This window comes from Papaver somniferum, chromosome 9 (assembly GCF_003573695.1).
Source record: "Papaver somniferum cultivar HN1 chromosome 9, ASM357369v1, whole genome shotgun sequence".
NCBI classification, from domain to species: Eukaryota; Viridiplantae; Streptophyta; class Magnoliopsida; order Ranunculales; family Papaveraceae; genus Papaver; species Papaver somniferum.
In genome coordinates, this window is record NC_039366.1 from 17,596,518 (window position 1) to 17,668,606 (window position 72,089).

At 35.8% G+C, this 72,089-nt stretch overlaps 4 protein-coding genes across 5 annotated transcripts; 2 read left to right on the top strand and 2 right to left on the bottom strand.

Annotated features, from left to right (window-relative positions):
- Window positions 1–30,193: 30,193 nt before the first annotated feature.
- Window positions 30,194–32,115, top strand: LOC113313904 (sialyltransferase-like protein 1). 2 transcript variants are annotated; one of them, XM_026562676.1, is made up of 2 exons: window positions 30,194–30,550; window positions 31,480–32,115. In XM_026562676.1, exons 1-2 carry the CDS (start codon window positions 30,469–30,471, stop codon window positions 31,839–31,841), a joined length of 444 nt encoding a protein of 147 aa, XP_026418461.1. In that variant the 5' UTR covers window positions 30,194–30,468; the 3' UTR covers window positions 31,842–32,115. The 2 variants fall into 2 exon arrangements, with proteins under 2 accessions (XP_026418461.1, XP_026418460.1); XM_026562675.1 differs by lacking the exon at window positions 30,194–30,550 and having other exon boundaries at window positions 30,563–32,115.
- Window positions 32,116–37,058: 4,943 nt separating this feature from the next.
- LOC113309742 (probable aspartyl aminopeptidase) lies at window positions 37,059–41,612 on the bottom strand. Its single transcript, XM_026558255.1, has 9 exons — window positions 41,251–41,612; window positions 40,868–41,003; window positions 40,430–40,702; window positions 39,842–39,974; window positions 38,828–39,067; window positions 38,501–38,633; window positions 38,178–38,359; window positions 37,976–38,088; window positions 37,059–37,277 (listed from the first exon to the last, which is right to left on the bottom strand). The coding sequence occupies exons 1-9, from the start codon at window positions 41,558–41,560 to the stop codon at window positions 37,172–37,174; spliced, it is 1,626 nt and encodes a 541-aa protein (XP_026414040.1). The 5' UTR covers window positions 41,561–41,612; the 3' UTR covers window positions 37,059–37,171.
- A 520-nt stretch (window positions 41,613–42,132) lies between these two features.
- Window positions 42,133–45,407, bottom strand: LOC113309743 (CAAX prenyl protease 2-like). Its single transcript, XM_026558256.1, has 8 exons — window positions 45,069–45,407; window positions 44,279–44,338; window positions 43,915–44,121; window positions 43,612–43,723; window positions 42,921–42,992; window positions 42,660–42,722; window positions 42,463–42,540; window positions 42,133–42,373 (listed from the first exon to the last, which is right to left on the bottom strand). Exons 1-8 carry the CDS (start codon window positions 45,327–45,329, stop codon window positions 42,243–42,245), a joined length of 984 nt encoding a protein of 327 aa, XP_026414041.1. The 5' UTR covers window positions 45,330–45,407; the 3' UTR covers window positions 42,133–42,242.
- A 256-nt stretch (window positions 45,408–45,663) lies between these two features.
- On the top strand, window positions 45,664–46,638 carry LOC113308072 (protein YIPF5 homolog). Its single transcript, XM_026556544.1, has one exon. The coding sequence runs from the start codon at window positions 45,762–45,764 to the stop codon at window positions 46,485–46,487; it is 726 nt and encodes a 241-aa protein (XP_026412329.1). The 5' UTR covers window positions 45,664–45,761; the 3' UTR covers window positions 46,488–46,638.
- The last annotated feature ends 25,451 nt before the right edge of the window (window positions 46,639–72,089 follow it).

Here is a 72,089-nt window from a genome sequence, read left to right on the forward strand (position 1 = left end):
TATATTCAAAGAATAATATGTGATTGAATGCATGCAATGAAGAATATGGAAACAAGATTAGTACATGCAAAGAATAATATGTGATTGAATGCATGCAATGAAGAATATGAAAACAAGATTAGTACATGCAAATAATGATATTGATGTAATTAGTTTTAATTTCTTTGATTAATTTATAGGAATAGATTTAATTCTTTTGATGTAATTATAGTATGAGGATCCTCACTCATTCAATGTATTTGTACAAGTAGTATATATACAAAATAATGAAATCAATCTCATTACAGTTGTATGAGATTTAAAACCAAAACCAATATTTCTACATGGTAATCTAGAGCTAGGTTAGATAATATTTTTTTTCTCAATTCTCTGCAACTGCATCAACAATGGCTGTTGAGGATGAAACTCTACCTCCTCCACCTCCCAACAATAATCATCCACCTAATAGGGAATCAAGTCTATCCCCATCAAGCCCCTATTACGTTCATCCGGCTGACAATCCTACCACTGTCATCTTCACCCCGCTTCTCACCAGTGACAACTATTGCATATGGGAAAGAGGAATCAAAAAGGCCCTAAGTGCTAAAGCCAAACTCGGTTATATTGATGGATCCATTGTGAAACCCACTGATCTAATTGATTTTTCCCAATGGACTCGAGCAGATGACTTAGTTGGTAGCTGGGTTGCCAACTCAGTTGACCCAGAAATCCGTGGGAGTGTTCAATCATTCACATCTGCAAGAGATCAATGGTTAGAGATCAAAAACCGATTCTCTCATACCAATGCTCCTAAGCTTTTTGATCTCAAACAATCAATATCTTCATTGAAACAAGAAAATCTGAATGTAGTAATGTATTTCACTCGGCTCAAGTCTCTTTGGGATGAACGGGATTCATTCAGGCCTCTCGTCCCTTGAATTTGTGGAGCAGGCAAGGATTTTGTATATCACCACAATCAAGATCGTTCAATGGAATTCCTTCAGGGTCTTCATGACCGCTTTTCTGCTCTCCGCAGTCAATGCCTATAAATGGAGCCAATGCTATCTGCAGCAAAGCTATACAATCTTTTAAGGCAGGAGGAATCACAACAAGGTATATAATCATCCTCCACTACTCATGTTGAATCTGCAACACTCAGTGTCTCTCGCAGTGACTCTTATTCAGCTAGACCAAATCCAATGTCTTATTCCAATCTCGGGACTACATCCAACGCTGGGAATGGTACCAACAAGAGACAAAGACCTTTTTGCGACCACTGCAACAAACATGGTCATACTCGGCTTACCTGCTGGAAGCTCAATGGCTACCCAAAAGATCCGTCGAGATCCATAGATATTTCAACTCCGACATATGCTGCTGCTGCTGTTCCTAATACACAGGATGCTCCTGGTATAACTACAGCTCAACATGCCAGACTTATGTCTTTATTGGAACCAGACAATGGAGACACTGATGTCACTCCATTCGCCAATTTTGCAGGTATTGCTCTAACTTGTTCTTCTAATGTTTGGATTATAGAAAGTGGCGCAACTCATCACATTTTCTCCACTCTCTCTTATTTTTCTTCTTACACATTGGTTATGAACCCAATCACGGTTCAACTACAAGATGGTTCGAATATATCTGTCACGCACATTGGGACTGTGAACTTATCTCCCAATATTCAGCTACTCAATGTTTTTCACATTCCAAGTTTTAAATTTAACTTGATCTTTGTAAGTCATCTTACAAGCACAGCAAACTGCTACATCAATTTCTCACACGAGTCTTGCATCTTTCAGTACCGTCTCACGAACAAGAAGATTGGATGGAGTAGGCGCATCGCTGGCCTCTATCATTTCAGTTTCCAACCATCAGTTTCATCTTTAGCTGCTAATAAACCAGTGGATATATGGCACTGTCGTCTCGGTCATCTACATATGGATTGTTTTAATTTTTTAGCTCGTAATTTTGCTTATGTTCGTTCTTCATTTAAACACTTATGTGATGTATTCCCACGGGCAAAAAAATCTCGTCTCAAGTTTAATAAAAGTGTTTCTTTATCGAAGCATCCATTTCAATTAATTCATGCTGACATATGGGGTCCTTTTTCTACCGCCTCTTTAACTGGTGCAAAATATTTTCTTACAACAGTAGATGATTACTCTAGATGTACATGGGTATTTTTGATGAAAGTAAAGTCTGAAACTTTGAAGTTTCCCAAATATTTCTTTGCCTTTGTTATAAGACAATTTGGGCATCACATTACCAGCATCTCCTCTGGTATCAATTCATTAATTATTCCTCAACTACAGACTTTCAGGTCTGATAATGGGTCTGAGTTCAAATCAAATGAACTTCAATCTTGGTTTCATCAAAATGGAATTCTCCATCAAACCAGTTGTGTATATACGCCACAACAAAATGGTATTGTTGAACGCAAGCATCATCACTTGCTCAACGTTACAATGTCTTTATGCTTTCAAGCCAATTTACGCATCCAATTTTGGGGAGACTGCGTTTTAGCTGCAACATATTTGATTAGCAAATTACCAACACCGGTATTATCTCATAAATCATCACATGAGTTACTTCTCAATTCGCCACCAGATTATTCACATCTCCGAGTGTTTGGTTGCCTTTGTTTTGGCAGAAATATACGTATTTGTAACAAATTCGATCAACATGCTAAGCCTGGAATTTTCATCGGATATCCGCATGGCCAAAAGGGTTACAAAATTTTTGATCTGTCATCAAAATCTGTGTATGTATCACGCGATGTAGTGTTTCATGAACATACATTTCCTTTTAAAGATATTTCTTCATCACCATCAGTTCCTGTTGAGCCTTCACAGCCTGATTATTCTTATTACAACTCCATATTTCAGTCCCAATCATGTGGTGATATTCTAAGTCCTGAGAATTCTATCTCATGCTCTCAGTCTCAGTCGCATTCTGAGCATTCAGATCCTGTCGTACCTTCTCATGATTCCGCTGCACAACCAACTATTGCTACACGCAATTCCATGATTCGCTCGTCTTCTGTACGTCCTACAGAATCAATTTCTGCCGATATTACTACTGTTCCGGTAGTTCCGTCACCTGTCGTATTGCCAGGCCAATCAGCGACATCTCCACGTAATCAGGTGCCTATCTCTACAGAGATTCCATCATCAGCAATACATTCACATCCATCTCGTTCTCGTAATCCACCATCCTATTTAAAGGATTACCATTTTTTTTCTACTACGGATGCGTCTTCATCACTGTATCCAATGACAAATTATTTGTCCTTCGACAAATTCACTCCTTCACACAAAGATTTTTTAGCTTCAGTTATTCTCACTGATGAACCGAGATCATTCTCCCAGGCAAATAAATGTCCCAAATGGCGTGCAGCCATGGCCAAGGAAATCATTGCTTTGGAAGGAAACAATACTTGGATATTAGTATATTTACCACCTGGTAAAACAGCCATTGGCTGCAAATGGGTTTTTAAAATCAAGTTCAATGTTGATGGTACAGTTGAACGTTACAAGGCTCGACTGGTAGCCAAAGGCTACACACAACAAGAGGGTATAGACTACTATGATACCTTTGCACCAGTAGCTAAGTTGGTTATTGTTCGTGTCTTATTATTTATTGCATCTATTAAGGGGTGGTCTCTTTATCAACTTGATGTCAACAATGCGTTTCTTCAAGGTGATTTGGATGAAGAAATTTACATGAAGATGCCACCAGGTATGGCACGTCCAGGTGAGTCCAAAGTTTTTAAACTTAAAAAGTCTCTCTATGGTTTAAAACAAGCCTCTCGCCAATGGTTTACGAAGCTTTCTTCAGTTTTGTTATTTGAAGGTTTTACTAAATCCTTATGTGATAATTCTCTTTTCACATATCATCGTGGTACAACCTCTATATTTGTTCTTGTCTATGTTGATGATATTATCATCACTGGTACATATAATAACTTCATTAATTCTCTCAAATTGCGTCTCGCTTCTCATTTTTCAATCAAGGATCTTGGTTGTTTGAAGTATTTTTTGGGCATTGAAGTTTCTCGCTCATCAAAGGGTATATTTCTATGTCAAAGAAAATATATCCTTGATATCCTTAAGGATTCGGGCCTCATAGGGGCTCGTACATCAACTTTTCCAATGGATACAAAACTCAAGTTGCTTCCTACAGATGGTACGAAATTGACTGATCCAAGATGCTTTCGTCGTTTAATAGGTCGTTTGTTATATCTTACGGTAACACGACTAGATATCACATACTCAGTTAATTATCTGAGTCAATTTTTGCAACATCCAAGATCAGCTCATATGGATGCTGCTCATCGCATTCTAAGATATCTCAAGGGAACCATTGGACATGGCATATTCTTGTCCTCATCCAGTTCTCCTTCTATTCATGGTTACACAGATTCTGATTGGGCAGGCTGCCCAATTACTCGTCGCTCTACCACTGGATATTTTGTTACCTTAGGTAATAGTACAATTTCTTGGAAATCAAAAAAACAACCTATTGTGGTTCGTTCATCAGCTGAAGCTGAAAATCGTGCTTTAGAAAATTTGATTGTTGAGCTTCAATGGTTAGTTTATCTCTTCAAAGACATGCACATTTCTTGTCCTCTTCCTATCACTGTTTCTTGTGATAGTCAGCAGCAATTCTTGCTCAAAATCCGGTATTTCACGAGCGTACTAAACAAATCAAGATTGATTATTATTTTGTTCGTGAAAAGTTAATAAGTGGATTGATTCTGCCAAAACATCTTCCGTCGTCTGATCAACTGGCTGATGTTTTTACTAAGCCTTTGGGAGCTCCGCAATTTGGTCGTCTAGTTGGCAAGTTGGGCGTTCGTTCAGGCTCTACCGCTCCAACTTGAGGGGGGTATTAACACATGCAAATATATAATAATATCAACACATATTAAGTACATGCAATGAAGAATATGGAAACAAGAATCGCACATGCAAAGAATAATATGTGATTGAATGCATGCAATGAAGAATATGAAAACAAGATTAGTACATGCAAAAAATAATATGTGATTGAATGCATGCAATGAAGAATATGAAAACAAGATTAGTACATGCAAAGAATAATATTGATGTAATTAGTTTTAATTTCTTTGATTAATTTATAGGAATAGATTTAATTATTTTGATGTAATTATAGTATGAGGATCCTCACTCATTCAATGTATTTGTACAAGTAGTATATATTCAAAATAATGAAATCAATCTCATTACAGTTGTATGAGATTTAAAACCAAAACCAATATTTCTACAGCACATGAGCGACGACTGGTCTGACTGTGAATATGAATATCAGAACAAAGGTGACGAGCCTACTGGTTTTATCGTCCTGAGTGAATCAACTTTATGCTATGTAGAAAATGATTTTGAGATTTTTCACAAGAAACCTACAAAAGAGTTATTCAACCTCCGCAGCCTTGGTTATTTCGACGAAAAAGAGAAAATTATGATAGTTGGTTCATGCAACAGTTTGGTTTGCTTAACAACAAGTACAGATAAATATCAACGTGGCAATGCCTATATCTGTAACCCTATCACTCAAGAATGTCTGCAACTTCCTAGCCTCTTCCCGAAAAATAAGAAAACACTATGCAGATGCTGGTTATTGTTATAGTTTTTACGGATTTGGTTATCTTCCTTCGACTAACGAGTACAAGGTTGTTGGAATCAGCTATAAATTGGTGTCCCGGAAGCCCATAGTCTTATCGGGAAAAGTACAAGTGTATACACTCGGTGATGGTAGGGGTGGAGAGATTTAGGACATATCATCACAACCCACGAATACCAGTGGTTAGATTGCCCCTGTACTTTTTCTGATGGAGCACTTTACTGGTGCAATCTTCTTGAAGGACATACCAATATATCCGTATTTGATTTAACGGATGAGAAATTCTACTCGCTCCCTGAACCATCAGGTTCGGGTTGCCGCTGGGATAGTATTAAATTTGCGGTTCGGGTTGCAACTGTGTTATTTTCGGGAAACAACGAATGAAAGCTCGGTCATATAGTTATTGACGAAGAAGATGAGTGAGAAGAGTACTGTTGATGATTCTGACGAGAAAGAACAAGACGGTGAGTACAAGTACTCCCCATCGATTTGGAGCAAAGGATCAACCGTGACGATAAAGGGCCCGCACATCAATAAGTATCAACCATTAATGCTAACTAAAAATGGAGATATATTATTGTTGTATAGTAAAGAGTTCCGCCAGTATAAGAACTATATTGCCATTCGCTATGACCCGAAAACCTCAGCTACGAAAGAACTCGGAGAATTTAATTTGCCTTCGTGCCCTAAATATGGTAAAGCTTTAAGGCACGTCAACAGCTATGTTTCCTTGAAATCACTTGGAGAACAAACTATCTTTGCCACATTGAAGGAATCAAAACATAATGATGGCTTGAATGAGATACAAACTAAAGAAAAAGATGACAAGAGTGGTTCAGAATCAGGAGAGTATCCAGGGGCCGGCCAACTCTTTGGTGAAGGAAGTCATAAAAGCAAAGTTGGTTTCGGCGGGGACAAGGAATTTGAAGATGTTGGAGGCTTCAGTGTACCGAAAACACAAGCGCCGCTATAAAAGCAGATATGGTTGAAATATGGTCACATTCCTTCTACCAAGGTTATGCCAATACCGATGTATCCGATCCTAGTTATGGTTGTCAAAGACTTGATGGATTCTATCTCAGATATGCATCAATGCCGTTTTGTAGAACTGTCTTCTAAAACGATCGAGCATTGGGAAAAGATGATAACGATGGCTGAGAAAAACGAATTTAACATTGGCTGGCTTCGAGAAAGATTAGAGACTGTGAAAAAAGGTGTGGGTGGGATGCAGAATGTTAAGACCGAAATACGCAAGCATGGGAAGCCTCTGCGCGATGCGAATGAAGAAATGAAGATGCTTAGAGCCGCAATGAAAAAGGTAGAGGCTCGGCTGAATGAGGCGAAGGGTTATCTTCGAGAGAACACATGTGGATTACTCTCTGGATCAGATGTAGAAGCCTATCTAGAAATAGGCGAAAATTTACTCCTTGATGGGTTGTTATAGAAAGGAAAACCCGATTTCATACGTAAACTATGATTGAAGCTGTCAGAATTTACAATTTCATGCGGACATTCTTACTTTTTCCGAAACATTCCATGCTTTGGTTAGCCCATGCCATGTTTGCTTTAGTAGGACTTCAGTAAGGGACAGATTATCTTGGAGCTAGTGTTAAGAATTTTTCTTTATTTTACATATTTGGGAAAATTATTACTGTTAGAGACAGTTTTCTATTTATTTTATTTGCTTAACTGGTTATTATTTTAGTTTTTAGCTTGTCTTCCGTGTAGAATCTCAACCTGGGTTGCGCGGACGCTCCATTTCTCAAGACGTTTTCGCGTCCGATTCGCGTCGGATACGGGATGCGCGTGGGACGCTGACACGACGCGTGTCCGATGCACCAATTTGCGCGATGCGTGTCCGACGCATTTTTTCTTTCACTTTCATTTAAACTTCTTCCTTTATTTTTACTATTATTAACCAAATGAAGAAAGACAAACATTTAGATCAATATACCCTTAGTTGTAATTGGAAATGACATCACATATACCTTTAGTTGGGCATGTGTTGTTTTAAGAATGCATTTTGATTGTCCCATGTGTTTAATAGTGACTGATTGTTTGACCTTCGGCGTGTATAAACAAACGATATTTTCTTTTCTTTTGAAATTTATACACATATAACGTCATTTTCTAATTTTTAGGATCGAAATACTTGACTTTGCCGTATAAATACATGATTATATATATAAATAATATATAAATAAAATATGTATATATATGTCCGCATCCTAGCTTTTGAGAATTTTGTAGTGTCCGCCGCGTCCGCGTCGTGTCGTGTCCGCGTCGGTGCAACCCAAATCTCAACCCTCAAAATGACCTTGAGTGCTTGAGAATTTTTATTTTTTTATTATTTTAACACTAGCACTGGAGATGCTTTTAGCTTTTATTTTCTTAGATCGATCTCGTCTACTTTCTTTTTTTTCCTTTATCCTTTTTTTGTTTTTTGGAAGCATTCGTCTACTATAGTTACTACCTAGCTAGACGATCACACTACTGCTATAGGACTATTACCGAGTATAAAACATTGCAACCATGATAAATATTCATTTGACATTTCCACGAGAAATACTCTATGATGGACAAATTTGATGAGCACGTTTAAACATGTCAAAAGGTCATTCTCCTGGTGCCACAACTTTCACAATTGAGAGTGAACTAGCAAGGCAGTAATTAAGGCTAAGTCCTATGGGAAAGATTGAACTGCTTGATTGGTCAAAATATGTTGCAAATAAAAAATAAAGTATGGTCTAAAAGTTAACACTACTTCTCTCTCCTAACAAGTGTTCGCAGTTCAATTAGCAGCGAGATTGAACGCTGAATCATTCAGCACTGAAAAAGTGACATAAACACTGAACGATGCAGCACTAAATGTTTTAATCTTTGTAATATTCATTTTTATTATAATATTATATTCCAATCACGTACAATACTAGCTGAGTCATTTTCTCACTCTAGTCTAGGTCATGTCATATTCGTACTTTAAACAGTTGATTCATTCTCCCACTTTCTGTTCGCATAATCTTCAATCCTTATACCTCCCTAATTACACCGTCATCTCTATAATCCTGTTTCCGGTTTCTCTATCTTCTTTGATTCGCACGTTTAAAATCACAGCTCTTAACTGCAATGGAAGAGTACAAACACCTCAGGTGAAAAAAAGCATTTTCTTGCACTGTTTTGTGTACATAATGACAATGATTCAACGTCAGCTTTTGGATAGAAATTTTGTGGATAATGAAATTGTTAGGCGTTGTTTTTTATTCAGCTTTTCGCGGCTAGATTAGCCAAATCATAGGACTTAGAAGGTTGTCCTAACTAACGTGGACTGCTAGATAAACTGCTAGATTAGAAGATAATAGGACTTAGCCTAAATACAACTTATCCGTTAAAAATCTTCAGAACGTTGTAAATAAAACTCATTTTTAGCCTCTCCTCTTTTTTCACTTTATTTTTCCCTGGATTTTTAAACTTCGAATCTGATTCAGGTAACAATATTAGTTGTTGGGTTAGCATTCTCCAGGATCATAATAATAATGATAATCACCATCAAAAATATCCTACTTATCATCCTCAATATCGTTATACTGCTATTTTAACAATATATCATATAATTCGGTTTTCCTTTCAAAATCATCAAAACTCTAATCCATTCAATTCTTCAAGGTATTTGGTGAAAATATTGAAAATCCAGTAGAGAACAAACCAATTATCTAATAGTCAAAAAACACGGATACAGTACATTAATTAATTTATTAAGAACAGCCTATAAGAGGTAGGTAAGCAAGCTCAAGAGCTACAACAAGAAACGACGACAATAGAGAAAAACAATCTCTAGACAAAAACCATCAAACCTGAGAGTGGAGAGCTAAACAAGAGAAGTTTTTAAGAAATGAAATAACTACTCCAGTTAACGATAACCGAATTAAGACACACACCCTTAAGGACTTCAGCATTGTGAGCCCAGTCATAAACTTGGATGTTCACCTGTTTAATAACTTTTTTTACTCTGGCAAAACCATCTTCAAAAACAATAGCATTCCTAGACTTCCGCAGTGTCCGACAAATGACTGCAGGAATCAAATTCCAAAGCTTCTTACCTATAAGATGAACAAGTTTGCATCACCAATCTTTAAAAATTGTATTGATATAATTCAGAAGCGCCCACAGAAGACCGACTCCCGATATAAAGTGATTCCATATTTGAGACGAGAACTTACAAGGGAACAGAAGGTATGAGACTGATTCACCCGCGGAACAACACAATAAACAACCATTTACTAAGAGCTTACCTTTCTTGTAAAGATAACCCAAAGTGGCTAAATGATTATTAAAACCAACTAAAGGAAGAAACCGATTTTACGTGGCCACCGTCTTGACCAGATTCTTAAGTTTAGAGAAGCACGGTCATTTTCTTTCTCCGAAAGAGCATAACAGGATTTGACGGTAAATTTTCCTGACTTGTCAAGATCATATTTAACGGAATCGACCCATTTACCACTATAATTGTTTTGAGCGAGGGAGGTTAAAGATCAAATCTCTTCACATTGGACTTCGGTTAATCTCCTCTCTAAGCCCAAGTTCCAAGCTCCTCCACCATTTAAAGTAGCAGCCCATTTATTGACTGTCCTAATTTTTATAGAAGCCAAAGCATAAAGATGATGAGGAAAATTAGTAGCTAATGGTTGATCGCCTACCCAACAATCTTTCCCAGAACAACACTGAAACCTCGTGTCCCACCTTGATAGACAAATGTGAAAACTACAGGGAGATCCATTTTTCAGTTTTTCTCCACTGTGAAATCCACGCCCAAAAAACCTCAGGCGTGCATCCATTTTTTGTGAGAAAAATTCTCACAAACCCAGAATTTATAAAATTATATTTCCGTCTGTTTTTTCTTCTACTACTCCCGACAAACTATCTTTCTTCTTCTTCGATTCCTTTTCTTCTTCCTCCTAACAATAATCCTGATGTAGATGGTATAGGAAAATAGATAGATTGTCTAAGAATTTTTTTTTCTAAAGTTTCTGCCAGATTTACGAGGATGGACAAGGTTTTTGGGTTTTGTTAGAACCCGAGAATACACTGAAGACAACCGGTATGTTGCCATTGATATGAAATGGATGATAAACTGAGAGATAGAAGAGATTTGAGTCTGTTACTGGGTTAGCATGAATGGGTTCTACTAATTTCGAACTCTCAATCGAATCCTGAGTTGGTGTTGTACAGGTTCCGTGAAATCAGTTGGACAATGGCTTGTTGGTTTTTTGATGAATGTCTCAGAGTTTGTGAACCTGTATCTGCCATGGTTCAGGGGTTATGTTTGAATTGCAGGGAAGGAGATAATTGGCAGGAGACCACATACAATCAACAACTAACCATCATCAGATTGCCAGACACACACCAGTTGTTCGATAAAATGACTTCTTCAGAAATTAGTCAGGCTGATGGAACATTAAAAGGTTGCACCACGTCTTCAAATAATTTGGAATTGGATGTGTCATCAAGACAGAATGTAGGCAATCTACCCGCAAAGAATGACGAAGAGAAGTTGGCAGGAGAGATTGATTTTCAGAGTGGTGGTGTCAGTTTGTGTGGTGATGATTATGAATTTATAGCTGAGACACAATCGGTCGATAAACTCTTAGGAAAAGTTTCTGGCCAAGTGAGCTCGGGTACTACTAAACGCAGGAATATCGTTACCCAAAAAGAACTCTTTGAATATTATCCACAAGCAGGTGAAGTATGGGCAGTTTATGAAGAGTGGAAACCATTTGGTTGGTGCTCGGATCCTAAAACCAGAAGAGAATGCAAGTTCCTCACTGATTACTGCTTGTTGGTTTTGTGATGAATGTCTCAGAGTTTGTGAACCTGTATCTGGCATGGTTCAGGGGTTATGTTTGAATTGCAGGGAAGGAGATAATTGGCAGGAGACCACATACAATCAACAACTAACCATCATCAGATTTCCAGACACACACCAGTTGTTCGATAAAATGACTTCTTCAGAAATTAGTCAATGGTGGTGTTGATGTTGGTTTCAATGGGTTATGCATTTAAAAGAAAATGGAGCTAAAAGGATGCAGCAGTGGCAAGGCAGAGGAGATGGAAGTGCAAATGAGTTTGGTGTGCGTGTGACGTGCATTTAAAGAAAATGGAGGTGTGAATAGTGATGCATAACAGGTTATACATCTACAAAATTTGTTGCATAACTTGTTATGCATTCTCGAAATTGGTTGCATAACACGTTCTGCAGCATTTTTTTTTTTGCATAACTTGTTATGCAGTCTAGAAAACGATTGCATAACACGTTATGCAACTACTTTTTTCTTAGTATTGAAACCAACAAAAAATAAGGCTGCATAACTTGTCATGCACCTACAATAATATCTACATAACATGTTATGAAGTCGTGAAAATTGATGCATAACCTGTTATGCATCCGAAAATATGACTGTATAATGCATAATGCATCGAGAAAATTGTTGCACAATATTTTATGCATCGAGAAAATAGACGCATAACCTGATATGCATCCATAAATATGGATGCATACAGCATTATGCATCAATTTTTTTATGTACGCACTAAAATCAACCAAAACAATGGTTACATAACTTGTTATAGATGCACAACTTTGTTATCCAAATGCATAATTTGTTATGCAGTGGAGAAAATGGTTGAATAATTCGGTATACGTCTGCAGAATGTGTTATGCATCTTTTTTGGTGGCTGCATAATGGTTATATATCAAGTTTTCGAAAATTTTGCCTAAAATGATGATCACCTCCGATTTTTTCGTGAAAAACAAAAACTTGATATTCTTGTTTGTACTCGTTGCGTAGCTCTCTTAAAAATATTTCCAACGATATAAAATTTATAAAATTCCAAGGCGCGGATTTTTAGATATGTTATATCCAAGTTGTGTTGTCAATTATACCCCTGATGCATAACCCGTCGTGCGGATGCATAATCCATCATGCAGACATTTTTAATAATTTCATATAATTATGGGTGTCATGGAACTAAAAATTAATTGTGAGCCTGACAATGAGAATATTATTTTTTTTTAAGTCTGCGCTTAATTTTCCCAAATATGACAACTAATTTGACTTGAAAAGTTGAAAATGCTTATAGATGTTTTTTCGAACCCACAATCATGCGCTTATTTTGAGGCTTTAGTTTCCCTATCAGATCCTGTAGATTCACAAAAATTATTGGTGAACCGTCCAAATGGGCTACCCCAAAACTGTGCAGAGACAACCAAAACCTAAAGTAGGACCCCTGTTGTTCCTTGGTACGGCGGGGCCATCCCTTCATGTCTTTATATTGTTTTTAGGTAGTTCAATTTAGGCCGTTCGCCCATAAATTCTGGTAAATCCATACTTGGAAGCAATTCCTCTTCTAAGGCTTGAGTTTATCTATTGACGCGCCACCACCACTTACAAATCAAGGCCTTATTCATACTTCTCTAAGATTTGATATCCCCTTCCCCTTGTTAGAGGAGTTCGCACCTTTTCCCACTTTACCAAGTGATGATTTTTAATGGTTTCACTCTTATCCCACGGAAAATCTCTTATCCCTTGTTGTATTTTATGTGTCACCTTCACAGGAGCTGTAAATAAATTAAGAAAACATGTAAATTGACAAACTATCAAACACGGATACATCAGATACTCTCCAATGGTAATACCACTACATGATCATCATTATCAAGTCATGGATGGAGGATAAACATAACTTCACCGAACTCTCTTTCGATTCTTATACAACTATTACACCAGAGACAGTTCATGATCACCGTCATATAATGAATTCAGTTAGGTCATCATCACTGATTATGTCAGTGTTGATTATGAAGATTAGAGTCTTAATTAAATTAGTCTGTGTTTAGGTGACTATAAGGAAAGATGATAATTGTGTGTTTTGTTTACCTACATTAATAAGTTTTTATACAATTTTTATATGGTTGTAAATAATGAAACTATGTGCGGGTTGTATTGCCAATAGCAATAAGTGCATCAAAGAATGAGGTTTTGTTTTGTGGTACTAATATAAGAAGGTTTGTTAGAACACTGCTCGGTCGAACTCGCAAGTGTTGCTATATCAAGCTTGTTTGTCAAGTTTAGTTGATCAAAACTATAGTCTTGATTTCTAGTCTACCTATAAGAGTTTCGGACTAGGATAGATTGTATAGTTGAGCTTTATACTTCATGACACTTATAACTGAAGACGAATATCTACTGAAGAACTCGGAGGAACTTCATCAACAAGAGGTATGTGGAGACTAAAACATATCTATCCTCAGAAGTCTATTATATTCTCGCTTATCTCCTATTGAGATAAAAGTCGTATACGATATAGTCTTTTGTATCATACACATTTGATATTTCGAGCTGAGTATAACTCGCTTATCTATTTCTCAAAATATGTGTTGGTGGCTTTCTGTCTTAGCTATATTCATCACTATTATTGACTTTATGTCAAAAGCTGATCATGTGGAAATTGCCTTGAAATATCTTACATGATTTGTGTGAGACAGTCATTTGATATCGACTTGGAAAGTTTCTTGTTTGCACCCAGAAATATTTCCGGGCACTAAACACGATGATTTTGGTGTTGTTGACGGAAACAGGGTTAAAAACATGAAACAAGAATAAAGAAATGAGACGCAGATTTTACGTGGTTTGGCATGGTTTGCTTACATCCACGGGTGAATTCCCCTTGGGGAGTGATGTTTTATTGATCTTTAGGATTACAATGGATTTGCAATAACTTTTTTCTGTATTAGCTTGCCTTCCCCCTTATTCTCTACCAGGGTGCCCCTATTTATACAATTCTGAACTATGCTCTACTTTCATTATGAGGTAAACATAAATTGTTTTTGTTTTTCCTGGTTTAATTTTGCACGAAACCTCCTGGAATTAATTTTGCATGAAACTTACTGGAATTAATTATGCATGGAACCTCCCTTGCATGCCTCCTGGCATTAATCCACATGAAAACCGCCCTTGCATGCCTCCTGGCATTAATCTGCATGAAACCGCCCTTGCATGCCTCCTTGTATTGATTTGAGGGCCTCCCGTATATTTTATACACGGTACAAAAATCGCCCCCTCTTAACCTCCAACTTTTTGGGGGTTAAGAATTTTGTTTTTCCTTCGCGTCGATCGTCGATGACGTAACTCGCCAGTCGCCCCCAAGCGTGAGCAGAGACATTACAAAGACGCCCCCAACTGTGATAACCTGCAATAAAAGTTGATCACGTGCTAGGCGAGACTTTTTTCCACGTGGTGGACTTATGATGCTCGAGAGCTAGCCGAGACTTTAAAGGGATGTAGTGTGCTTGCGTCTGGGGCAAGGATTTTTGCTCGCAACATAACAAGGCTGTAGCGCTCGCTGCTCGGGCAGGCTGGCTGTTTTTCTTGTGTTGAGTACGAGTCTTTGGTCCAACATCGGACATTAGGCTCGTGGTTGAGACGAGACTTTATGCTTGCCAAGGTGCAAATCTTTCATACTCGTGTGCAAGATGAGATTTTATGCTTGTGATAAGAGCACGACTTATGTGCTCACGTGCAAGGTGAGGCTTTAGGTGCTTGCGATGTGATGCAAGGCTAAATATGAAAGTGTCTAAGCAATCCTCATCTCCACGAACCTCGAACTTGATCATGTCGTTATCCACGAACCTCGAACTCGATCATGTTGCTGCTCCAAGTGCACATAAAAGTTTCTCGAACACATAAATTTTTGCTTTCATGTTCTTCGCTGATTTTTGCATGGAATTTCGTGCAGATTTCTTCCGCACCTCTATCAAAGATAAAACACGATTCTTTCACTCGAATCCCCTTAGTCGGCGCCAATGTTTGCACCCATAAATATTTCCGGGCACTAAACACGATGATTTTGGTGGTGTTGACGGAAACAGGGTTAAAAACATGAAACCAGAATAAAGAAATGAGACGCAGATTTTACGTGGTTTGGCATGGTTTGCCTACATCCACGGGTGAATTCCCCTTGGGGAGTGATGTTTTATTGATCTTTAGGATTACAATGGATTTTCAATAACTTTTTTTCTGTATTAGCTTGCCTTCCTTCTTATTCTCTACCAGGGTGCCCCTATTCATACAATGCTGAACTAGGCTCTTACTTTCATTATGAGGTAAACATAAATTGTACTTATTTTCCCTGGTTTAATTTTGCATGAAACCTCCTGGAATTAATTTTGCATGAAACCTCCTGGAATTAATTTTGCATGAAACTTCCTGGAATTAATTTTGCATGAAACCTCCCTTGCATGCCTCCATGTATTGATTTGCGGGCCTCCCGTATATTTTATACACGGTACAAACATTTCGTATTGATCATTCGATCACTTGAAAATTGCTTATTATCTAATGTTGTGTGTGAGACATTCATTGTCGTCTTCTAAGAATGTTTCAATGATTGAAATGGGAGTTAAGAGATAAAACCCATATCTGGATACATTACGGCTTGTGTACTTAGTGTACGAACTGTTTTGACGAAATTCAGGACCGGAAGTTTGCATACCTGTTCGCAAACTTATTCAACTGTTTAAGTCAGGGTACTTAAGTTTGCATACCCGTTTACAAACTGATTTAACTGTTGAAGTGCGGGAACCAAGTTTGCGTACCCGTTCGTGAACGGTTTCAACTGAGTTCGGTCTGAAGCTAAAGTTTGCGTACCCGTTTGCAAACTGTTGGCTTGTGACCAATGTCCGGAACTTAAAGTTTGCATACCCGTTTGCAAACTTATGTGGTTCAAGTTCTTAAATCGGTAAAGTATGATTTCATACTCATGAACAAATACACTTTTATAATAAGGAATGCAATCTTTACAAACGGTTGCTTAAATGTTCATGAATTGGTTCTTCCGTATCAATCCATTTTGTTTTGATTTGTTCATGTATTTTACTTCGATTCGTCTTCTAAGAATGTTTAAATGAGTGAAATGGGAGTTAAGATCTAAAACCCATGTCTGGATACATTAAGGTTTGTGTACTAAGTGTGCGAACTGTTTTGATATAATTCAGGAGCGGAAACTAAGTTTGCATACCCTTTCGCAAATTGTTTTAAATATAAAGTCAGGGTACTTAAGTTTGCATACTTGTTCGCAAACTGATTTAACTATTGAAGACCGGGAACTAAGTTTACCCGTTTGCGAACTTATTCACCTGAGTTTGGTATGAAACTAAAGTTTGCGTACCCATTTGCAAATTGTTGGTTCATGACCAATGTTCAGAACTTAAGTTTGCGTACCCGTTTGTAAACTTAAGTGGTTCAAGTTCTAAAATCGGTAAAGTATGATTTCATACTCATGAAAAAATACATTTAAATAATAAGGAATACAGTCTTTGCAAACCATGGCTTAAATTTTCATGAATTTATTCTTTCGAATCATTCCGATTTTGCTTCAATTGGATCATATATACTTCTATGTGATTGTTAACAATTGAACAACTCTATGAAGAACACAATTAGGTTCTTTGGTTATTATTCATGATTGATTGATCATCATAGATGATCTATATGTGCTAGATGAATGTGGATTACACAAAAGTGTTCATATGGCTAAACTTGGTTAACTATTACACGTTTAGGTAGGGTTACCCATATCTAAATGAAGTATATTTCATTTGTGTGTGACAAGCTAAGTCCATCTAATGGTGGAGAGATATTGTTTAGTTTCAAGCAAAACTTAGCTTGCATCTTAAATCAAGATTTCATCTAACGGTGAATAATGAATGCTCTGTTTCTAAGATAACTAAGCAAACCATGATTTCAAAGCTATATAAAGGAAAACTCTAGTAACTAGGAAAAATAATACCCACACCTCCTGTGTGATACTAGTTGCGTACTAGATTCGGTTCTCCATTAATCTAAGTTTTTCCTAAAACCATTTAGGTTAACGACTTGAAGACTTCTTTGGGATTCTGAAGCCAGATCCAACTATTTTCTCTGTAGTTGCGTATTCTGATATTACTTGTTCTATCGTATTGAGAACTATCTTCTCTAAGATTGGCTCGAGATTTATCTCCAATAGGTAAGATATAAAAAGTAATAACAAAGCTCTTTGTCTCATTCTTTGTGATTCCACAATAACTTGTTCTACTACCATATAGTTAAGTTATTGTGAGGTGATTGATATTTCTAGGTTGTTTTTCGGGAATATAAGACCGGATTATCAATCGGTTCTTGTGCACCTTGATTTATCATACGACGGAATAAAAATTCATAGGTATTTCTGTGGGAGACAGATTTATCTATCTAAATAGACTTTTCTGTTGGAGACAGATTGGTTTATAAGTCTTCGACTTTGGGTCGTAGCAACTCTTAGTTGTGCGTGAGATCAGCTAAGGGAATCAAGTGCGTAGAGTCCTGCTAGGATTCAGAAGCGTAAGGAATGCGGTTGTACCTTGATTAGTGTGAGATTGGTTAGGGCTCAACTACATTCCAGTATGAAGTTAATCTTGTAGTAGGCTTGTGTCTATAGCGGCTTAATACAGTGTGGTGTTCAATTCAGACTAGATATCGGGGTTGTTATGCATATGTGGTTTCCTCGTTAACAAAAATTCTGGTATCTGTATTATTTCTTTTCTGCATTATATTTGTTTATATAATTGAAATATTGTGCATAGTTCAATCAATTGGTAAATACGACCTTGATTGTTGGATAGGAATTGATTGACACTTGGATATTGGTCTTTGGTAACATCCAAGTTATTTCTCATATCGATCTGGCTCGTAGATCTCTATCTGTTCGATTGCAGATTGATTTGAGAAATTGAGATATAACTCTTGGATACTTTTCCGTGATTGAAATTGGCTGTCTGGTTGATTCTCTTGGAATTGTATTAGAGTTGTCCATACAGATTTCTGAACAAAATATTGGGTTTGGTTGTTAGTGCCCCGCTTTTTGAATTGGTATCAGAGAAGGCAAACACATATAAGACCTCATAAGTCTATGTTTGTAGAAATCTGTCTCTATGGACAGTGATGCTTTCTCAAACGCGCCACTAGATCTAGGGGACTCATAATTTTCTTCTATGGCTGATTTTATTAAATCTTTTGAAGATATTCCATCTCGACCTCCTCTAGGTCTCAAATCCCTTGAAGTGTTTTCAGGTCTTGAAAAACAACTTGAAAGTTTATCTGTTGATGTTGAGTTTTATCTTCTGGAAGAACAAAACTCTCTTTATGAACTAAATCAAGTCATGATGAATAATCTTCATGTTGAGGTTGATATTGATATGTTAATTAGTGAACATGATACCCCTCCCCACTGTTGTCCAAAAGTTTGCAGCAAACTGGATAAAGTTCAAGAGGAGTATAAATCTCATTCTTCAGATAAATTCATCTCAGAACGTGGGTAATTTCATCGATCAAACCCTATTACACCTTTTCAAGATAATGATACAGCTGCACTCTGTTGTGAGAAAGATAGGATATTTGTTTTCATCAAAAGGGTTTCCCTATGCAATACTAAACATTATCTGCAGAAATTGTTTTTATAAGTTGTAGAAAAAGAAATCAGGAACACAAATTCTTTTGTGTTCTCTTAAAGTTCTTTGAAAGACTTGTAGAAACAGACACTTGGGTGTCTCTTAGTACTGTTAAATGCAAAAGTTGCTGGAAAGAAACTCATTCTTGGTGTCATGGTGTACAAGGCTGCTTTATACTGTGTATTATTCGTGTTAAGATATTTTGATTCTCTTTAAGCACAATTTTTATTTTGCTTATCATATTGTGGCATATAACAAACAGGTTCTTACTTGCACTCGTGCGGTTTATGTACGTGAACATAAAACCATTATGTGGTAGAACCGTGTTCCCAAACGTACAACAGTCGGTTCAGGTTCCTGTTCGTTTACACATAAAAGGATAAAGAACACTTCTCGTTCTTTTCACCTTTCTTCTCAACAGTCCGAGAACGAAAAAGAAAAACCCAAGGTTCTCAATCTTTCTTCCACATCTCTCTCGTTTCTTAATCTTTTTGTGTTTGGTTTGAACTATTGAAATCAAGAGAAGCTTCTTTGTCTTGGGTCAAGAACCGTTTTCATATTAACCATGGTTTTGGAACTTTACCATTAACAACAGCTCGTGTACCAAGTAAGTTTTTCACCTTCTATTGTGTTTTCATTATCAACAATGGCTTCTAGGAAGAGGTTAAATCGTGGCGAGAGTTCTGGTGCTCAAGTTGGTGGTTATACCTATTATGAACCTAGTCTGTGTACTAGGTTTTGAGGCTCGCGACCTCTTTTTGGAATATAGTAAAAAACATCCTATTATGGAAAGGAACTATGATGCTTCAAAAATTAGTGTAGATCATACTTGGGGCATAATTCATCAACCTATGGGAACTGCTCATATTGAAATGACTATCAGTTTTATGCAAACATTCATGAACCAGACAATATCAACTGCACCTTTAAAACCATTGTAGGAAATAAAATCTTTACTGTGAACCATCAAGTTATTGCTGAGCTTTTGACTTGTCCCATGTTAGTAACCTACAATTTCCTCCACATGAGCATGGGAGGTTAGATCCAAATGTGATGTTAAACCGTCTTCTTATTAAGAATGTGTCTTGGAAAGATGGAAAAATTGATGTTTAAAGTTGCTGGAAACCTAGTTGTGGTAAACATGACGCCAAGTACAATTAACAAAATGTTATGGTTCAGGTCTCTTGATGACATGGTATGTTACATTGTAGATGGGAGAGAAATTGATTTATTTGGTCTTATCATTCGTCATATGATAAGCGTGAAGCGGATTTCGAACAAGACTTCAGGCTTTCCTTGTCTTATTTCAAGGATATGCAGTCACTTCGGCATCATTTCTTTTGGAACCGAACTTGGTAGACCAAAATTCTTAACCCATGCAAGCATCGAAAATATGAAGAGAACTTCAGTCGGAACATCAGCAGGAACTTCAACAACCTCAAACCTAGAGATTATCCGTCTTCAGAAATAAGTTAAATGCTTAGAAGATCAGTTGGATTATGCTAAAGAATCTTATCCAGAACTGATTAAGAAGTTTAGTGAAATTGCTAGAAACTACTATAAGATGATTGGTTGATCTGCTTTATGTTTACGTTGTTTTTGTGTTCTTGGGTTGTAATAACTTTGATATTTCTGTGTTCGAACTTTAAAAACTGCTGGTTGCGTTATTTCCTTAATAGGTTCTACTCTCTTTTGGTTAATTAAAAAAAATTAAAAAAATATAATTGTGTATGGGATATGTGGTTTACGTCCGTGAACTGTGGTTATTCCATACATCCAAATTTTGATGGAAGATATAATGTACTTTTGAATATTCCGCAGTATTGATCTTTTCCGGATCCACTCTTATGTGAATATATCGTATGGCTCCATAATTTTTCTTATGTTGAGCATTCCCGATTGAATTAATCTATGAGTTTATCTTGTGGATTGATTTATTAGAGTTTTCTGCTGGATACAAATTCATGTTTCATGTGATTTTTTAATGTCCAAAGAAATCTTTCTTTTCTTGTGAAAGTAAGGTCGCTCTTGTTGTTCCTTTTGGGAATGACATCTTATGGGGGGAGTTCTTAATTGAACTTGTGTTTAATTTCCAAATCTTTGTGAGGAGTGCGGATGTGGAATATTGTAGGAGTTATCTTGTATCTTTATTAACTCATTGGTGAATACACTAAGTTTCGACTATGTGAAATCATCGAAACAAAGTTGATATGTTCTCTTTTAGTGATGAAGTATATCTATGAGAATTTCATTTTGATCCCATAATATTTCTAAAAAATGGGTAAATTATTTTGTAGTTCACACTACATACATATGGTTTACGGATTATTATGTAAGGGGGAGTGGTTTTCATTATGAGATGAAATATTGACTAAACGGGAGTGATACATATCACCATAGTATTATTGCCAAAGTTGTGGTACAATTGAACTTTGATGTTGTGTAATAATACTATGACACTGTATAACAATATGAAAACAATCTTGTTGATTATTGTTATTGAAAAAGCGGGGGTCTAACAACCTCACCCAATATTTCTCTTAGCAATTTGTATGGACTAACTCCAATATACTTTCAATAGAATCAACTAGACAGTCAGACTCAATCTTAATAAAAAGTATATCAAAGAGTTATATCTCAATCTCTCAATTCAATCCGCAATCAAAAAAATAATAATGTACGAGTCTGATTGAATATAAGAGAGATAACTTGAACGATTCCAAAGACCAATGTTTAAGGATCAATCAATTTCAATCATCAACCAAAGGTTGGATTTACCAATTGATCGATTCAACGCACAACCTGTGATATTTCAATTATATAAAATAATATAATGCGGAAAAGAAATAACACAGACACTAGAAGTTTTGTTAACGAGGAAATCGCAAATGCAGAAAAACCTTGGACCTAGTCCAGATTTGAACACCACACTTTATTAAGACGCTACAGACGCTAGCCTACTACAAAGCTAACTTCAGTCTGGAATGTAGTTGAACCCTAATCAATCTCACACTGATTCAAGGTAGAGTCGTGCTCTTTACGTCTCTGATCCCAGCAGGATACTACGCAATTGATTACCTTAGATGATCTCACCCACAGTTAAGAGTTGCTACGATCCAAAATGGAAGACTTGATAAACAAATCTGTATCACACAGAAAAGTCTATTGAATAGATAAATCTGTCTCCCACAGATATACCTATGAGTTTTTGTTCCGTCTTTTGATAAATCAAGGTGAACAGGAACCAATTGATAACCCAGACTTATATTCCCGAAGAACATCCTAGAATTATCAATCACGTCACAATATTTTTAATTTGTAAATGAACAAAGATATTGCGGAATCACAAATGATGAGACGAAGGTGTTTGTGACTACTTTTCTATCTTTCCTATCAGAGATATAATCTCAAGCCAATCTTACAATTGTCATCAAACACGATAGAAACAGCAAGTTCACATCACGCAACAACAGAGAAAGTAGTTGGGTCTGGCTTCACAATCCCAATAAAGTCTTTAAGTCGTTAACCTACAGGGTTTCCAGAAAAACCTAAGGTTAAAGGAGAATCGACTCTAGATTATACAACTGGTATCACACAGGAGGTGTGGGGATTAGGTTTCCCAGTTTCTAGAGTTCTCCTTTATATGGATTTCAAATCAGGGTTTGCAATCTTAGTTACATTGGTAACAAAGCATTCAATATTCCGTTAGATAAAAACCTGATTAGATTCAAGCTAGTATCTTTCAACCGTTAAATCGAACTTAGCTTGTTATACACAAAAGAAATGTAACTCCATTTAGGTTTGAGTAACCGTACCTAAACGTGTACACTTAGTTGGTTCAACAATAGTTAACCGATGGTTAGTCATATGAGCAATTTCATATCAACCATAACTAGTTCAAATGACTCAAATTATCTAGTTATAGAGTTTTTCAATTGCTTAGATCTTATATAAGTATACAAGACACAATCGAAGCAAAATCGGTTTTGATTCACTCAAATCGATTCATGAACATTCGGTTTGCAAAGATTGCATTCCTTATTATATAAATATTTTAGTTCATGAACAAACCGATTTTAGAAAGTAACCTAGCTAAGTATGCATACAGGTATGCGTACTTAAACTGGATTGAGTTTGTTTTTCACTTTCAAACTCCAGCAGAAATTCACAGACGTGAACTTTCCGCCAGTATGCGTACGGGTACGCATACTTACCCGGATTTCCAACAACCGCCAGTACGCATAAGGATGCGCATACTTTGGGTTCCCGGTTTAGTACTTTTACACAATTGTGAGAGCGCACTATGTTTATATCCAAAGATGGTACATGTTCTAAACTCTCATTTCAATCAATGAAACTTTCTTAGAGGATGTTATATAGTTGTTATTCACGAGTAAACTATTTTTTATCAAAGCGATTTTCAAGTTATTGAAATAATCAACATGACTTTCTTCACGAGTAAAGATGAACTTGGATAAAGCGAAAGCTTACCAACACATATTTCGAGAAACAGATAAGCGAGATAAACTCGGCTCGAAATACCAAATGTCTATAATTGAAGTATATATAGCAATACGACGTTTGTCTCAAAATAAGAGATAAAATAGATAGATTTTTGAGCGGTAGATGAGTTCAAGTCTCCACATACCTTTCATTCGATGAACACCGTGGAGTCTAAGGCTCAACTACACTTACTTTCCTAATCCGAGATTTAGCTTTAAGTAGACTAGAAATCAAGACTTATAGTTTTGGCAACTAAACTTGACAAACAAGCTTGAGATAGAAATGCTTGCGAATTCGACCGACCAGTGCTCTAAAAGTTATAGCTAGGCATCTTCAACAACAATGATGCTGGGTCGAACATATTCAGAGTCACTGCAATACTCAGAGCGGCAAAGAGTTCAAGTAATGTTGAAGATCCAAGGAAATCAAGCATGATGGATGAGAAGCTACAAAGTCTTACTTATTTTGTAATCCATATGTATTGATAGTTTTGTCATTAAAATTGAAAAATGGGGAGATTGTTAGAGCATTATTCGTTATAACTCTCAAGCGTTGCTATCTCAAGCTTATTTGTCAAGTTTAGTTGATCAAAACCATAGTCTTGATTTCTAGTCTACCTATAGGAGTTTCGGACTAGGATAGATTGTACAGTTGAGCTTTAAACTTCACGACGCTTACAACTGAAGACGATGATCTACTGAAGAACTCGGAGGAACTTCATCAACAAAAGGTATGTGGATACTAAAACTTATCTATCCTCAGAAGTCTATTCTATTCTTACTTATCTCCTATTAAGACAAAAGTCGTATACGATATAGTCTTTTGTATCATACACATTTGATATTTCGAGCTGAGTATAACTCGTTTATCTATTTCTCGAAATACGTGTTGGTAGCTTTCTGTCTTAGCTACATTCATCATTATTCTTGACTTTATGTCAAAAGATGATCATGTGTAAATTGCCTTGAAACATCTTACATGATTTGTGTGAGACAGTCATTTGATGTCGACTTGGAAAGTTTCATATTGATCATTCGATCATTTGAAAATTGCTTATTAGCTAATGATGTGTGTGAGACAATCATTATCATATTCTAAGAATGTTTCAATGATTGAAATGGTACTTAAGAGGTAAAACCCATGTATGGATACATTACGGTTTGTGTATTAAGTGTGCGAACTGTTTTGATATAATTCAGGACCGGAAACTAAGTTTGCATACCCGTTCGCAAACTTGTTCAACTGTTTAAGTCAGGGTACTTAAGTTTGTATACCCGTTCGCAAACTGATTTAACTGTTGTAGTTCGGGAACCAAGTTTGTGTACCCATTCGCAAACGGTTTCAACTGAGTTCCGTCCGGAGCTAAAGTTCGCGTACCCGTTTGCAAACTGTTGGCTTGTGACCAATGTCCGAAACTTAAGTTTGCATACCCATTTGTAAACTTAAGTTCAAATTCTAAAATCAGTAAAGTATGATTCCATACTCATTAACGAATACATTTATATAATAAGGAATGCCATCTTTGCAAACCGTGGCTTAAATGTTCATGAATTGATTCTTTCGAATCATTCTGATTTTGCTTCAATTGGATCATATATGCTTCTATGTGATTGTTAACAATTGAACAATTCTATAGTCGGTTCTCCATTAATCTAGGTTTTCCCTAAAACCATTTAGGTTAACGACTTGAAGGTTTCATTGGGATTCTGAAGCCAGATTCAACTATTTTCCATGTAGTTGCGTATTCTGATCTTACTTGTTCTGTCGTATTAAATACTATCTTCTCTAAGATTGTCTCGAGATTTATCGTCGATAGGTAAGATAAAAGTAATCCCAAAGCTCCTTGTCTCATTCATTGTGATTCCACAATAACTTGTTCTACTACCATATAGTTAAGTTATCGTGAGGTGATTGATATTTCTAGGTTGTTCTTCAGGAATATAAGACCGAATTATCAATTGGTTCCTGTGCACCTTGATTTATCATAAGACGGAAAAAAAACTTCATAGGTATTTATGTGGGAGACAAATTTATCTATCTAAATATACATTTCTGCGGGAGACAGATTTGTTTATAAGTCTTCGATTTTGGATAGTAGCAACTCTTAGTTGTGGGTGAGATCAACTAAGGGAATCAAGTGCATAGAGTCCTGCTGGGATTCAGAGGCGTAAGGAATGCGACTGTACCTTGATCAGTGTGAGATTGGTTAGGGCTCAACTACATTCTAGTCCGAAGTTAATCTTGAAGTAGGCTAGTGTCTGTAGCGGCTTAATACAGTGTGGTTTTCAATCTGGATTAGGTCCCAGGGTTTTTCTGCATTTGCGGGTTCCTCATTAACAAATTTTTTGGTGTCTGGGTTATTTTTTTCGCATTATATTTTTTTTATTAATTGAAATATCATAGGTTGTGCGTAGTTAAATAAATTGATAAAATTCCACCTTGTTTGTTGGATAAGAATTGATTGACACTTGGATATTGGTCTTTGGTACCGTCCAAGTTATTTCTCATATCGATCCGGCTCGCAGATCTCTATCTGTTCGATTGCAGATTGATTTGAGATATTGAGATATAACTCTTGGATACTCTTCCGTGATTAGTCTGACTGTCTATTTAATTCTCTTAGAATTGTATTAGATTTGTCCATATATATTGACGAACGAAATATTGGGTGTGGTTGTTAGACCCAGCTTTTCACAAAGTATTTCAAGTTTTTTAGCAGCCGGGTCGAATATTCAAAACCTAGTCAACGACACGGCTATAAAAAATTTCTCTTATCGACAGTTTAATTAAATATTAGTTCAGTTATTCTTCGATACTCTACAGTTTAATTTAAAATATTCCGGACAATTAGTTATATATATTAACGATAAGGTCAAATATCTCTATTGCTGAGCAGTTATAATAACAGTTCTTTTGGAAAAAAGATTCCTGACAATTTTATTAATAATAAGTCCAGATATTTTTTAATATTCGACAGTTTTATTTTTCTTGACAATTGGCTCCTAGTCAAATTATTTCACGAAGAACCATGCATTTTAACAAACACCATGCTCACCTAAGGCTAGGCTGAATGATGACATAACCTAGCCGTTACAATTGAAAAACTTATTTAGCCACCAGGAGTTCATGATTTCCTAAATGTAGCTGAGGTTTTCAATTGCTATCGTTCATCCATCGAGCCATAAAAATAGGAAAACTAAGTTACGACTAGTTTTCATCATTTCATATTCATGGAAATCGAAAATTTGGGCTATAGTTGGAATTTTTCTCTTCGACCTGGCCGATTCTAGCCTTTAAATGAGGACATTTTAACCATTATAAAACTATTTTGGTAGGAAAAATCATTCAAATTACTACCAAAACAACCATATTTTATCTTATTATTGAGCCGTTTCAAAATTCCAACAATCCATGAAATATGTTATTCTTCCGTTAATAGGCTATGATCAATTAGGCCCATAAACATAATGGGCCTACAATTTCGCGTTTAAGATTCTTTTGCCTGATGTCATTATGGTACAATGATAAAATCTTTTGGTCAAGATACTAATGACATGAGTTTGAAACTCATCAACATCAAACGTTTTATCGAAAAAGAAAAGTTTGTTGAAATTTTTGAGAAAAAAGATTTACATATACCAAAAAAAAGAGATACAAATATAATTTTATACTCATCGCAAAGCTTTATGACGATTGGATTTCATTGTAATTAAGGATTGGTAAGTATTTTCTCTAGCTACTGTAGTAACTCTACAATTGTTACTACTTGGACAGGCTGGCCATTACTGATTGAGTTACATCTTGGAGAGAAAAGCATTTTGTTCTATGACTAAATTCAGAACTAGACATTTAGTCTAGCCCTGGTTTGAGCATTTTATTAGCCCTGGCTTAAGCCAAAAGTGTACACACTCTACCGCCCAACAGAAAATAGGCTTTGGAAATATGAACTTGGGCTTCTTTGGTGTGGCTTTAGCCAGGGGAAGCCTGACTGTAGTTCCGCCCCTTATAAATGAACGATTTTTTGGGGACCAGGGTTTTTTTGGGGACCATGGTTTTATTTTGGGTAAAGACATGAAGTAAATCTATGTCACCCCGTATCTGGTTATTTATATTAATACCTAAATTACCCTCCTGATTAATTTTGGGTGATGATTAGTTAGTGTTAATAATAGTTAGTGTAACGATTAGTGAGATGATTAAGTTAAAGATAATTAGTGAGATTAAAAAATCAGATGTTTTTTTTTTAAAGAAGTAGAATTATTGAGAGAGTAAAGTTAGAGAAGATGAAGAAGGAAAACATGAAAAACGATGGATTTTACCAACCACAACCGGAGGAAGGGTATTTGGGTACCCAGGTGTGCTTCAAACTTAGATAATGTTGGTTGAATTGCTCCAAACTTTCAAAAAAAAATGAAATTTTTTATGTAGATTTTGGTCAGTTCGGTTACCATATGTCAAGAACATGTAACCGAACACACCTGAAAGTGTAGTTCGGTTACGTTTTCCAAACACGCAGGTTACCGAACTCGCTCGTTAATGGAGGTTTTGGTCGTACAGTGTAATGTTCGGTTACCTAGGATAGAATGGTTGGTAACCGAACTTTGAACTTTGAATTTAACAATTTATTTTGGTACATCTTGTGTGTTCGGTTAGTTCGCAAACTTCAACGCAACCAAGTTCCCAACCGAACTGCAGGTTAAAAGTAACCTAGTGTTAGAAGTTCGGTTGATTCGCAAACTTCAACATATTTTGCGAATCAACCGAACTGGGCTTATATATGCATATATGCAATTAGGAAAACGTTCGGTTACTACGAAATTTATTTCTTGGAGAATTAGGTAGAGTTCGGTTACGAAGTTTCAAAGGTAGAGTTCGGTTACAAAGAAAACTTAACATTTTTGCGAACGAACCGAACTTGTGGACTTCTCATTATTTTCGTAAACTAAAGTTCGGTGATATCCTTATTTTGTGAAGGAACGAACTTATGGACTTGTGTTGTTCTAATATAAGGAGTTCGGTTAAAAGTATTTTTTGCGAATCAACCGAACTCTATTGGCTAAGTTCGGTTATTTTGGAACTCAAGATAGTGGCCACAACAACACAGTTCGGTTAGACTAGATTTTTTTTTTTTTTTGGTTCTAAGGGTGGAGTTCGGTTACTTTGTAGTTTTAAATTTTTTTGCGAAACAACCGAACAGAGAGTTCGGTGACTTAGTTTTAAATCCAATAGAACCGAACTGTTCTTCGTGTTCTTCATTTTCAAGAAGTTCGGTTAGTAAAACCCTATTTTTGGAAAATCGGCCTAACGGAACATGGCTCTGTAACTCCTACTAAAACCTTATTTTGATGATTTCTATTCGATTGAAGCAATCAAAATCAAATTAAAGTGGAGGGTTTGTTGGAAAATACCTCCGGAGTGGTCCCATGGCAGAATTAGGATGCGACTGGCGTCTTTTATACTCGATAAAATTATCATGTAACAGAACTTAATTGTGATTGCATTGATGTTGTTACATTTCTTAAATAGGCGGTGGTGGTGGTGGTGGGAGGAGGTGGTGATGGTAATCGGTGGTTGGTGGTGGTGATAATCGGAGGTGGTGGTGGTGGTAATCGGCGGTGGTGGGCGGTGGTGATGGTAATCGGTGGTTGATGGTGGTGATAATCGGAGGAGGTGGTGGTGGTAATCGACGATGGTGGTGGGAGGAGATGGTGGTTATATATATATATGTGGTTATTAAATTGGTTTTAAATTAAGTTAGGTTAAGGATAGGTTAGTCATTTTAACATTTTAGGACACCTCTTATCACTATATAAAAGGTGGCCTAATAAAACCATGATCCTTAAAATACCATTCTTATAAATTTGATGAGCTTGCTTGAACATGTTCCATGTCAAGATGTCAAGCTCATGGGCCTTCCATAACTTTCACAATCGGGAATAAACTAGCAATATTCTATAATTGCGTGTAGTGATGGGGTTTTTGTTTCGTGGTAAGATAGGTTGGTTGGTTCCAAATATAATCAATCAATGCAAATAATGTACAATATGTATTCATGCTCTTGTCAAGCTAGTACCTATTAGGTATATAGCCAACATTTTTTACTTTTAGAAAACTCACCCTTGGGTGTGACCTAACTCAATTCTGCAACTAGAACAAAATAAATTAGACAAGGTTTCGTAAATTCGACGTCACAGTTTAATTCATTTCCGCGGATATCATTGCTCAAAGTTACATTATGTTTTCCTTAATATGTCAACAAAGTTCATGATTAATGCATTTGCAATCCAGCTAAACCAAAATCTATGGGCTCAATAATCAATCAATTAAACCATCAAATGAATTAACAATTGAATTAGTACAACAATATTCCAATTAATTAATCTCTCGTTAATTACAAGCAAAAATAACCTAGTTCACTCCGCACTTGAGAATCACACTAAACTCCCACTTGCACTATATAAAATCACACCGACAAAACATCAGTCAATCACATCAGACATTTCCTCTCTAATCCAATGGCCCAAAACAAACAACAACTCATTTTACTCAGAAAAATCATTTACTTAAAGATATCAAATTTGCATTAATGAGCTCTTAATCAAACTTAGTTTAATAGTAGTTTCTATAAATCCAATCCTAAATCAAAAAAAAAGAAAATTCTCTGGTTTTATCACAAAAAGAGCCCCGCTCCTTGAGAGCATCTCCTTTATTCCTGGGGAGTACCAAAGAAAAGAAAAAAAGAATCTCTCTGGTTTTATCACTTTCAGCTCTAAAGAGACTGAGAGAGAAACAAAAAAAATGGCAAGATTTCCACTTCAAGATCTATGGTTCATTATTCTCCTCCAGAGCTAGGGCTTTACAGTACCCCAAAATCAGCATTTTGGATTAACAGCAAGTCACATTCCGGTAAGCAATCAAATGAATTTACTAAAAATAGTAGTGATTGATAAAGTTGTTAAGATCTGTTGAAATGTTCTTGATTTTCTTGATTTAGTAAAAAAAGAATCTGATGAAGATTTCATCTATATTAGAAATGAAAGGATCTCTAAGATTAGTGTTTACTGTATTTCTGTTCATTGCTATTGCCACTTCGATGAGTTGTAAAATCGCAGTTCGTAGAGTATTTAGTAGTTCCAAATCCATTCAGAGATTGAGATTGCAACAAGGAAATGAAATGAACAAAACATTGATTAGATATGCTGAGATTGATATAGGAGAAGAGAAAACGAAAAGAGAGATTGAGAATTTGTTACAGGGGAGTTATGGTGGAGGGAGACATAGATCGATATCATCGTATAATAATCGTATTAGAGGGAGTGAGTATAGGTCGTCTACCCGTGGTATACCTGTTAGTTTTCGTGGGCCGAGATATTATAGACATTGGTTAGAGTTTTGTAGAGTTCTGAGGGATTGGTTTAGGAATAAGAGGTTTGAAAATGGTGATGTTATGGGGGGATTGATTAGTCAAGTGAAAAGGCCGGTGGATGAGCATTATGGTTTGGGGAATTTGGATGGGAGGAAGTATGATTCGTGTGCGGTGGTGGGGAATAGTGGGATTCTGTTGAAGAATGAGTATGGGGATATGATTGATAAGCATGAGTTTGTGATTCGGTTGAATAATGCGAGGACTAGAGGGTATGAGAAGAATGTGGGGTCCAAAACTAGTGTTTCGTTTGTGAATAGCAATATATTGCATCTTTGTGCTAGAAGGGACACTTGTTTTTGTCATCCGTATGGTGAAAAGGTTCCGATTGTTATGTATATTTGTCAAGCAATACATTTGATGGATTATACGTTATGCAATTCTACGCATAAAGCTCCGTTGCTTTTTACAGATGCGAGGTTTGATGTTTTGTGTTCTCGAATTGTCAAGTATTATTCGTTGAAACTGTTTACGGAGGAGACTGGGAAATCGCCTGAAGAATGGGCTCCTTCGCACGATGGAAGTATGTTTCATTACTCTTCTGGTATGCAAGCTGTAATGCTTGCGTTGGGTATCTGTGATAAGGTCAGTATATTTGGGTTTGGGAAATCCGTCGTAGCAAAGCACCATTATCATACTAATCAGAAGGTGGAGCTTCATTTGCACGATTATCAAGCAGAATATGCTTTCTACCGCGATCTGGTTGAAAACCCAGAGGTAATTCCGTTCCTTGCCAACAAATTCAAAGTTCCTCCGGTGGTCATATATCATTGAATTCGTTATATGTTTGAGATATTTTGTGATATGTGGGATCAGTTAAGTTGTGTTTTGGCTCTGGTTTCTCTCTTTTGATGTTGTAATAGTAGATTTCCACGAAATTTGGAAATGAAAAAGAAAAAGGAAATTGTTTAAAGATATCTCATCTTTTTGGAGATCCTATACTAGCAAAGGTAGTATCGGGCATTAGTTACTTTGTAAGCCTGAACTCTAGAAATGTAATGCCATCATTTTGGCTTTAATATTGAAATGAAAATCTACATTTGAAACATTTTGTAGGCTTGAAACTTTTCAAATTTGATGTCAGATGTCAAAATTTTGCTTCTTCAAGTCTTCGTTGAAATGTGCATTATACTGAAACTACTAAGTTTGAGTTATTATGACATTGTGGGTCATAAATATCACCACATGATAAACTAGCACTGATTATAGCTTTATCCTTTAGACTCGATATGGAATATGAATTGCATGTGTACGGAAAAGTTGTGGCATTATAACTTGATGGACATGAAATCGAGTTTCTGTGTACTTTATTCTTTGTCAAGCTGAAACGGGTTATAATGTCTTTCTCTTTATTTGTTCTTATCTTTATGAATATTCAACAACTTGTATCCAAATTGGAATCCATGATTAAAGTGGGTTAATTCGTGCCGTTGTTCTGTACTTTGCTGTTTTGTTAAAGTTTTTCTGTAATAGACACTCTGCAAGCTTAATATGAAAACATAAGACCGATCTAACTTTGGTGGACATGGAAGGAGGCGGGGAGCTCGATGTATCCCGTTTTGCATGCTTAATTGACAGATTGTTGTGCAGCTTTCCATATTTAGAGTTCATAACTGACCAGTTTTTCGATATTCCTGACAAGGGCCGGGAAAATCATCTATCATATTGAACTTGTAGTAGGTTCCCATTTGTACAGCTCTCCTGTGTATGTATATCCAAATACTACTAGTTTGTCCAAGAGTTCTCGTTATCAATATTATTTCTGTACTTTTTAAAGCTCTGCACACCTGAAAGATGCATTTTTCTCAGGTTTCCTCATGCAAGGAGGGGAATAGTTTTGAATTTAAGACTTTTATCAAATTCTGATGTAATATTGACTGAGTTCCGATGAATGCAGATTGAATAATGTTGTTGCGCTTTTCTTTTTTGCCGATCCTGTTGATGAGTTTTATTTTATTAGTACTGCAGAGTCCCCACTTTACTACAACTAGAAAAACCCTGACCAAATTCAGTTTGCCATTGTCTGTGTAATGTCCTAGTTCCAGTTGAACTACTTTTTTTTTCTGGTCTAACCATCTCCTCAATGATGCACATTACGTCCATCTCCATCATTATCTCCCATTGGAGAAGATATGGTTAAAATTTAGTAATGACTACCCATCCATCACTAGAAACAATGACTTGCAGCATTTTGTGGTAGACGATGAAAAATCAAATTATTATGGTTTGAACTTTGAAAGGTTTTTAAGTAGAAGTTAAGATGTTAAAATCCATCAATATCTTTCTTTTTTGTTGCACTATACATCTCTTAAATTCATCTTTAATAGGGTTAGGTAAATAGTAGAAGTTGAATGCAACCCCCATGTACAAATTGTCCAAGTGATGAATATACTACTTTTTCATGATGAATAGCCTATTTCACACCCCTCTCAAAGCCTATAAGAAAATCATAATAACATTTAGAGATCATCATTCATCATGGTCATCATCTTAACCATAGTTGATGTGAACACGTTTTTCAAGATCAATCACAGTTATGAGGAAGAGTTTAGTTGCCCATCCAAATATTCCTGTATAGGATTTGCAAATGGGGTTTTCAAGCAAGAACAATTTGGTTAGCCCTTAGCCAAGACTAGACCTTGGCCCATAAGGTGCTCGAAAGTGGTATTGAAAAAGTATACCGGACACATAACAAATCAAGCAAAACCAAATGCCAACAGGTTATACTTTTGTTGAAAAATCAAATTCAAGCTTTGGTATCTCCGGCACAACTTCTATGACTAGTGTGCATGAAATTATACATTCGTACGTGACAATATGATAACTTATTTGTATGGTCTTTTTTCTTTTTTGACTATCATGATTATATTTAAGATTTTTATTCCAACTGCATATCTACTTGGATATGAACTTGGTTTTAACCATATCATCAACTGTGATTTCGATTTTAATCAAAAGACCATAAAATTAGTCTCTGGGACATACATATTCACAGACGACTTGTATCTTCCTCCAAATGCATGCATATTTGGTTGGCCAAAGATTTATTCTATAGCATTGGAAACTGATTTTTATTGCACCGAAAACAACAAACCATTTACAAAGAACCAATTTCCAACATAAACGGCTAGTTTATTTTTTTTTTCTTTACTACAAGACTCATTTTGGTAGGGAGATGGTGCGGAAGATAACTAAATCTCCTCTCGCTACTAGCCATTTATGTTGTTTCATCATATCGTTGGCACATACGTGAATGAATGAATGAACAAAAATGATTATATGGGACAAATTAACATGAATATTAAGAATGATAACCCATGACATGGTTTCTTATGCTGCATTGTATTCCCTTCACAAGTAGTAACTTCTAGCTATTGGATTTGTTCTGAATGCGCTTGCGTTTTTTCTTTATTTCTAGCTGCAGCCTTATGATAATAATTATTAGGTCTGCATAATAGTAAATTATTTCATGGTCTTGTTGTTGTTCACGAAACCCATAATCATGGATATTGTCTTATATACTGATCATCATTTTGGAAAATAAAAAAAAAACTTACAAAGGTAAATAAATTTGTGAATAGTTTTAACAGCCCATTGGTATTAAGCTGCTTAATCATGATTATCACTCTGGTAATTAACTTAAAAGTTAAAAGTAACCAAATGTTAATCTTGTTTCTACTTAAGATTTAAGACCATACTAACCTTCATAACCATCATTTCAGTAGAAACCTATCGAATGTGATTATGTGCAGAATGAAAAAACTATGAGCTTACTTAATCATCTCTCTAATCTTAATTATTTTGATTAAACGAGTTCCTCATGAACCCATCATCATGTCATTGCTGCCATTAGGGTGTTAAATTTACATTTGGAGTTTCAAATTATTTCTTCTTCTTTTTTATCTTTTCTGGGGTTCTTAAATTTGATTAATTTTGAAAAAAAATAGAATAATTAAAACTTATTTTTTAATAAAACTTTTGAAAAGGGACTTATTGCACTCTTAATTAAGACCTCTAGCTATAACCTAGGTTATAGAGTTCCCTTAAAAGGATATCTAGAAAAGGATAAAAAGAAAAATGTAATTATGGTTTTCAGTCTTTTAAACTAGATTATGGGCAGTGTTACAAGTAACTTCTTATACAGAACAAAAGATAATTATCATCATCCACCATCATTATAGTCCCAAGGTACATAAACATAAATTTAAAGCTTAAATACAAGTGGGTGCATTTAAAGATACCAAAGGGATGTTTGTTCTTGCTATATCCAACTCAACTTTGTCACAAGAGTGATTCAAGAAAAATCACACTTTTATGATTCTTAATAGGGTTTTGATAATATATTAGATAGATTTAAATTCTTGTGACATCCATATTAAAAAAAAGAAAAAGAGGTTCCATGCACTTATCATTGCAATGAACCAAAAGAGTTGGATTAAGACCAACAATTCAACAAGCACCAAACAGTGCCTTGGACAAGAAGAGGGGGTGAGATAGCGAAGAAGAGCCATAATGATGATAAATGAGGTGGTGGTGGTGGATGAGGAAATGGAGGGGCAATAGTGCGTGGGATATGTTCGAGCCCCATCCCAAACCCTCCTCTGCTGCATGCATCATTACAATTTTTCTGCGGACGGCTCTGTCTCTTCCCTTCTCTCGGTCATCATTTACAAAATTTTGGAAACATCACACTTTTTTTATTCCTAAACTACCCTTACAACTTCTGCACAAAAAGTCATTTTATCCCTGAATTGCCCTTGTAAACTTCTGCACACAAAATCATTATCCATTACTATGCCCAAAATACCCTTGTAAAACTTCTGCACACAAGATCATTAAAATGACGCCATCACAAAATATAATCATGTCCCAAAACATTTAAAATCTTTCCTTGCTATTACTACGAACAAAACAAGAAGAAAGAATAAGAGTTATTGCAAAGGAGAATATGCATGATTGTTGTGTCTGCAACAGTTGTCTTATGGAGTGTACAACAGACCATGCATGTCTCTCTACCCTCTCTCCTCCCTCTCTTTCTCTCACTAGACCACTGCCCTCCCTTCTCTCTTAGAAATCCATAGAAAATCCTCTATAAATTGGAATAAACAAACCCCACCTCCTCGCATCCCATTTTCCTAGTTTCAGTCATTTGTCAAGCTCTCTCTGCTTTCCAATTCTCCTTTGTTTACAGTTATTCTAAGCTCTTAACCACCTTAAACAACAACAACAACCTAAAAGGTGACATTCTTTCTTCTTCTCTGTTCTTCCTTTTTGTTTCAGTTTATGGTTGTTTTGTTTTTTTGAGGTATCCACCCCCCACCTTTGTTTTCTTTCTGTCCATCTATATTTCTTTCTGTCTCATCTGATTCCAAGTATCATGCATGCTATGGATCTTAAATTTTGTAGTTCTGCTTTCTCTGTTTTTGCTCTGTTCCATTGAAGCTTCTTCTTCTATCTTTTCTAATCAAGTTTTCTCATTGTTTTTGTTTTGTGTTTTTTTTTCAGGGAGTCATGGAAAGATTGAATGCAAAGCTATACTTGCAGAACTACTGCATAATTCAAGAGAATGAAAGGCTTAGGAAGAAAGCTCAACTTCTCAACCAAGAGAATCAAGCACTGTTATCTGAACTCAAGCAGAAGTTATCTAAAGCAAATCAAAACAAAACTAAGTCGAGCCCCAACAAGAACAATCCTACCTCTGCTAATCAAGGCTTAACTAGTTCTAGCAAACCCTGATCTTACAAAGAAACAAGTGTCATCAAAGTGGTAGGAGGAGGTAGTGGGAAATGGGAATAGTCTTAGTCTATACAACAGGAAGAACAGTATTAGTAGTAGTACTTAGCTAGTATTTTGTGTTTCACTTGGGGGGGTGTTCTATAATCAGTCTTATCAGCTACTTTATGTTTCTTATTTTGGGGTATTTTGGGGGGTTGTTAATGTAATCATCAAGTTAAGCTGACCTACAAAGATGTTATCTAAGAAGAAGACACAGAAATGAAATATGAAGTGTTTTATGTAGTCTTTTTAATTCTGTTTGTTCATTCTGTTTATATAACCAAGAACACTAAAAATGGTTGAAAGATTTAAAAAGAAGAACCAGGGAATTAATCGACGCTTAGCTTCTTGTCGATGCTTGAAAATGTCTGGTAAAATGCTTTGAAATGCTTGTAAGCAATATCAACATCTTCTTTTCCACATACTTCTCTTACACTGCAATCAAACCATAAAAAGGAAAAAGATGGCAATTTCAGTATGTATCTTTAAGCAAACTAGTTCTCTTCTTAACTGAATGGATACCAGATCAAGAAACATAGCTTTTCTTTTGTTTTTTTGTTGAGATTGAGTTGCAATGAAAGAATCTTATTTCTACCATTTAATATTTGTGTCAGCAGGGCAATGAGCATATACTTGGGTACAAAATAGAAAACACTGTAGATTTACAAAAAGGTCAAATTTGGTTTCAATTTGGTTTGAAATTGGAGGGAACATAAGGACATCACCCCCTCTCTATAGACATGACAAGGTATTTGACAAAAACCTATAGTGTACTTTTGGTCCCAAGTTTCAAATACTATCAGAGGCCCATAATCCATATCACTACTAGTCTTCTAGCTCAATGTCATGCTTTTCTGTATTCATACAGACCATCTTTACACTGAAGAAGTCAAAAAGGGGAAGAAGCTGAAAAAAGGACTTGGCCATGACAGGGATTCTGAACATTGGGATCAGAGTTGAGATCTGAGACTAGTAAAGATCTTGGGATTTGTGTCGTTTGGGTATGGAACCACTGCACACCAGGATTCAAGAACTTGGTTAAAGTTGATGTGTTGAGGTTAGCATGATGAGACCTTAGTTTTTGACTAACAGAGAAATAGGTAAATTTTCATCAAGGTAGGAACAATGGGTACCTGTGCATAGAAAGCTGTGGGATACCACAATCTACAGTACGGATGCCAACCCCTGAAGCAAGTATGGGGCCAATAGTTGAGCCGCATCCCATGTCATTCCTCACCACAAATTCCTGTACAAGAATGAAAGAGTTAGCACAATCTTATTTGTGAATTAGCTTAGTGACATATATTTCTAAGGGCCAAAATTCGAATTGTGAACCTGGGTCGGAAGGTTTTGCATCTTAGCAACTTCTTTGAAAAGAAATGCTGTTACTCCACTGGTGGCATAGCGTTGATTCGCGTTGTGTTTGATGACAAGCCCCTTGTGTAATTCTGGACGGTGATTTTCTTCATGTTTATCAGCAAAATTAGGGTGAACCCCGTGAGCCATGTCGGCAGAAACTGCAAGAAACAAAAGTTGAAATGAAATTAGTATATGCATAAAAATGTCCCAAATAAATATCTTTATCAGGATCCAGTAATTGTGAATTACAGTCCTGCAAGTTCAAACAAGAAACATTGAGAAACTTGACAATACTGTACCGAGAAAAGATCGATGAAGTGCACGCTCAAAGACACCCTCACGTGCACACTCATTACCCAAGCAACCAACTATACGTCTCATGGCTTGAAACATAGTAGGTGCACCAGCTCCTTGTGCTGAATTAGATCCCACCTGGACAAAGATGAGATGGAACTTATGATGAATACCTTGTGAGTTAATACGTAACTTGGCAATAGTGTAAGAACGTTGATTAATAGGAGGGCCACTGATTTGAAGCTATAAAATGTCTAGATGGAGAATACATGGAAAAGGCTAAATTTTAAACACCAGGTGCAAGGAAATGTAGAATAGATAACAGAACCTACTTCTTCATTATCAAACAAAGCAACCATCCGGATGGCCTGTTCACTTGACAAAGATCCAGGTGATTCGCAAGAATCAACTAGAGCTCTCAACGCACAATAACTTGAAGCGAGGTTGTCCAGTCTTCCAGAAAAAATAAACTCATCGTTTCCGCCTCCAAGGCAGCTGGGCTGGGTATCACAAACATTCAACTCCATGCTTAAGATTTCTTCAACACCACAGCCCAGCTCATCAGACAAAATCTGGAAAAAGATGGGTACAATGTTAGGAAATAGCTATTAGCTCTTACAGGCAGCAGAAACCACACAATTAAAATCTGCACCCGTAATTTGCAAGGCTGGCATGTTAAAGAGGGTTTCAAGGTTATACACAAAGAAACTAAAGTACTGTAGATGAAGTTCGCCTACAGTTTGTAATAACATATCATTACCACCAATAAATCAGAAGTAGTCGTAATTGGCTAACTAGAAAACATATTAGACGAATGACCAGATATACAAACTAAGCACATATCCTTTTCACCTAATGATTAACTAACTAGATGCAAAAACCACTGTATTTAGACGGTCCCAGCATGTGCTTGGCTATGCAATTTGAGGCTATGAGCCGTGGAAATCAAAATATTCAGTAACTACATTTGTTAAGAGTAATTCACAAACTTGACATGCTAAGAGGCTCTTGTAATTGTCATGAGGACATCTAAGTCCAGGAATAAACCTAGAAGGTGCATACCACTATAACACAGCCCACATGTTACCAAATCAGTTACCTAGCCTTAAAAAGATGGAGTTACAGCAAAACAACCATCTGTGCGTTGTTTTTCAATCGGTAGGGATTTTGTTTTATAATGAGGTGACATATGGATTGACTAGTAAGACAAAGGAATTGTCTAATTATGCATTTACAAAGGGCCCAGCAAGCGGTTCTCTAAGCCATAAGCTAACCTTCTTAAGTTTTACATGACAAAGTCCCGAAGGTTTTAACTCCACAAATTGTAAAAGACCAAGAGAAGAAACCTGCATTAGTAGTGGATGATGATACACTTTTGCCTTATCCTTGGTCTCTGTAGTTGGCTCCTCCAACTTTGTTGCAAGAAGTGGAACGAGCTGAGTCTCTAGGTTTATTTTAAACCCATCCTTGTTTACTGTGCTACACAAAGAAAAGACAGCACATGGTGTGAATCAGCATACTGACTTAATGAATATTGAAAACAGGATTATTCAATTTGAAAAAGAAACTAAATAAGATTAGAAGGAGCTTAAAGTTCAAATCAAGATGACAAAAACAAAATTGATCAAATTCGCAGGGTGAGCATATGTAAAAGTAATGGTACAGAAGGGTAACTTTTTGTTCTCAGGGTTGGAACAGAAAAGCCTCATCAGAGTATAGCCATACGACTCACGTGGTATGGCCTAGTATGTGAGAAATTGATTCTAAATGCTGAAATACGGAAAATCATTTAACTATGAAGTTTGCACAACAATCTAATTATCTATGCATCATCAGTTTACCCTTCCATTAATAGATGACGAGGCATAAAGAAAAAGTTAACGCAACATGTAGGTGTTGATAGAAAATTCGTTTAACTACATCAAGCGACTTACTTGTCAAGATGGATAGCCAGTGTTGGAACTCGTAACAAAGGCCTCTTTACTTTCACAAGCTTTTGCTCGTAGGACCCATCACCAGCTTTGACTATAACCCTTCCAGCAACACTCAAATCCCTATCAAACCATGTGTGCCATAAACCACCTCCATAAGTTTGTACATTAACCATAAGATATCCCGATTTCAACGACGCAGACTTGGGTTTCAGTTTCAGACAGGGGCTATCAGTGTGAGCAGCAATTGCATGAAAACCATTTCCCGCAGTGTACCTGGAGAACAGTTCTAGTTATCAAATAGCTATCAAATTACTTTCTGATTTCTAACTTTTCGCCATCCAAAAACCAGTCAATAACAACCCATCTCCCGCATTTCCATCCATTATCAGTTGAATTACAGAATTTAAATGTTCTAAAAGATAAGGATGCTCTACTCACTTTTCTCCTACCGCAAATGCAACCAAACACGACATATTCCGAGTAAAGAAGTAGCGACCACCGGGCTTAAGGTCCCATTCCTCACTCTCATTTAGCAAATGAAATCCAGCAGCTAATAGCTGTTTCCTTGCTTCAGCTGTAAATGACAGGCTAAAATTACTTCAACAAAACAATAACAATCCTGAACCCTAAACTCTATAAGTACAATTACAATTACTTTAAGAAAAAATTAAGCTAAAATTGGAGAAGACTAGACCCAATTTAACAAATTGGTGATGAAATTCTAAAATTTCAGCAACTTCTTATTGAAAACAAACAAATTACTGGAAATGGTGGAAAACCCATGTTTGAATTAAGATAAAAGTACCAAATTTACAACATACCAGTAGCATGGAAATGAGTCCATGACTCGTTGAGATAATCCAGTAAGTCCACAACTATAGACGTCTTGTTCTGCACCACAACATCGGAAAGCTGGTCTGGAGAAGATTTGGAGCAGAAGAGAGGGGTAGTGATGGTGGAGAACTGGCGATTGGAGAAGAACTTGAGTTGATGATGATTCTTGTAAGAGCAAGGAGGAGTACGGAGAAAGAAGGAAGAAGAAGAAGGGTATTTTGGTAATAACGAATAACCGAGGATTGGAGATGAATTCCTCAAGATTTGCAGACGATGATGCATCATCATCGTTGCCATCTCTATCTCTCTCGCTCGCTCTCTGTAGAGAGAGTTTGAAAACTTTGAATTGAAGAGATGAAAGAAAACAATATCTGTATAGTTCTCTGCTGTCGGATTCGAGGAACCGACTTTTATGTACAAATCACACAGGCTACTGCAGAAATGTGGTTACCAAGTGCGAACCTAGTTAGGATGGGGAAGCCACTGCAGCTTATGCTCAAGGAACTAAATGCATCGTCTCTTGGTATCTCCACAACTTCCTTGACCGGGAAACTGAACATAACGCATTGAGATTAGCTGCCAGAGGAGAACTGACCCCTCCCCTCCATCCATTTGCATTTCTAAAGCATACTTGGAACTTCCAACATCTAAATATCAAGCAGTGCTTCAAGTCTCAGATCTCAAAGTTTAGACATGATGCCTGAACACAGATTCACTGCCAGGCGAACCATCTGACCTGAAATTCTTCGCCTGGCCTGATAAACTGAACTTTACCTGATTTTCTGTTCAGTTTGAAGTTCTTACACTGCTTATCAAAAGTCTTCAGATTGAAGTTTTGGAAGCTGAATAAACTGGATCTGAACAATTCATTTGCAAGTGGAAAGAACCAACTTAAATTAGTAGTACAAAGGACATGGACATCTTTTTGACCAAGGAACATTACTGACACTCTGGTTTTTGCGATTTACAGATTTTTAACTCATAAAGTACAGTATCCATGCCAGCATAGGCAATTATCGGTTCTGTAATTATACAGATTGGGATTTGTTGCTGGAAACAGTAACCAGATAAAACCCAAGAATCCAGCTACAGTTGCAGCGACTGATAATCCTGAAACAAAAATAACGAACAAGAAACTGAGGTCTCTTATGATTTGAAGGTAACATCTGAATTTAACGGTAAATATTATGTGGGTGTACCTTTTCTTTGTGATGATAGCATTGGCAATCCCATTATGTTACAGAATACATGAGCGACAACAGGAGCTATCAGATGTCCTGCACACACAGATCCAAACAGCCTTAGACGTAGTTCAAATGAGCAATTATTTGACGCACACACAGTAGCTAAGAAAATGCCCATTTGCAATCAAAATTATACGATAAATATGTCAAACCTGTTCGGATGAAGAGAAAAGATGCATATGAACCAAAAAGTACGGTGTACCCAAGTTGTAGACCTGTCAAACAAACATGAATAAACCATTAGCTCATTCTGAGTGGCCCATCATCAGTATTCACATCAAACTGGACCGACATATACAGTTACTTGAGAAAGCACCATAACACTAAAATAGCAGCCTTAGCTAGCTGCATCATAGTGCAACACCATCTAAATACATCATTCAATTGCAAGAGACAATGATGGAATAACATACCTACGATCAAGGAGGCTTTGAGAAAAGTATAATTTTGCTGAAAATATAGCTCCAGAAAATGATTCAAATGTGCTACAAAAATGGAATGTTAAGACTGGTCAGATTTCATGTAAACCCAACTTCACGCATATCACATATGTCTAGAAAATATAATGATACAATTAGAAAAGGTTCCTATTAGTTTATAGATTTACAATGATTAACCAACTAGGACAATAGGATGATAAACTGGACAATGTTGATATTATAATGCCCACTCTGAGAAGTGAGAATTCACTACATTAAAGATGAATGGAAATTCAATAAAAATCTATACAGGTCACTGAGGTTTATAAAACCAAGTAGATAGAGAAATAGATAAAGATGTAGGAGCTAAAGAAATTGTTGCGGACATGGTTTGGATCCACCAAAGACAAGCAAAGGTACTGCGTCTGGTAAATATAAAATCACCACAGTCTCCACTAGAAAAGGTTCCTCTTTATAGTGATAAACCAACTAGGAGAACAGGTAGATAAACTGGACAAAGTTGATATTGTAGCGCTCATTCTGGGAATATTCACATTTTCTATTCAGATGTTATAGTTCTACTTCTACTACGTTTAAGGTGACTGGGCAGAAATTCAACAAGAAACCGTACAAGTCATTTAATTTCAAAAGGCTAAGTCGATACAAATGACAAATGAAGACTTACCCAAGCTAAAGAAAATGGGGCTGAAAAATATGATCGTATAAGGTTTGAATCCTCCACAAAGAAGCAAAGGTATCATACATGCCCTGAATACCACCTCTTCTGTCAGTGGCGCCTGTACAATAAGAAATGGTCAGCAATTAAGAAGTCGCCTTACTGCAAAAACAAAATCCTGCTTCTCACTAAGAAGAACGTCCACACACAAACCAGCTTACAATCCAGAACCAAATATAAAGGAGAAATGAGTTGCCCACAACATGATCAAGCAAGACATTATGAGGAGGATAACAAAGGAAACATACGAACCACCACATAATTGCGCCAAGCCAAAACGTTGGAAGTTAATGAAGTCATGCGCTCAAGAAACCCCCGGATGGAGTTTTTCAAACACCAGAACAAATCACCATTTACATTATCTTCATTCCTTGATTTCTTTGGAGATATAAGCATTGTCACGAACCATCCAGTGTACAAGAGCGAAGTTAAGGAGAGAGGATAAACCACAGCATTCCACTGTATTATAAATAAAATTGCAATTCAGTCACCCTTTTTCCAATCTGCATATCGTTAAAAGGCGTAACACAAAAATTATCATCTCCTCAACACTTTGAACACTCAACCTAGAACTTGTTTACTACCAATTAAATTAAACCGAGAATATTCGACTCACCATATGATCCGCCCGGATACCATAAAGTCCAAACAAAGATGACAAACCCCATTTTCCCACCTAGCAAAATCATCACCATGCATACAATCAGCATCAATTTATGATAACACACACAAATAAACAACGAAAGAGTAAATGGCAAGGAGAACCACATCTGCAAACTGACATGAACAAACACAGTAGCATCTACAAAAACTAATACCGCTAACATTACAAATTTTCTAGACCTGATTTTATTCAGTGAGTTACTTTGGTAGTTCAAAACTAGGAAGTCATGATGTATATGGTTTATAGGTGTTCCTACTTTCGTAGAGTAGAGACTAGACACACAGTCATGACTACCTACCTAGTTCCGTAGTAAATGATATTTTTGCTGCTCCAAATTTTCGATTTTATAGGTGTTTCATTATAACTAAAGCATTACACTTTTACATGAAACATGTTCTGCCGATATCAACTGCCATTGTTTCATAAGCTAATTGGGTCAACAAATCTATCTTTGTTTACTAAATTTGGGCCAATCCAGATTACTAAATCGTCCAAACTTTCATTATTGTACTCATGTTCACCATCAAGAACAATAATGAAACTTCAAGCTTCACTGCTAATACTACTGAGTTACTGAAATTGTGTAAATGCCGTTTCTACAGTTCACTAAATGACCCAAAAAATTAAACTTTTACACCAATTCTTAGAAACCCATATCTAAAAAACAATCAAATCATCAAAAAGATATCATACTTTTAGGAATCCAATAACAGTTAGAGAGTTAGGGTTTGTTATTACTTACAGGGATGAGAAGAAATGCACAGAGAAAAACCGATATAACAGAAGAAACAGCAGCACAAATAAACCTTCGGATCATGAAACTATTCAAAGTAGATGGATTTGGAAGACGAAGAATCAATGTTGGTGAGTAAAGTATTGCAACATACAAGATTGACATTGACGTACATGCAATTATCGCCATTGTTTTAGATATTGATACTTCTTCTGCTGCGTCTTCCATTGGTGGGAACCCTAATGAATCAACAAGATTTGATGTTTCCATTAAGATCGAAAATCTGAATTGGGGGATCCCATTACTGAGTCCAGAGAAGACTGTTTCGGTTGACTTGCATTGACAAATCTAAAATACCAGAGAGATAAATAGATCCAAATTAATGGGCCAAAGTTACCGGGCCTCGAACCCGTTAAAACCACTTGGCCATCTTGCTAATGGTGAAATTTGAGGCACGCGATTTGAAAAGACAGTTATTTTCAGTTGTCTTAATTAGGAAAGTAGAGAGTCAGAGACCCAAAAATCATTCCAATTCTCTCGCATCAAACCACTTCTTCAATTCTGATTCTTCACTCCTCATACATTTAATCAGATCATAGTTTTATTTTCAACTAGCTTAACACAATTTTTTTCTGATCGTTTCAGTAGGATCTAGGTGCTGAGGAGTTTTGTACTCGTTGGAGCATCTGCAGTACCATTGTAATGGCAAAAGAGTTTAATGTCCCACCGGTTGTATTTCCGTCAGGTGGAAACCCAGGAAACAGCTTGAACCATAGACGTACACCAGTTGCACCATTTACACCACCAAAAAATCCTAATCTTCCATTTATGTCATTTGATATTGGTGTGGCAGCATCTTCGTCTTCGTTCTCTGCTCCACCTATTGGTATTGGTAATGGATCATTTGATGATGAACTTCCTTTGTTAGAAGAACTTGGTATTAATACACGTCAGATTTGGCGTAAAACGGTATCCATTATGAACCCGTTTAGAGTTGATTCAAATCTTTATGAAGATTCAGATTTATCAGGTCCGTTTATATTTCTAATGGCATTTGGTTTATTTCAATTACTTGCTGGGAAGTTACATTTTGGGATTTTGTTAGGATGGGTTTCGGTTGCTTCGCTTTTCTTATACGTCGTGTTTAATATGTTAGCGGGGAAAAATGGGAATTTGGACTTGTATCGTTGTTTGAGTCTTCTTGGTTACTGTATGTTTCCGATTGTGATACTTTCAGCATTCTCATTGTTTATCCCACAAGGTTGGAATGGTATTTTTGTTATTACCGGAGTGTTTGTGTTATGGTCGACTAGAGTTTGCACTCGACTTCTCGTGGAACTTGCTTCCTGTGGTGATGAACATAAGGGATTGATAGCGTATGCTTGTTTCTTGATTTACATGTTATTTTCTTTCTTGGTAATATTCTGATTATATCTATGGGTTTGTTGTTACTGGCATAATATTTTATGTCTCTTCATGAGAATATTGTAAGCGTAAGCTGCAACTTTCCTTGATGTTCCTCTTTCTTTCTTTCTTGATGTAATCAATTATGTAGAAAGGCTGCTTGGTGATCAATCAGTAAACCACTATACTTAATTTTCCAAATTTATAGCTTGAATTTCAGAATTGTACTTGCTCTGTGGGTCGAACCTTTTACCTTACGACTAGTGTTGTTGGAACATTTGACCTTTAAAAATGGAATTGCATCTTAGTAATACCCCTGTAGATAAAGCACTTGGGAGATGTATCATCAGAATTGCACCGGACCAATGTAGTTAATATCGGTTATGGTTTATTTCGGTCGGGACCGATACGCTGGTACGACTTTATATCGGGAATAGTATAATATCGGTTTCAAATTTTAAGACTATAATTTTATAGCAGACATTTTCTTCACACATTTTCTATTAAGATATAACAGATACCATCAGTTTTATCAAAAACACGAAAGAGTAACTTCAATAACTTTAAAGTTCTCTACCTAAAATGATATTGAGAAGAAGAACATGAATTGTTGAACTAAATTTTTGAAGAGCGTGCTCTCTTTTCCTTTCACTTCTGTTTTTCGGCTGAAGAACATTTCATTTTGGATTGAGTTTTAGGGATTTATCCCTTTCCTTGTATGAAAAACCTAAAATACCCTTGGATCTTTACCTAAAACGACTAAAAAAATCGATACCCGGATTATCGTGAAAATTTTGTATCAGCTAAAATAGCCTCTATCTGTTGAGGTGGGTAAGACTAGTTGTGCCAATACAGTGAAGGTTTTAGTTCGGATTTGGTGAATCAAAATTATTAGATGCATCCCAATTTAAGCACCAACTTTACAATTACTTACCCCACTATATACACATTTTTCTTCGGTGTGTAATAACTTTACCCCAAAGGTGAAGCGACGAAAATAATTAGTTATGAGTCCTTCACAGTTTCAGATTACTATGGCTGGTATCCAGCCTTTAAGTGGCTCAGATTAGGTAAAGTGGAAGTCGCAAGTCGATATAGTTCTAGGGCGTTGGAATTTCAATATTACTTTATGGGAACCAAAGTCGCCAGAACTTACAGATGACTCTACAAATTTTCAGAAGAAGGTACATCTCAAGTGGGAAAAAGCAAACAGAATGTCTATTCTTATCATTCGTGGGGATATACACGATGTTATCCAAGGAGGAATCCCAGTTAAAGAGAAAACCACAGAACTAATGGAGGTGATTGAGTGGTAGTTTATGGGATGTACAAAGTCTTTGATTAATACTCACTTAACTCAGTTATCTTCTATAATAAGGGAAAACATATAAGACATTACATACTTCAAATGGAAGACCATACGGGATATGTTTCTACGTTAAGATATGTTTCTACGGTGCATCAAGCAATAGTATATATATAATTCTCTTCCAAAACTGTTTGAGGCATTTAAACTAAACTACAATACTTATGATATGAAGTAGGATGTAAATGAATTGATTACTCACTGCGTAAAAGAGGATGATAGACTTCTACATGAAACATTAGATTATGTATATACAGTACAACATTCAGCTGCCTTAGGTCCCACAAAGTAGAACTTCAAAGCATCACTATCAGCAGATAAATAAAATGGGTTGCCAGATGAAAGCAAGGTTCAACTGGTTCTTATCTTGTAAGTAAGTAGGATCTCTATGAGTTGTCCTTGTCATTCAGCACAAGGTTTAGCTTAATGTGAAACCTTAAAGTTTATAGACATCCTGGAATTATGTATGCCCATGAAATTTATTATTAAGGACAATGGCCCGTTTAGTGTTGTGATTATAGCAGGGACGGGCCTAGCAAGGGGCTAATCCGGGATATAGCCCGTTCCTTAATTTGGTTAAATTATGAACCATTATTTTTAGGGACCATGGTTTTTGGGGGACCATGGTCTTATTAGGCCAACTTCCCTATACTTATAAGGGTGTCCTAAAGTTAGGTAAATACGCATTTATCCTTTACTTTAATTTAAATTAAAACTAACCTAATAACTATATAAATTTAATCATATATATCTAATCTAAATGAATCTATTAACCAAATCAATAGCCCGTTCCTTAGTTAATAAAAAAAATTAGTTTTGAAAAAAAAATTATTCTCTTCTTCTCTCTTTCCTTGAAGTTCCTCGTCCGATTGAAAAATTAGTATTAACCATCAAAATGAGTTGAAAATGGAAGTTGCGGAGAGAAGTTCGGCTAGGAATTATGTGAAAAACTTTGTCGAACTAACCGAACCTAATGGAAATGATGAACATGAAGAACGGTTAGGCTATTACGCAAAAGAAAAATCCCAACCGAACCTTAGTTTTTACATCGCAAAAAACATTTCCCAACCGAACTAAGGTAGTTCGGTTAGTTGCAAAAAAACATTTCCCAACCGAACCCTCATAATTCGGTTAGTTGCAAAACACATTTCCCAACCGAACCTTAGTTCGGTTATTTCGCAAAATATTTCCCAATTGTACAACAGTTTGGTTAGTTGCGAAAAACATTTCCCAACCGAACTAAGGTAGTTCGGTTAGTTGCAAAAAACATTTCCCAACCAAACTCATCAAAACCTTCATTAAAAGAGAGTTCGGCTACCTGTGTATTTTGGATTTATTAACAAAGTTCGATTAAATGTTCATCATATAATATAACCGAACTATTTGAGATTTTTTCTTATGATTTCCATTTTAAAGATATTGTAGGTCATTTATAGCAACATTAACTAAGTTAAAAGCATACCTCAACACCAAAAGAAAGTTTTTTGTCCATATTAACTGATCTCAAAAAAAAAAAAAATCTCCATCTTCTTTTTTTTTCTTCTACTACTTTAATCACTCAATAATTCTACTTCTTTTAAAAAACAAAAATCATCTATTAATCTAACCTTAATCAATGATTAATTATACTAATCATTACACTAAAATAATCAAGAAGATAATTTTGGTATTAATATAAATATATGGATAAGAGGTGTCCTCATATTACTTCAAATAACTTGCCCAAATAAAATGATGGTCCCCTCCAAAAAAAGAGTGGTGCCCAAAAAACGGTTCTAAATTATGTACATTTGGTGGAAATAAATAGAAAATAGCCCAGCCATATTAAGCCCATACCAAATGTATGTTATCAGAATAAGCCCAAAAACGGAAATCATCGATAGTCTAAGAAAATGTGGTGTGTATGTATGTGGGCTAAAGAGCGGTCGAGATCGTCCGGAAATTTGGATGGTATAGATTATACCTTGGCCCGACTCGACTCTACTAAATATGTTGTAAAAAGATTTTTAACTTCGCTAGATATCCTAAATCATTGGACGATACCCGCATTCAATGTAGAAAAATAAAAGCCTACGACAATCTCCCAGGACAACCAAAACTCTTATCTCTCCTCTATTTTGCTCGACTTTACTTTCCGGACACCCAAAACACATTCCTAAGAAGTATTCCCTTTCCTAATCCAACAAAAATTCCTAACAAAAAAAAACTTTTCTTAATCTATGCGATTTCAGGGTTAATAAATACCATGAATTCCATTGAAATTTAAATAACAAAACAAGCTCTCTTGAATGTTCTTCTAACCTATCGTTCAACACCACTGAAACTGAAATAACGTAACAAGTTTCATTGATTGAAATATTCAGGAAATATGAGGTATGACCATTAGATTTTACAAAATATTTCAGATTCGTTTAGACATGTTATTGGTATGCTTTTTAATCACCCTGATTTCAGGACACCACAAACTCCAGCAGCAACTATTGGTAGAAGGCTACCACAAACTCTTCTTCAACCTATATGTCAAGTATCAAAACCAAGTTATTATCATGTAAGTGAAGAATTAAACAAATACACCTTATAAACTAAGATATATTGGAGATTACTATGAATTGTTTTCGTCTAATTTTTTCTTGGCAGATAATTGAGGACTCAATCAGCGAGAATTCAATCAGCGATGCACAACAGAACCAACTTGTAATTCAAAGAAGCAAAGTACTGACTTATCTTACAAAGAATCTCTATTTATTTAATGTACAATAATAAGTTTATGAAACTCTTACCATAAATTTACAGAAAAGGCTTCGATTGGCTCAACAAGAGTGGCGTCAAAAAGAATCAAGCGGAGAGCCAAACACCAAGCCATCTACAGTAATTATATTTGATCAATCTACTACATAAGTTTATGAATCTTGGCGAAAAAAACTTACTAATGCAATTGTAATTGAGTTAACAGGAAAGACTACAATTAAGCCAACAAGAGAGGCGCATAAAAGAATCAAATGGACTGCCAAAAAGAGAGCCATCTAGAGTAATATTCTTTAGATAACTTAACTAACACATATAATTCAGATGATTACTTTTATATATACCGAAACTAACACATATATGGTAGGTGCAATCCATCGCACAAAGAGCACGTCAGGAACGCAAAAGAGAAGAAAATTTAAAAATGAATCAAAGACAGCATGATGTGGTTCACAATGGTCATCCTGATGAAATTCAAATAACAAAAGGAATGCAAGATGAGGAATCAGTACAAAAAAGAAAACAAAGGGCAACACAAATTCAGGCAAGTTAATAACTACAATGATAATTAATTAGTAATGTTTTTATACTTAACACTGATTTTCTTAAGAAGTTTTTTTGAGTCAATGTAGCAATCTTGGTGCAAGCGACAAAAATCATTAACACAGTCAGAAATAATATTCGGAGAAACAACAAATACAAACGTTGATACTATCTATCCTGAAGAGGTAATATTAAGAAAATAGCAACAAAAATTCAAACACTGAACATCTTTTAAACTTGACTCATCATATGAAGTTAATATATAAAATATTAATTTATATGTTATTCATTGCAGATCAATACTTTACAAATGGAAAGAAATCATCATGTGAATGTTACAGATATATCCATCGAATCTACCAACTCTGAAAATTCCATTGTAAATGATATTGAAATGTAGTATTGAAAAATATAACCTCTAAGTTTAGTAATATTTGCATTAGTGATTTAATGATTTTTATTTTTATGTTTAAATAGGTCTATTCCGACAGCAGACTCATCAGATGAATACACTGATCACTACGACTCATCAGATGAAAAAAGTGACGATGATAGGCAAGTAATAACTACAACAGCGAATAATAAACATACAACTAGACGTAGAATTAATCGCGATGGAAGAAATTACCTGGGAAAAATGGATGTTCAATGCCCAAATTGCAAAGCTTTGCATTGGATCGATGAGAAGTCAAGTGATTCGTCCCTCAAGCAACCTAAATTTGTCACATGTTGTCACAAAGGAAAAGTTCGTTTACCACCACTGTGTGAATCCCCAACGGCTATAAAATAATTACTCGAAGGGTCCAAAGACTTTCGTAAAAAAATCAGAAATTATAATGCAACAAATGCATAAACCAGTCTCTGATGCAAATATGACACAAGAGTCCCGAAAGGAAAAGGTCCATGGTGCTTTTCTATACATGGTGAATTACGACATACGTCTGGATCTCTGATGCTGAAAGAAGTAGTTGATCTTGTGTATTCCCAGCTTTACATATATGATCCATCTCATGCATTATCTATAAGGGAAACCAGGAATCAGTATTTAAATAAAGATACTCTTAAGATAATTCAAGATACTCTGTTGCAGCATAATATTTTTTTATCCGAAGTTTCTTCATGCATATGAGATATTAAAAAATGTGATAGCAAACTCTCCGGTATAGGGTGGTTATGACTACCGCATACAACTTTCTCCAAAAACCACCTTTTTGCCGCGTTCCTTTTAAATTGAAGCTTGAAGGGGCATCGGGTCTTCTTAGTGAACGTAGTTTGCTTCCTCTTTGCCTTTGCTACTTGCACGGTATCCTTTTTTGCATGACTTCTATGTTGTCCACTACACTCGCAAACCATTTGAAAGGCACTTTTACTAGTGGTGCCATTACAAACTATGATACACATAATCAACTTGCCTCGTTCTCTAGCCCAATGCTTTGCATCATCTTTTTCCTCCCATGTCTCCTCGGTTAAATAGTGAGAGCTAGAATCTTGGGTGAGAAGTTGATTTGCTAAAGGTTGTTCATCCATTAGGGGAGGTACATCCACGATCTGGACAACAATATACCCACATTAGTCTAAAAAGGCAACAAAACGAAAACATATATAAAGCTACGGTTGGACACGACACAGGAAACACCAACCGTAACGGAGATACGGTTGGTAACTACAATCATTTAGAAACCGTAACTTAACTCCGGTTGATAATGGTCCTCCAGTAACAAACCGTAAATAGGGTGAAATGAAAATGAAAAATAGACAGAGAAATATACGGTTGGTAAAAACACAGATAACAAACCGTAACCAAGTTACTGTTGGTCTCGATTTACACATTACCAACCGTAAAAAGTGCAGTAAATACTGCCATGCACATGATGAGTTACGGTTGGTAACCACTGAAGGACATATCCAACCGTACTGGGCTTACGGTTTGTCCCGAAAATTTTCTACCAACCGTAGCTGGTAATACGTTTTGGTTTTTCCCCAAATTGAACCAGTTACGGTTGGTATTGGATACTTTACGAAATGTAACATACAGTTACGGTTGGTACTAGCTAATTACCAACCGTAAGTTCTTCTGAAATTTTTAAAAATTTGATTTTTTTTACGTTCTTTAGAGAATTTTAAGCAACAAAAAGCTATTGGGAACTAGTTTAGAAGTATACCTGGTGATTTTCAGTGCTGGGTTCTTCACTTTGTTGGGTATTCCTTCAATTGGTTGAGATTGACCTTCACTATGGGTTAAAACATCTCTACCATCTAACAAATACTCCATATCAGGATCTCCATCAAGAGGTATGTAGTATTTGTTTTCTTTATCGTATAGAGATTCACCCATCTCAAACCACTAGAATCACTCATTTTGGTTGAGTGAATCAATATCTAGGGTTTCACAAATATCACATAAGTTTTCTTTTTCTTCTCCTCTAAATTTTTTTTATAACTCTAAAAATCTGATTTTAGAGTTATTATAAATGAAAATTAATTAGCAACACTAATCTTGATTATCAATACTAATCTTGATTATCATCACTAATCTAGATTATTAATAATAAGGGTTGATTAGTCATTTTCATATTTTTTGATAAAAGGCACTTGAATTACCACCTAATGATCCTTTTTGTCTTATTAGATTTGCCGCCCCTCCAATGAAACCACCCGCACCTTTACCAGGATTGAATTAAAAAGAACACTTGATTGATGTCAACAACATCATTTAACTTCTAAAATATTGGTATGTTCTATCGTGAGCATTAAAAAATTCATCGTTAATTAGTTCATGGACGGGAAAGGAACAAGAAAAAAGTACATACAGATGATAAGAAAGGGAAGATATCTATGACCGAGGAACAAATTGATTTTGAGGAAGAGGCCCACAACCTCCTCTTCTCCATTCTCTCTTCAAACCCATGATCCATCCGTGTTCTACCGAGTATATCATGAACCAATTTCATCGATGCACCCTAAAATATATGACGTACACTGACCTTTTTTTTTTTTCCTTCTTCTAGAGTACCTTTATTGAGAGCAACTGTATTGTACAGAGAATTATTATAGCCAAATGACCAAGCATGGTGTTCATGTTTTTTTATTTTCCGTGTCATTGTTGACTTCACAAGAGTGCACGGATTTGTGTCATTGTGGCATATCATTAACAATCGTGTGTGATTAACAATGTCGAATGTATTGTAATATAAAATGTCGTAGCATACAGAAACAATCCATGTTAGCCAATGGCCAATGAAATGAGTAGAGTTGCTAGCTAGAGAAACCCTATAACACCAAACTATCGACGAGGTTGAGCCGGGGCCGTAGACCCCGGTGATACCTAGTATGCTAACCTAAAATTCTGTTCGTTGAAGATTGTAATTGCTGCACAACTTAAACTTTGATGGCCCCTTGGATTTTTCAATTTCTATTTCAGCTTGTCAATCTAGGATTTTATGTTGCTGGTGAAAATGGGGTAGTTCCTTACAATATTTAAGGACTTCAATTTGGTTATGCCTTCTATTGGTCTATATCCCCAAACATGGCACAAGACAAGAAAAAAATTTGGCGACCTTCGGCCTCCTTGCAGAAACTTGCATGTAGCCCTACCCAATAATATTTCCGGGGTCCGTCCCTGGATTATAGAAATGGCCAATGCATTCTATAAAATTTGTTTCTCTATGGTCCGGCAATAGAGTTTCACTTGATCTAAATAATAAAAATTATGCATAATATCATATGCATTGATTGAGATTTTCTATTATCTAAAATGGGGTGACCACCTACAATTGATTTTTGTTCCAAACTGAAAGGTCTTTTGCTAAGTGCGTTTAAAATGAAAACAAAAATGATTTGTTGCTGACCAAGTGGGAAAATGTTTGACTTTTTTTATTATTTAGCAGTAAATCATGTTTAGTTTGATAAAATCGGATTAGTCTAATCTTAATCAAGTGTGTGCTTAAGTTTATATCATGTACTATAGGAAAGACTTTTATGTCTTGTAGGGATGTGTATACATAAGGCTAAGTACATCAAGTTAATCCATTAAGTGGCATACTAGTTTATATTATAAAGAAAAGGGATGTGTCTCCACCTCATGATGGCTAAAAGGATGACACATGTCTATGTGGTAGGAGGTGGAGTCCCTTCTTACCTTGTATAAAAAGTAATTTTTGCAATTAGACATGATAAAGAAATCGAAAGGACAAACGTGCAACTGTAACAAAATCTAAACTAAGCCATATACCTATAACGAATCGTCTAATTTTCTTAAAAAAAATTCAGGTATACTCCATTATTTCCTTGTTTATCATGTGTTAGTATTCTACTCTAATCCTTAGTGTGCAACAAGTCTTAGTAATAAGTAGTTGTATATCAACATGATAAAGTTAAGTATAAAGCATGTTTTCTCTATTAATTGATCATATATGATGTTTCTAGATGTAGCACATGTAATTCTAAGTATAAGGTGAATCATATTTCAACACATGTTGGATCATGCAAGTTGTAATCATGATTATATACATTTATAGAATCAAATATAAAATAAAACATAATTAGAGGCTGATATTCTAACAAGATGGTATATATATCATTACGGGAAAAATATACATCTATAACTGGAGATTTACAACTCTTCGCTAAACATCGTAGAAAGTCCTATGTTTTACAACTGGTTTCAAAGGAAGAGTTGTCGTATATCATCACTGACAACCCTTAGGAAATAAGGGGTTGCGCTAAGAAAACAAACGACAACTCCTTAAGCAAAAGAGTTGTGACGACATTTAGCTATAACAACTCTATTCTATAAAGGTAGTGACTAAGCCTATCACAATTTTCACAAGAGTTGTTGAAGAACACCAAAATATGATGATGACAATTAGTGTTAGAGAGGAGATTCGAACATCAACCTACGACATGGAAGTCTAGCTCATCAACCATCCTTACAGTTCACAAGTTCTGGGTTTTTTTTTTTTGTTGAAGTAAAAATATAGAATGTTGGAAAAAATGAGGTTACGGGGGAGATTCGAACATGAATTCACTGCATGGAAGTCAAGCTAATTAACCATCCTTACCGTTCACAAGTTTTGGCTTTTTTTTCCTTTAATAAAAATGTATAACAATACTTATAAGTGTTGTTGAAGTAAAAATATTGAACGTTGGAAGAAATGAGGAAGGGGGGATTTGATCCGCAACCTCATGTACGGAAGTCTGCACCACTAACCATATCTACACTATCACATGTTCTGTCGAGTTTGTGGTTCTTTAATACACTAACTATATGACAACCCTTCATAAGAGTTGTAAAACAAAATGTAATGCTCAAAAATAATGCTCATGTGACTGAGCCGCAAACAACACGAAGCATTCTCTGTAAACAATCACATACATGCCTTCTCTGTAAACAATCACATACATTTTTCACTATCTGTAATATTTACTTTACTCATTTCAGATAAGGGTAGTTTGGTAATTTTCACAATCTCCATAATATTTATTACCTTTATTTCTAGTAAGGGTAATATGGTCATTTTAACAATTTATAATATTTAGTTTACTTATTTTCCGATAAGGATAGTCTGGTCATTTTCATAGTCTTCATAATATTTATTGCATTAATTTCCAAGAAGGTTAATATGGTCATTTCATAATCAGTAATATTTACTTTACTTATTTCCGATAAGGGTAGTCTGGTCATTTTCACAATCTTCATAATATTTACTGCACAAATTTCCATGAAGGGTAATATGGTCATTTTCACTATTTGTAATATTTACTTTACTTATTTCAGATAAGGACAGCTTGGTAATTTTCACAATCTCCGTAATATTTATTACCTTTATTTCTAGTAAGGGTAATATGGTCCTTTTAACTCTAGTAATCTTCGAACCTGAGATGTTTTATTCTGATATATTTCTTATCAAGTTCATCCGAACGAGAAACTCGGGTTTCGTAGAATATTCCGAAGGAATCTTACCAGTAAATGGATGGATTCATCGTTCTTACCAAGTTTCTGACTTAGAGTAGTCAACTCGCAGCCAGGTTTCGATCTCGGAGCCTGATTTGCATATAATATGCAGAAATAGGGTTTGTTTAAGGTTTTGTGGAATATTTCGAAGGAATCTTACCTGTAAATGAATGGATTCATCGTTCTTACCAAGTTTCTGACTTAGAGTAGTCAACTCGCGGCCAGGTTTCGATCTCGGAGCTTGGTATGCATACAATATGCAGAAATAGGGTTTGTTTAAGGTTTCGTAGAATATTCCGAAGGAATCTTACCTGTAAATAGATGGATTCATCGTTCTTACGATAGTCTACTGACGGCCAGGTTTCGATCTCGGAGCCAGGATTTGCATACAATATGTCAGAAGAGGGTTTGTTTAATGTTTCGGGGAATATTCCCAAGGAATCTTACGTATAAATGGATGAATTCATCGTTCTTACGAAATTTCTGACTTATAGTAGTCCACTCACGGCTAGGTTTCGATCTCGGAGGCAGGGTTTGCATACAATATGCTAGAATAGGGTTTGTTTAATGTTTCGAGGAAGATTCCAAAAGAATCTTACCTGTAAATGGATGGATTCATCGTTCTTACGAAATTTCCGACTTATAATAGTCCACTGACGGCCAGGTTTCGATCTCGGAGCCAGGGTTTCTATACAATATGTCAGAAGAGGGTTTGTTTAATGTTTCAGGGAATATTCCCAAGGAATCTTACGTATAAATGGATGAATTCATCGTTCTTACGAAATTTCTGACTTATAATAGTCCACTCACGGCCAGGTTTCGATCTCGGAGGCAGGGTTTGCATACAATATGCTAGAATAGGGTTTGTTTAATGTTTCGAGGAAGATTCCAAAAGAATCTTACCTGTAAATGGATGGATTCATCGTTCTTACGAAATTTCCGACTTATAATAGTCCACTGACGGCCAGGTTTCGATCTCGGAGCCAGGGTTTCTATACAATATGTCAGAAGAGGGTTTGTTTAATGTTTCAGGGAATATTCCCAAGGAATCTTACGTATAAATGGATGAATTCATCGTTCTTACGAAATTTCTGACTTATAATAGTCCACTCACGGCCAGGTTTCGATCTCGGAGGCAGGGTTTGCATACAATATGCTAGAATAGGGTTTGTTTAATGTTTCGAGGAATATTCCAAAAGAATCTTACCTGTAAATGGATGGATTAATCGTTCTTACGAAATTTCCGACTTATAATAGTCCACTGACGGCCAGGTTTCGATCTCGGAACCAGGGTTTGCATACAATATGTCAGAATAGGGTTTGTTTAATGTTTCGGGGAATATTCCAAAAGAATCTTACCTGTAAATGGATGGATTCATCGTTCTTACGAAATTTCCGACTTATAGTAGTCTACTGACGGCCAGGTCACGGAGCCTGGTTTGCATACAATATGCAGAAATAGGGTTTAATCTTACCTGTAAATGGATGGATTCGTCGTTCTTACCAAGTTTCTGACTTAGAGTAGCGGCCAAGTTTCAATCTCGGAGCCTGGTTTGCATAAAATATGCAGAAATAGGGTTTGTTTAAGGTTTCGTAGAATATTCTGAAGGAATCTTGCCTGTAAATGGATGGATCCGTCGTTCTTAACAAGTTTATGACTTATAGTAGTCCACTCACGGCTAGGTTTCGATCACGGATCCCGGTTTGCATACAATATGCAGAAATAGGGTTTGTTTAAGGTTTCGTAGAACATTCCGAAGGAATCTTAGCTGTAAATGGATGGATTCATCGTTCTTACCGACTTTCTGACTTAGAGTAGTCAACTCGCGGCCAGGTTTCGATCTTTGAGCCTGGTTTGCATACAATATGCAGAAATAGGGTTTGTTTAAGGTTTCGTAGAATATTCCAAAGGAATCTTACCTGTAAATGGATGGATTATTCGTTCTTACCAAGTTTTGAACTTAGAGTAGTCAACTCACGGCCAAGTTTCGATCTCTGAGCCTGGTTTGCATACAAAATGCAAAAATAGGGTTTGTTTAAGGTTTCGTAGAATATTTCAAAGGAATCTTACCTGTAAATGGATGGATTCTTCGTTCTTACCAAGTTTCTAACTTAGAGTAGTCAATTTCGATGATGTATCATGTTAAGTTTGAAGTCAGAACCCTCTCAGAGCTTCGTGGTTCGTAGATTACATGTCATTATACCAAGTTTGAAGTTCGAATCGACATTGAGCTTCATACTTATCGATTTTGATGATGTATCATGCTAAGTTTGAAGTCAGAACCCTTTCAGAGCTTCTTGGTTCATAGTTTGAATGTTGTTATACCACATTTGAAGTTCGAATCGACACTAAGCTTCATATTCAACAATTTCGATGATGTATCATGCTAAGTTTGAAGTCAGAACCCTCTTAGAGCTTCGTGGTTCATAGATTGTATGTCATTATACCAAGTTTGAAGTTCGAATCGACATTGAGCTTCATACTTATCGATTTTGATGATGTATCATGCTAAGTTTGAAGTCAGAACCCTCCCAGAGCTTTTTTGTTCATATTTTGTATGCCTTTATACGACATTCGAAGTTCAAATCAACACTTGAGTTTCATATTTGTCGATTCGATGATGTATCCTGCTAAGTTTGAAGTTACTTCATGACCTTTATGACTAGTCGAAATTACTTCTTGACTTATGTAACTAGTCGAAATTCAAACCAGAAGCACAAAGAGAAAGCACAAAAGCACAAAAAAATACACCAATTATCCAATTCATTTTTCATTTTCCGGATTCATTCTTATGTATTTTTTGGATTTTTTTATATCAAATGTCGATAACAATGTCCTAAATTTATAAATATTTTTTTTGGATTTTTTTTCGTGTCAAAAGTTCATAACTAAACCCAATACATGAATTCGTATTAGCACAAAAGAAACACACATGCTTCTCAATCCGTATAAGCATCCAATGTACAATCTCAACCGTCAAGATTTTTTCTTAATACGTATGAGTGGATCAAACGAAATCTGATCCGTCCATTCTTTTGGTTTTATCACAAAACCCTCCCTCAACCATTCTAAAATTCCATTTTTCTCTTTCTTCCTCTCCGTCTCTTTTTTTTATTTTATTTCTCAGCCAGCGCCTCCGACTCTCCCTCTCTTCTTTTTTCTTCTGTAGATCTAATGCGTGTTGTTGATTTTTACTTCTTCTGTTTGGATCTACAGAGTTCTAATGATTATTCATAAAGAGATACGGAGAGATTAAGAAATCAGGGTTTCAGTAGATTGATGAAAAATTAGGGTTTCAAAAATCAGAATTTCTTCGTCTCTAACAAAAATCAGGTGAAGGTTATGCTTCATCAAATCAGAAACAAGGGTTAATTAGGTTCAGTAAGAGGTGTTCTTGCATGTTTAAAGCTTCAATTTTTCGAATCTGTTAGAAAAAAATTGTTGGAGATGAACAAAAGAGAATGGTTCAGATTTAGGGTTTTCTATTGAATCCGAGAAGAAATTGAGCTTAGCAGAGGCATGGTGATTATCATAGGTTTGAGATGAGAGCGGTGATAAGCACGAAAGCACAAGGTTATGGATCAAGACGAAGATGCAAGTGATGTAAGTAAGATGGAGAGATGAAAATGGAGGATTTAAAAGATGGGTTTGTTGCTGATTGAGATGTTCATCTCTTCATCCCACTCCTAACATCATGTTCTTCTGTAGGAGAAAACATGTTGTACTCAACCAATTTCGAACTCACCACCGATCCTTTATTACTCTTCCTCCGCTCAGAGTTTCTGCAGCAGCATCTGTACAAGAAGAAGCATCTCCTGTCTCTCCTGGTAATCTCAACACTGTGCTTTTATTTAATTGTTTTGATCTCTGAATTCGAATTGAATTTGAATTTTTGGAGATAAGTTAAAGTTTTGTTGTTTTGGTTGTACAGATACATATGGGGGTGTGGAAAATTTGGTGATTATAGGTTCTGGTCCAGATGGATATACTGCTGGGATTTATGCAGCTCGTGCCAATTCGAAACCTGTTGTGTTTGAAGGGTATCAAGTTGGGGGTGTTCCTGGTGGACAGTTGATGACTACCACTGAAGTCGAGAATTTTCCAGGGTTTCCTGATGGAATTACTGGTCCAGATTTGATGGATAAGTAAGTAGACTCAAGTATAGAATGTTGGAGTTGTTTGCTGATGGATAAGTAAGTAGACTCAATATAGAATGTCCATTTAAAATTTATAGCCATTTCGGAGTCCTTAAAATTGAGCCTCCCACGCATTTCAGAAAATTGAGTCTTTTTTTTATTTTAATTTTTTGCAGATACCATTTGCAGATACCTTGAGGATGTTCTGTATTGGACTCACCAAGAGGCGAGAGAAACAGGTCAAGAGAACCTGTAATGCTCAATCTAGCCAGATCCGACAGGTGGAGTTATGTATTTCAATTTCAATGTTTTCTTATATTTTTCATGTTATTCATTTGTGTAAATAGGTAACATCTGTACTTTGTTTTGTCAGATTCGTCGCAAGATGGTTGAAGTGATGGTAAACCAGGCCTCCTCGTGTGATCTTAAAGAGTTGGTGGCAAAATTCATTCCTGAAATGATTGGAAAGGAGATTGAGAAGGCTACATCAAGCATTTGCAGAATGTGTTTATTAGGAAGGTCAAGATCTTGAAGGCTCTAAAGTTTGATCTTGGAAAGTTGATGGAGGTATATCTCACTCTTGTTTTATGCTTTCTTAGAAGACGCTTTAACTTAAATCTTTACGTGATTTATGGTATTTTTGGAGTGGCTGTTTAAGTTTCCGTACGTCGAACTTTTTTTAGCACATATATATTATATGGAAGTTTAGAAAATTTGAAGTTGTGAAAGAATAGACGGCATCGTAACCTTGTAGAGAGCTTTATGAATAATTATTTGAAAGTATCCAGTAAAATAGAAGTTTACGGAATGCACCTGAAGTTTAAAAGGTCAGTTCTCACTCTGAACTCTCTGTGAAAGGTTGCAAAGCAAAGCTGATGTGTATGCGGTGATTGTTTTATTTTCTAGGTTCATGGTGACTACTCTGAGGATGTTGGTGTGAAGGTGGATAGGCCTGCTGAGGAAACAGTACCAGAGGCTGAAACTGAAGTTGTTGGAGCTTAGGTTCATGGTAACTTGTGCAATACCATTTTGATTAAGACAAGTAAGTTTAAGCAATAACAGTACATGAATGGTGATTTCTTTGTCATTAAAACATTTCTAAGAGCCGGGTTCGATGAGAATGGTAAGAAACAATCCACCACTTATGAAATCTACGTAAATGTATTACCTACATGCCGACATAAACTTGTAAGAGCTGAAGGAAGTGGTCACTGACCTGTGTTCTAGTTCTATGTGAATGCATTGTGAGAATATATTTGGCGATTAGCAACACTGAAAATAATCTAGTGTATTTGGTGAATAATTACATTGTAAATTGTTGAATTTTTGTTGTTTATTAAGCTAGTTCAAACTGGTGGAATATATTTGTTTATTTGGTTCAATCCTTTAATGGGTGTGGCTTGTCTTGTTCTAATTTTTAGCTGGAGCGATTGATCATGAAGTTCGTGGATCTCTTGCGTTGCCTATAATCAACCCTGAAGACCAATCTTGTCGCATTGTCCTTGAGCTTGTCACTGTGAAGGAGAAGCCTAATTTGATCCTGAGTTTGATAATGTTTGCCGTGCTCTTCAGGTCTGTTATGCTTTCCTTACATTTATGTATCTAGTTTTTCTTCATTGTAGTGATGTTTATCTTTATTTTGTCTGGGTCATTGATTTAAAGTCTAATCCAATAACAGATTCTAGATTTATTAGGGTTAATCTACTAGTTGACTTGGAAAGATCAAAACTATAATTGTATTGGTCTGTCCTCGAGATAGTGAAAATATGGTGTCATTTGATTTGGCGTTTCACTAAGATCATTCTCCTATGTTCCTTTTGCAGAAAACTTGATAAACTTTCCCCAGAACCAGCGCTTTCCCCGGAGGACAAACGCTGCTACATCTGGGCATCAAAGAAAGCCATGCCGAGGCTGTCGTAGCAAAGAAAGCCCTGCACCTGCAGCCAAAAAGAAAGAAGAGCCCAGTGATGATAGCTCTGATGAGAGTGATTCCAAGGATCTTATTGTTTTAATGAAAAAATCTGATTAGGTATTTTGATTCAATTAAACATGAAGTGAGAGGGATAGTCTTGAAACTTCTGATGGACATGTATTTGAGGAAAGGTTTCTGAGGTTTGAAACCAAACATCTATATCACTGCCATTTTTTGAATGTGTGTTTAACACTGGCAGGTTAACTTGAATGAATGTAAATGTATTACACTGGTAGGTTAATGTGAAAGTGAATTATTTTCTGAAATTTCGTTTCAGCTATGATCTTTTTTTTTTCAAAATAGTTTTATGCACACAACTTCTAACAAATGTTGTTACTTCAAATATTACAACCTCTAGGGATTTTGTGTTAGATATTACGACTACACAAGACAAAGGTTGTGACAGAATGTTCTACAACTCTAGCAAGTGTAGCGACAGTAGTATTCACAATATTAATAGATGTTGTCTTCCAGTTTTCAACCATACAAGCCAGATATTGTGAAATAGTTTCTTTACAACATAATTATGTGTTGTCCAAGATAGTTTCACAGCTCACCCAAGAGACGTGTAAATCTTATTCATAATACCAGTATTTGTTGTTACATATGTTTCCATGATACCCTACTTGTGTTGTCCAAGATATTCCTACAACACAAGCAAGGGTTGTGTTATGCTTTCAAAAAAAAATCCAAAGAGAATCACAACTTTGATAAAATACTGTCGAACCATGAATCACATCACCCTTTACAACTCTTAGTCAAGTATTGTAAAAAAGCTTGGATTTTCTACAATACCCCACCTACACAATGCATAAAATGGAGTTGTCGTAGGTGTACTACAACGCTAATAAAGTGTCGTCAATGATGATTTTTTCCGTAGTGTATAGATCGTACAATAAATATTTTGTAAGATGGTCTGAATATTGGACGCCAATGTCAAATTTGACTTTAGCGGACACTATGGACCTCTCTGATTCTCAAAGTCGGTGTTCATCATTTTAAGGGAATTTGCTTCAAAGTTGTATAATGGTTTTTACATTAGTGGACTTTATTTACCACTGGAAAGTTGTTCACAAAAATGTATATTTTGGCTTGCAAATCTACAGGTTTTATATAGTCCCAAGTTGTAATTTTGTTTTTTAAAGCATATCACGTGCTTCTTTCTAGTAAAGTGAATAACCAAATACTAAGGATAAGCAAAATGATAATTCATTTCGCTTAGCTATAACTTATTTGTAGTGAAATCCAACTACTACGATCTTCCGTATCACTTAAATGTAGTGAAATCCCATAAATAAACTTTAAAGTTGATTAGATTTGATGCAAGTAGTAACTAAGTGAAATCACACGAAACTCATTAAAAAACTACTTGACGGAAATTCAGTTTCCGTATGTTTTTAATAGATACTTAATTTCAGTTTCCAAATTTTAAATTTACTCTTAATTTTCAATTTTAACTCTTTTATTCTGCTAAAACTCGTTTTTCCTTATTATATCTCCGGTTTTTCTCTTAAATTTTTTTGGTCCCTAAATAATATTTATACAAATTGGTGGAAATAAAATTTGAAAAAACGAAAAGAAAGGAAACTTAGTTTCCGTTCGACCCATAGTGTGGTGCACCCATACGAATTTCTCTTAGATTCAAATAAGTTATAGCTACGGGAAATGCATTTCCATTTTGCTTGGCCTAATAGCTCTGACGATACATAATTTTATATTTCTTACCAAAGTACTACTTATGTGGGGTGGTTTTATTTTTCTAAATCGGCTCACACTTTGATTTAACATCCGTATTATAGGCGACAATCAAACGAATAATTTAAAACACATCTTATAAGGTCATTAGTAGCCCCTTATTTGTATTAGGGGATTTCCTCGATAATTTATGTTACCTTACAAGAATTTTTCTTATCTCGAGAATTTGGTGTAGACATGTTCTCAGGTTTCTCCTCAGTTTCTATCCCTTTCAATCTCTTCTCTGTAGTTAATGAATCTTCTTAAAGATTTTTCTTTGTGTGTATGATTAATTTATTTCTCATACTTTTATTTTTGGATCTTGAATCATCTGACATATATACAATGCACTAATCATGCTTTAGGTACAAATACTGATTGATGTATTGTTATGTTCTTAGATGTGAGTTGTGATTATTAGTTTTAGTATATGAATTCAGGTATTTTAGTTAAGCTATTTTGTTTCTCGGTTTGTAAATCCTAGAACCAAGATGATTTTTATTTAAGCTTGTGAACGGTAAACAAATCAAATATTTTGAATTTTTTATGTCTAATCTCTTTGTTCTAATATAATTATCTTGAAATTATCATACCTTTATTAATGTTATTCCCTTCTTTATATATTTTTTGGTTTGTTTTTTTTTCAATTTCGGAGATAAGTTGTCTAATTTAAGTTGGAGCTGTAGAAATGCAATGAATGATCTTGAGTATATATGACTTGAGACGTTGTTCAAAATTTTGATGATTTATATTCCAGAAAAATATTCTTATGGGAGAAAGGTCAAAATCAAAAAGATATTCACATGCCATACATTGTGTTTTTAATTACCATATGAAACACACTTTGATGATTAAGTTAATATTTAATTCACATGGCCAACATGTTAGTATGCGAAAAATAAGTTTAACACTATAAAAGAAAACTTATATGGAGAAAATATATTCATATACAACTATTTATCATAAGTTTCGCTCATATCTTTTTTGCAAATCCTTGAATAATCCTTTAGTCATTTTGACAATTAAAAAAAAAGTCACGCCAAATCTACTATAAAATTGAGGTATTAGGAGATGAAAATAAAGATATTTTAAAAAAAATGAAGTCATTTAAATGTTTTAAACCATAGTATTCATTTTCATATGAGATTTTCATTGTAGGTGAAACTTTTTTTTAACAATTGGAACATTCAACATGTATTCTCTGCAACAAGGTTAGCAATGTAAAGAGATAATATATTTGGGAAAAAAAATGTTGTTCTCGGTATAAGTGATATTCTTTGTATTTCTAATGTTGCTCTTACAGATCGCCTCCCTGTACGATGTGGAATTTATGCCAGACCAGTTTGTGCAACTGGATATTTCATTGAATGAAATTACATATGATTTGAGGACAGTACGACGAGAGAAGTTTGGTTTATTATGGACCTATCGCTAAAACTTTTCCTATTACAAGAAGAAACTGTAATGTTGATTGTCGTGACATAAATTGAGTATATTTTCAGATGTTTTACACGTCTATATGAGAGCCTCCCTTTTCCAAAGTCGAATCTTAACTATTTTAAGATATATATATGCATGTTCACATTTAAAATAAACTTTTTTTTTACTAGTTTTCTCAATTTCGTTTGCTCTGATTCTTTCTCAAACATGTGGTTTTATAGATGGATGCGAGTTTGTGGATGATATGAGGAGTGACAACACAAACCTTATTGTTAGAGTTCGATACACACTCGGGGTCCATGATTGAATTAGATGACGCTTGATTGGTCTGAGACACGTAATTTATTTATTTTTGATATTTATGTTAGGTAAGCACCTGTTACTGTTAAAAAGTTTGTGTTCAAATTAAGAATTTAATTTCAAATTCGTTCGCATTTACTTTTGGAATAATAATGGTTTTTATTAACATATAATTTAACCAAATTAATCTTTGAGAAAAAAAATTCTTCATGTCGTATATCTGTTTTAATGCTATTGGAATTCTACACTACCTTTTCGCTATTTATAGAGCGATTCGAAGATGTCGTGGAATCAATCTTTTTATATATGGGGTGGAAAAATTCAATTCCACCTTCCTTGGTCGTAGTCCCTCAAGTGTTGGTATGATTTTGGATGAGTTGCGATGGGGGAACAAATATAATTAACCATATACGACCCTCTGAACAACAAAAATTTGAAATTTTTTTACAACAAAATTTTAATATTTATATGCAACCTTAATTGTAATAATAATGATATTTGTCAAAGTAAATGATAAACTTATGTAAAAAGTGAAACAATCTTAGTCTTAAATGACAACTTTTTCGAAATCCAAGGAGGAACAAATGTGAAAAAATAAAAAGCAGTGTTGTGATTTCAAAAAATTTAGGAAGGAGAACCTACACCCTAATGGATACAATCTAAGCCTTTCAATGGATGACCAAATATTTAATATATCGAGTATTCGATATTCGTTGGACGTCCGTTGGGACTTTAAAATATTCTTCGAAATTTTGGATAACGGATATTGGATAATATCCAATTTCCATTGTATAATGCATTTAAAAAAAATAGTTTTTATTTTTTGAATAATATATATATTTAGTTGTTAACTTGGTTTTATATGAAGATGTAGAAATTAAAATATTATGGAAGAAAAAGAACACAACTTATTTTGTTGATTGTGAGAAAAACGGAGAATTTTCCAATTTAGGTAGAAAAGATTTGAGTTTTGTTTAAATCTAATTTAATGTAATAATTTGTAAACTGAAACTTTTACATTTGTTAAAATTATTTGGTTTTATGTAATGGACTTTCCTTGGGTTTTCTAAACGATTATTTTTCCCGAAATCTAAGGAGGAACAAATGTGAAGAAAACAAAAAGGGTGATGCATCAGTCACCAAGTCGACTAAACCATTCCTGAGTTTTTAGAATTTTAGGTGGTCATTTAAGAATTATTTAGGTATTTTTAGAAGAGTTGGATCTTGACTGAAACTCTTAATTTTGCTCCAAAGAGGAAGTAGAATTTTTCTTTAAAGACCGATATTTGAAAATATTACAAATATTAGTATTTAAATATATTATGTTATATGGAACAAAGGCATAATGATAGCGAAACCGCTTTCTTTGTAATTTATATAAACCCTTTTTTCCATATTTTTTTTCTCTTTTAAGTTTATTTATTATGAACTACAGAACATTTGGTTGGTAGCCGAGCAACAAGCTGAGCACCAACTCCTTTCTGAATAACAACACCCAACCTATCAAAAATAAAGCTTCCTAATCCACTACCAGCGTCATTGCTCACTAAACAACTTTTCAGACGCTTGAAAAAACAAATAAAATCCTCTCTAAGCTCACCTATAGTAGTAAAGGCCAAGACACCCAAACCATAACCATGAGAAACACAATCAGACAAGTATTTAGTACGCTTGCGTGAAATTGCTCTCGAAATAGCCTGGCCTGGAATAAAAGCACGAACACCATCACTAGTGAAGGGTGAGACACCTGTGACATTCATACACACATCCTGGCCGTTTTCCCAATTGAGCACAAGAATATCGGCTGGGCGCAAGTCTTTGTTATCATCTGATAAAATACCCAGGTTAGCTTCCTTGCGTGCAGGTACGCAAGCTTTGTAACAGATGTCGGTAGCTAGATCATGAACTAAGTCATGCCGAAAATTAATCCTAACATCCTTGGCACAATGAAGCGCATGATCGCCGAAGATATCCATAGGTTTATTGCAACAAGAGTATAAACCACCTTCAACAAACAACGGAATACCAATACGATAACAAACTACAACTTTGAACTGTCGGGAACCAAGGCACTGGCCAAGTCCACTAATAGGAACAACCAATAGATAATCATGTGCATGCTTGATCTGGTTACTCTTCCATAACACGGAATCTCTTGCAGATAAGGTAAACTGGGCAGGGATTCGCTTCTTGACTGTGTCAAAATAAGTAACTGCCAGGGAGTGCTTGATCTTTTTTAATGATCTTTTTGAGTCAAATTAAGCCGCAGGATCCACTCCTGGTGGTTCCCTTCCGTCAATTCCTTTAAGTTTCAGCCTTGCGACCATACTCCCCCCGAAACCCAAAAACTTTGATTTCTCATAAGGTGCTGGATGAGTCCTAAAAGCAACATCCGCTGATCCCTGGTCGGCATCGTTTATGGTTGAGACTAGGACGGTATCTGATCGTCTTCGATCCCCCAACTTTCGTTCTTGATTAATGAAAACATCCTTGGCAAATGCTTTTGCAATTGTTCGTCTTTCATAAATCCAAGAATTTCACCTCTGACTATGAAATATGAATGCCTCCGACTGTCCCTGTTAATCATTACTCCGATCCCGAAGGCCAACGCAATAGGACCGAAATCCTATGATGTTATCCCATGCTAATGTATTCAGAGTAATGAATCTTAACTGCAACATGGGAATATGATGTTATGGCTTTATCATTATATCCGTTTTCTTACTTTCGTAAGGTGTATAAGCTCATAAAGTAATTTCTGGTATGAAATATGGTTCTCATTCGATATCATCGATGTCCTAAAGTTCTTGGTCTAACTAGAATACGAGCATAGTGCTTAATTCGAGCAAGACAATGGGGATATCATTAAGGAGAAAAAGCGGGTTGCGTAAGAGCATATGTAGTGCTGCTTGTATGGCTTTAAGCTAAGCCAATAAAGTTACAAGTGCAATTCAGTTGGCATAAGGCTAAGCCCAACAATGAAGTTTTCAAGTTCAATTTGGTTTTGGCGTAAAGCTAAGCCAATAAAATGTATTTCTATTTTGAAAAATAAAATGTTTTACTGGGAATAATAGGCCGTCTAATTTTCTGATTGTAGAAATGGCTTGCACCTTTTGAATACAAGGGGTGAGTCTCTATGGACGAATGCAAGCGTACTATTTGACTCGAGTGTGCGGCTAGTATAAAAAGTTTTTGATAAAAAAATTTTACAAAAGTATTGTTGCTTAAACAAGTGCGAGATGTTAGACTTTATGTGTTTTGCGCAACAAATCTCCATTTTGCTAAACTAATATTGTTTATACTATGTTAAGTCGGATTAGTCTTAATCCGCATGAAGGCATGTTTATGGTTTTAATCATGCATTAAGGACTAGCTTAAGATTAATGCTAGATAAGGTTGAGTCTAAGCATGACATGTCCTTTAGTTTGACATGTCATATGAGCTGTCCTTTGTAGCCATGAGGTGTCCTCCAACTCATGATGGAAAGGTTGGAGTGACATGTGACAAGCATGACTAGGACTCTCTTCTAGCCTCACAAGTTTTCCTAGAAAGAAAATATGTTTCATTCCATCATGAAGTAATGTGAGGAAATAGAAGTTGATAATAAGTCATGAAAGTTTAAGTGTCTCGTGTGTTCAATTTCCTTGTACAATAACCAGTTTTGATATGAACTCTGTGTAGTATTCTTTCTACATATGGTGTTGTTTTCAGTGAGTTGTTGAGTATGCTAATGCTAGGTTCAAGTCTAATTTCAGCATGTAGTGAGCTTATAAGATATTCAGTGGTAAAGCATAAAGATTAAGGAGCTGAAATTCCAACATTCAACTTCTATTTCACCTAGTTATTACAAATTCAGCAGCTAGAGTGATTGTATGGTTGAAATTTTGGACTGTTTTCCCTCTAAAGTTGTAGTTCTTCTTGTATCCGGTGGTTTGGTACTTCATGCTTGATGGTGTGGGGATGAAAATTCAGGACAATAAGTATTGGAGCAGTTGTAGAAGGTTTGTGTGTCACAATCAAGGTTTGTTCACATCTACGATGGATTTGGACTTCTCAAAATAGTGTTTTCTGTTTAAGTACAAGGTCTGAATTTTTCTGTTTTGAGAAATTGTAACTTGTACAATATGTAGCTTTCATTACTCGACTAAGTGTTGCCAAAGTGATGCTTTGAGAGTATGTGGAAGTGTTTTAATGAGAATCATGTGATTGTGGTGGTTTGTTTGATTCATGCAAGAAGTTGAAGGCAAATCACATACCTGAGTGAATTTCTGAAGAGCTAACTTGTAGGCAACACCATTGTCGGTTGGGAATAAACTACCAAGTATCACCTTTCGCACCGAGGCCGTCTGACTCTGAGAAGCAAGATAACAGTAGGTGCGAGTGTCTGTCATAGTGTAAATACTGAGGCCCCCATCTTTGATAGGTAGAGTAGCTAATCTCTGTTGCAAAGGACCGAAACCAGCACCATCTCCCGTTATCAGGAGCCTCAAATACTTGATTAAGTGATCATCAAAGAGATCAGTGGCTTGTTGTAAAGCAGCAGGATTGGTGGTACGCATAGCAAAATATAGTCTGGAGACACCAACACAGTTGCGAAACAGCAACTGATAAGTGCATATTTCACATATAATTGATGTCAAGTTCATGCTAATATTTGTTGGTTTTCTTACAAATTATTGTATGTTACGCTTGTTTTCTCTTATTTGTGTTTTATTAGGTGAATAATCCAAAAAGAAGTGAATTTGTGCTTAATTGTGCAATAAAAGAAGCTAGATACAAGTAAAGAAGGGCCAAAGACCAAATGGAACTCGTTCATTTTGTAGAGATGAGAAGATGAAGACAATGGCGAAAGAACGGAGTCATTCTGAGTTCGTATGAAGAAGTTATGAGCAAAACAAGAACTTGGAAGGCAAAGGGGGCAAAATGGTCATTTTACAGGACAAGTGCTATAGGCACCCCTACTGTACGTTAAGGGGTAGTCAGTATGTTAAGGGGCAGTCAAGTTCAAAGGAACTGCTAAAGGAAGTTCGGTCTTTTGCAAAGGGGGAAGCAGGAATTCAAATCTGATGAAGGCACACGCCTTCATTACTCAGGACACCTCTTCTTCTTCCTCATTATGAACATGAAGAACATCAGCTGATCTTAATGGTGGTCATCATGATGATCACGATGGTAATGGAATTGATCAACAACGATATTCAAATTTGAATATACCACTAGGTTCCTGGGGACGGTAGAAAGCATGGGTACTATCCTGATTTTGATAAATCAATCATGCTTGAGTTTGGAAGTGTAATTATTGGTTGCTGCCATTGAACCTGAGCTTGGAGATGATGATGCAGTTCAAGGGGAAGAACATTATTGTGCTGAGAAGACCGAAAGGGGAAGCTCGAGAAACAATGGCCGCGATGGTACTCGAGTATGAGGAGAAATTAA

Coding starts and splice junctions, on each gene's coding strand:
- LOC113308072 (XM_026556544.1), top strand. CDS start 45,762: ATGGCAAAAGAGTTTAATGTCCCACCGGTTGTATTTCCGTCAGGTGGA.
- LOC113309742 (XM_026558255.1), bottom strand. CDS start 41,560: ATGGCAACGATGATGATGCATCATCGTCTGCAAATCTTGAGGAATTCA. Junction 41,004..41,250: donor GACTCATTTCCATGCTACTG/GTATGTTGTAAA, acceptor TGTCATTTACAG/CTGAAGCAAGGAAACAGCTA. Junction 38,360..38,500: donor ACTTCATCGATCTTTTCTCG/GTACAGTATTGT, acceptor TGTTTCTTGCAG/TTTCTGCCGACATGGCTCAC.
- LOC113309743 (XM_026558256.1), bottom strand. CDS start 45,329: ATGGAAACATCAAATCTTGTTGATTCATTAGGGTTCCCACCAATGGAA. Junction 43,724..43,914: donor CTTGGCGCAATTATGTGGTG/GTTCGTATGTTT, acceptor CTTATTGTACAG/GCGCCACTGACAGAAGAGGT. Junction 42,541..42,659: donor TTTTCTCTTCATCCGAACAG/GTTTGACATATT, acceptor CTGTGTGTGCAG/GACATCTGATAGCTCCTGTT.
- LOC113313904 (XM_026562675.1), top strand. CDS start 30,654: ATGAAGATTTCATCTATATTAGAAATGAAAGGATCTCTAAGATTAGTG.